Source organism: Vigna umbellata, chromosome 1, assembly GCF_029865625.1.
Source record: "Vigna umbellata cultivar VRB3 chromosome 1, Vumbellata_1.0, whole genome shotgun sequence".
Taxonomy (NCBI): Eukaryota; Viridiplantae; Streptophyta; class Magnoliopsida; order Fabales; family Fabaceae; genus Vigna; species Vigna umbellata.
This window is the reverse complement of record NC_142165.1, coordinates 8,631,290-8,685,048: the sequence shown is the minus strand read 5'-3', so window position 1 is coordinate 8,685,048 and position 53,759 is coordinate 8,631,290. Positions and strand designations below refer to the sequence as shown.

Below are 53,759 nucleotides of genomic sequence, written 5' to 3'. Positions count from 1 at the left end.
TGCTCGCTCCTCTACGATCGCTTGGCCTTTAGTGGAGACCGCACGATGATTTTTCTGGACAGAGGGGGGAGGTACCTGCAAAGACACTCCGACGCTAGAGTTAGGCGTCTGTTGAAAGAGTTGTTGCTCACAAAAGAATATTATGGTAGTTGAGTATTATGAACTCAGTAGAGCGTGAGTAGAATGTGAATGGAACGTACTTGGCTTTTGGCCCTGACTTTGTATTTATAAGTTGTCTCATGGACCCTAAACTGACACAGACTCAGTAAAATATAAACATAGTTACCTTAAAATCCAGGCGGTTACTCATAAACAACTTTATGAATATCTTTTAATCATATATCTTTGATTATTTTATCCTCTGCTGGATTATTAACCCAATAACTTAAATGTTGGCCCAATTGTGGCCCAACATCTTTTAACTTGGTTTGAACGAGCGTTGCCTCGGTTTAACCTTGTTGACGAGCGCTATTGTTGACGAGCGATGTTGTTAACGAACGCTGCTACATCGGTCTTGGATCTGCCCCAATTTGACCTTGTTGGCGAGCGTTGTTGTTGACGAGCGCTGCTACAGTATCAAGATCGACCGGTCTTGGATGATAACCGTTCGGCCTAGATATCATACTATACATAATGCCCCCAAGTCCAAGTTAACTGTTTGACTTTAGCCAGGGTTAAGTGTAGGACTTATATGAGCTTGAGGAAGGTCATCCTTGTTCTATTGGGAGGTTGTTTTGATTGTAATTTGAGTCGTTTGCTCGTCTCTGACCGAATGATGGACTTCAGGAGTTACCTTTTGAACTTTTTACTAGGTCGATCGGCTTATGATGAGAGTTCTTTATAGAACTTTTTTCCCACGTTAACTAGCGACTTTGATAGCATTTTGTTTATCTGCACTATGAAGCTGACTAACTGAATACTTTTTGGGCTAAATGGTCGAATATTTGTGAAGTCGAACAACATAGTACTTGTGAGGCCGAATGACCGAATACCTGTGAGGCCGAATGACCATGTACTTGTGAATGCGTGTGAGTGAGCGTTCATCGGGAGAATGCCTTTACCGTTTGTATGATAGTCCATGAGGGACTGTCTCCACCGCTCGGTTTATAGTCCATGGGGGACTGTCTCTACCGCTCGATTTATAGTCCATGAGGGACTGTCTTTAATTTATAGTCCATATGTGACTGTCTTTGATTTATAGTCCATGGGGTACTGTCTTTGATTTATAGTCCATGGGCGACTATCTTTGATTTATAGTCCATGGGAGTCTGTCTTTATTGTTCGGATCATAGTCCATGAAAGACTGTCACCACCGCTCGGTTTATAGTCCATGGGGGACTGTCTTTACTGCTTGGTTTATAGTCCATGAGGCACTGTCTCTACCGCTCGGTTTATAGTCCATGAGGGACTGTCTCTACCGCTCGGTTTATAGTCCATGGGGGACTGTCTCTACCGCTCGGTTTATAGTCCATGGGGGACTATCTTTTATTTATAGTCCATGGGGGACTGTCTTTACCGCTTGGTTTATAGTCCATGAGGCACTATCTCTACCGCTCGGTTTATAGTCCATGGGGGACTGTCTCTACCGCTCGGTTTATAGTCCATGGAGGACTGTCTCTACCGCTCGATTTATAGTCCATGGGGGATTGTCTTTGATTTATAGTCCATGAGAGATTTTCTTTGTCGTTTGATTTTGAACGAAGGAGTTCGGTTTGGAACGTTCCCTGGGTTTTATGAATGGTACGAACGGTTAACTCCGGATTGACCAAAGGAGGTGTGTGCCTGATCTTGTCTTCTGCCTTGTAAGGCCGAATGGCTGAACACTTGGGAGGCCGAATGACCAAATATCTGTGAGGCCGAACGGCGGAATTGAATGCATGGGATGTCGAATGGACGAATGCATGTGACGCCGAATAGCCGAATGCATGTGAGGCCGAACGGTCAAATGCGTGGGAAGCGGAATGGTTGAATTCATGCGAGGCCGAATGGCTGATGGCATGAAAAAAAACGTGATAGTGATGTCATAAGTGTTTATTCCAACAAAAGAATTTAAACAACAAAAGTCTATGCCTTAAGAAATTGAAATAAGCATGATAGTAATGTTTAAGTAAATTTATAGATTAGTCGCATTCCACATGTTAGGAAGGAATTTTTATCATATCTTCTAGACGATACGACCCCGAACTGAGCAGTAAGGGCTATGACTGCGGCTACGACTTTACTTGTGTCTTCGTTCGGCCCTTTGATATGACCGTTCGGTTTCTCTGTGCTGAGAATTTTCTCTAGTAGGACTTTTTGTTCGTGTTCTTTCATCTACAAATTTTTGCAGATGGCCTCCTCTGATGAACATTTCTATCTCATCTTTTAATGCATCACATTCCTCTGTAGTATGTCCTCGGTTTAGATGAAACCGGCAGCTTTTCCTTTCGTCAACGTCTTTTGGAGAAGACTTTTTCCGAATTGTATGAAGTTCAGTATTTAGAGCTTCCTCAAGAACTTTTACCCTGGGTACGTTAAGGGGAGTGTAATGATTATACCTGGGTGTTCAAACGAAATCTTTGTGAAACGTACCTCCATTCCTGTCACTATTGTTGAATGATTGCCTGCCTTCTTTCTTGCTTCCGCCTGTAGAGACTTCTTATTGTTTCTTTCTTTGTGAGATTCGCATATCCTCCATACGGATGAACTCAGCTACTCTTTCTTGGAGTTCTTCCATAGTTTTTGGTGGTCGGGCATATAATTTTTCAGTAAAATATCATGGTCTCAGGCATGCAGGGAAATTGTTGATAATAAAAGAGTGATTAACCTCTTTAACTCGCTGTGCGGTTTCGCTGTACCTTTTCATGAAGGCCTTTAAAGTTTCCCCTTTCTCCTGTTTAGTATTTACCATATTCGTTGGGGTTATCTCTTGTTTTTTATTGGAGGCGTATTGCCTTCTAAAGACGGTTTCTACGATGGCGAAGAGTATTATACCACTCAAATGCCTCATCCTTTAGTGATAAGGAGAAGGCTCTGCATATGACCGGATCACTGTCCGTGTAGAACGTCATTGCATTGGTGAAGATCCTGAGATGATTGTCGGGATCTGTCGAGCCATCATACTTCTCTAATGTAGAAGGATTCTTTTTCGGCATTGGAGTTTGTATGATGGTCGCCGTAAAAAGGAGTAAACTAGTAGGCCGAATGGTTTGGAGGGCGGTGGTCCTCTCCTTCCTCGACCGTTTGGGTTGGTGTGCTGGGATGGCTGCTGATTATGACTTCTCTCATTTTCATTCTCTTGGTTTAAGGCGGACCGCTCGGTATGGACTCGTTTCGTCCTAAGCGCCACAATTTCCTCTGCGTGCTTTCGCTGCAACTCCTGTTGTGCTTGCGCTTGTGTTTGTATGGTTCTTGCCTGGGCTTGTATCTGTGCTTGCATTTGTGCTATCAAATCTCTGGTATTCTGTTGTTCGTCCATGCTCCTTGTGGTCACCATTTGGGCTTCTTCTGCTAGCTCTCGGCCCCACGGTGAGCGCCAAAATGTTTCGGTAGATATTTTGTGGGACCGAGACACTAACCTTTCTAACGTATTCTCCTTGCCTCCGAACGCCTAAATTGTCAAAGTCGCTCGCTTTCCTTCAATCCGAGCTGCTCGCTCCTCTACGACTGATCGGCCTTTAGTGGGAACCGCATGGTGAGTTTTCTAGACAGAGGGGGGAGGTACCTGCAAAGGCACTCCAACACTCAAGTTAGGCTTCGATTGAAGGAGTTGTTGCTCACAAAAGAATATTATGGTAATTTAGTATTATAAACTCAGTAGAGCGTGAGTAGAATGTGAATGGAACGTACCTGACTTTTGGCAGTGACTTTGTATTTATAAGTTGTCTCATGGACCCTAAACTGACACATGCCCAATAAAATATAAACAGACTTACCTTAAGATGGAGGCGGTTACTCATAAACAACTTTATGAATATCTTTTAATCATATATCTTTGATTATTTTATCCTCTACTGGATTATTAACCCAATAACTTAAATGTTGGCCCAATTGTGGCCCAACATCTTTTAACATGGTTTAAACGAGCGTTGTCCCGGTTTGACCTTGTTGACGAGTGCTGCTACAGTATCAAGACCGATCGGTCTTGGATCTGCCCCAATTTAACCTTGTTGGCGAGCGCAGTTGTTGACGAGCGCTTCTACAGTATCAAGACCGACCGGTCTTGGATGCTAACCGTTCGACCTAGATATCATACTATACAGTTAGTATAATTTCACATGTAATTATTTCTTGATTCTTAATCAGTTAATTCTTCATTGGTTTTCATGTCTAATATCTGATTTAGAAAACTAAATGGTTGGTAATCCATTTAAATAAAACATAAAATTAATTTAAACCATAATGGGTTAGACAAAAAAGAAACTACTGGAAAACATGAAAATGAATTATTTAATTTTTATTCTTAAAAAAATAGAAGTCAACATAACATATTTTTCATTTTCTGTTTAATTTACATATAAATTTGTTATTATTAATAAATAAATATTGATAAATATCATTAAAATCTGAATTTAAACATTCTAACGTATTGCATGTACTTTAAATGTTAAAATATATAAATTTATGCTCTATTTTATTTTCTGTTATAGTGAAATAATCATATTGCTATTTTTAATATTGTTTTGTGTATTATTTAGTTATTATAGTAATTTTATTAATACCCACCATTTTCACCATAGTCCAATTTTAAAACATCACAATCACACAAAATTTAGTAAATAAAATGTACTGTATGGCAATCATCCGTCCAGTGAATGGACCATAGGTCGAGCGACTAACAACTTAGTAATTAATAGATGAAGACACTCGTTGAAATAATTAAAAGATAATTAATAACGATAACAACCATCGATAAGTAGTTAATAAAAATTATAACAGTTATTAATAGATAATTAAGTGATATGATTGAACTGTTGCCAAGTTTATAAATGGTTTGCTATCAATGTAAAAAACATTTTTTTCATGACTTAATTTTACTAAATTTTTAAAGAAATATATGTAATTTGAGTGTCAGAACTTTTTCTGTAGATCAACCTCAAATAGATCGATAGTTCTGATAAGTTAGATGATCAAGACTTTGGACATCATAGCGGAACAAGGAAGACGGATCCTAAATCCTTAAACTAAAACACAAAAATAAACTCAAAGGAATTTAAAATAAAAAAAAAGAAAAAAAAACAGGATATATTTATTTGTATGTTATGAAAAGGTTCTTTTTTCACCATACTATTCTTTTATCACGATTTTCACCACACCTTCTCTAACTAATACTAACCATCAATACTCACTTATGATTTTGTTATTTTAAATAAAATTTAACCTAAAGAGTAGTTAGAAGGAAATGTATTTAAGAGAAAATTATTTTGTAATCTTGTTTTTTCTTAATTTGACAAGTATTCACTAGTGCAATCAGGGGATACGACAACGGTTATTTTCGTCATTTGGCAGCGGTTCCTGAACCGAGGCATATATAGCGAGGCAAAAAGTCCAGAGTTTTATGCCTCGGTTTCAAACCGAGGCCCAAAGTTGAATGATTTCGCCTCGGGTCAAGTCAACCGATCCAGTATGTTCACCTCTACTGCCTCAGTTGTGACCATAACCGAGATAGTAAGGTCTTATTTTTTTAATATTAATAATAATATTATTATTACCTTCTCAAGAGTAATATAGTGTTTGGTTGATTTGAGAAAATCCATGTTCATCTTTGGAAAGGAGGTATGGCACGAGGAGCATGACCCCAAGGAGAAGAACAAGCTTCATGGTTCACCTGTTGTCCGTTTGGAAGACCTAGATTCGGAGGAACATTATTATTATACACCGAAATTGACGACGAAGCTTCGCCAGGACCGCCTCCCATCCCCGGCAGAGACCCACCGCCACCACCCTGCTCCTGATCATCCTCCTCCAAAGGTAATCTCTCGTAAGTTGCATTGGAAAACGTACCCGCCATTATCAAAACTGGACCAGCCACCACCAGTGAGCCCACCACCCCGCCGCCAACGATCTGTCCCTGTCCTCCCGCGAGATAGATGGTGAGACCGGTGGCACCAGGAGGGGATGGTCCGGGGAGAAACGAGCCGGTGAGGGAGAGGACGGCGCCAGGAGCCGTGGGCTGGCGAAGAGTAACGTTCACGACGGCCCCGCTGCCGCTGAGAATGGACACGCCGCGCAAACGCCTCCGCGCGAACTGGACCACATAGTCGGTGATGTCGGCGCCGCTGGCAATCTCCCTGACGTGGCTTCGCATCGCGTTGGGGCTTCGCATCTCCATGACGCTGGCAATCGCCGCTGGCAATCCCAGATCCGCACTCTCGTTCATGGAAAATCCCAGATTTGCACTCTCGTTCATGGAAAATCCCAGATCCGCACTCTCGGTTTGGGCTTGCAGTCACCGCACTCTCGTTCATGGAAAATCCCAGATCCAGTTTTCTCATCGAAGAGAGGCGAGTAAACAGAGTGATATCCCAAATTTGGTTGACTCAAGAGAGAGTAAAAAAATTTAGGGAGAAGAAGCTGTGCTGGGCGACGCAAATGAAAGTGTGTAGGTTAAGTCGAGGTGAATGAAGCTACTACCTCGGTTACTAAAAAGCCCGAGGTAATATCACAATATTGCACCGGTTAAAAGCAATGGCCGAAGTATAAAGTCCCCTTAACCACCTCGGTTCCTGAAGAACCGATGTTGTAGCTGACCTGTCAGTGGTTCAGGCAAAAAGCAGGCGAAAAGCATGCATTCACAGGTGCATAAGTCTCGGGTGCCTAAGAAACCGAGACAGTAAGGCTGTTAGTACAACCATTCTGCTTCGGGTGAACTGGTGACCGAGGTATATAGGGTTTTATGCTTCAGTTTTTCGTAACCGAAGCATATATGGCGCCTTCAAAAGTCTTTTTTTTACTAGTGATTATTAGCTCATATAGATTTTACTGAGATATGATATAATAAAAGAAGGGTTAAATATGTTTTTAGTCCCTAAACTATTGGCCGTTTCTGGTTTTCGTCCCTCTTTCAAAATAAGGTACAATTTGGTCCTCATTCTTTTCAAAATTTTGGTTTTAGTCCTCGAAAACTAACACCGTTAAAAATGTGGTAGTTTTCGAGGTTAGTTTTCGAGGACTAAAACCAAAGTTTCAAGGACTAAAACTAGAGTTTCGAAAAGAATGAGGACCAAATTGTACCTTATTTTGAAAGAGGGACGAAAACCAGAAACGGCCAATAGTTTAGGGACTAAAAACATATTTAACCCATAAAAAAAATACAAATGCATTTCAAAGAACAAAGAAGTACGTTTACCTATCTTGTAATAATGATTTCAATTTAAACCCAGTTAAAGAAGTTGTAAATCAATTTTATTTTATGCCACAGTTCATCCCACAATGAATAGAGTGATCCATTATTTGTAATCACCCATATATGGCCCAAATATTGGAGTGTAGCTAGAGGGAAATTTTGGGAGATAAATTCTAAATAAAATTGGTACGTATTTTTAATTAATTTAAAAATCAATTAAAGTGTGAAAACTCAATAAAAATAAATAATAAATGATAAAGGTACACGATCATCTTATACATACTTATTAAACATTTAACTTTTTTTTCTCATATCATATATTTCGTAAACTCTTCACTTTTATTTTCTTTAAATATATAAATATTTTAAACATAAAATTAATATTTTTTATAATAAAAAGTTTGCACAAAAAATTATATCATAGAAAGTGATTGACAGTACTGAAGATAAATAAATAAATATATAATATATGTGAATAATTTAAGTTAAAATATTAATATTTTAATTATAGTTATTTTATTTATACTTTCTTATGTTAAAGGAATTTGTTGAGATATTTATTTTTAAAGAGGGTGTAAAAAGTATTATTTTTCTATCCCAAGATCAAAGAGAATCAGCGTTCACACAAGAACCAGATGTATTGTTGTTATCTATCATGACATACAAAAAAACCTAATCGATCAAGAAATACAAAAGAGAAGAACCAATGTAATTATGGCCACGTCAGTCTCTGCATGAAGAAATTCCACAACAAAAACAGCACAACTCAACCGATAACAAAGTCACGCAATAACGAAAATCAAGAAAACGATGATCACCGTCACGCGAACAGGAGAAGAAGCAAGAGAGGAAGAGGAGAAATCCACGCGATACTTGACAGTTCCGTTTGCGTAGAGAACCCCCCAACTCCTTCCTGTTCCTTCGTCCTTATCGAACATCTCGTACACGAAAACCTCGCGCACACCGTCCTTCAGCAACGGCGTTCCCATCCCGGACTTCAGGTGTTTCACCAGGCCCTTCAGGTAAATCCCGGCGTAGCCGAGGTTGGCGTCGAACTCGTTCCCGACGGCGCTAAAGCTTGGCCAGCCGGTTTCGGTCACGACGAGGGGGATTGTCTCGTAGCCGGCGACAGCGAGGGCGGTGACAACGGCGTCGACCATGACGTCGAAGAGGTTGCGGTAGCGGACGCCGGTGGTGAAGTCGTCGCGGAAGTTGAAAGGGTATTCTTGGAAGAGCGCGATGCCGAGGGGGATCTCGGGGTTCAAACGGTAGAGGTTGTAAGGGTAGAGGTTGATCAAGAAGCAGGAATCTGTATCCTGCAAGAATTGGAGGAGCGGACCGAAGAGTGTGATCCCCGGGGGTTCTTGAAACTGTGCGTTTGAGGGCGGGAACGGGGATGACAGGGCGGTGACGAAGGAGAACGACGTGGACACTTTGATCTTGCGGATGCCGAGGACGCGGAGGGACACATGGACGTTGGAGATTGCCGGGAGGAGGTCGTTGAGGGATTCCGGGTGCACGTCGGGGAAGGCGTTGCCTACTGAGATGGTGGTGATTTTGACACGTGGATAGAATGGTACTACGTGGGTGTAGAGCCAGGACTCTGCTACGGAGCGGTTTTGGGCGATTTGAGAGACCATGTAATTGGGGATGGTGAGAAAGAGCGTCGTGTTAGTGTAGAGGAGGCTCCGGGTGATAGAGGGGTCCGCGTTTTCCAACCGGAGGGATCTCGCCTTCAGCTGCCGGAGGCCACCGGAGATGCGCTCCACCTCCTGGGAGTGGTGGTTGGAGGAGCCGCTGGGGGCGGAGTAGGTGACGCCTATGCAGGGGTGGGGGAGAGCGTGAGGGAGGAGGCAGAGAAACCAGAGAGCCACGAAGAAGAAGCGCAACATGGTTGTTGTGGCTCTGCAAGAGGAGAGAGAAACAATGGAACAGAAAATTAGTTAGAGAGGCTTTCAAGTTTTAAAATGTGGCGGGATCTATACTTTTTCCTCTTTCTTTCTTCTTCTCTTGCTACCTGCATGCATTTACACTCACTATATTTTAATTTGCTTTTTCTGAATTTCATTACATCAAAGATTAAATCAACAAGTTCTTTACAAAAGAATATATACACACAATTCATTGAAATTTATTTTAGTATCTGAATCGTTTTTTTCAGATTTTTCCTTGCTTCTTCTGGTACACTGGTCTCAAATAATATAACACCATATATAATCATAGAAGCTTCCAGATGTTTTGGTATGTTCTATTTTTTTAAGCCCTCTAAATGACTAAATGTGACTAGAGTAAGTCTTTGCACACTGGTTCAGTGAGACTTTGTATTTTCTGTCTTTTTGTCAAGTTTTTCAACGTATTTAAAATTTCTAGAAATAAAGAATTTTTCTATCGATATTTAATTTAGCAAATAGTTTATTCTTTTTATTTAGTAGTAAAAAGACTCGTGTTTAAATTGGTGAAAAACTTATATTAAAAACACATTAATCATATACAAATATAGGATTATTTATTTATTTCACTTTTTCTTTTGTATTCGTTAACTAATAACTTAATAACATGTCCAATCTCTAAAAAAATTGCATGAATCTAGAAAATGATTACACGGTATGGAAATACTATATATTACAAATCAATTGTTGCATAAGATATAACAAACAACTTTGTACAATCTGAGCGCATGTCGAAGTTTCTCTTCAACTAAACTGTCGAAAAAGATATTTATCTTTCAGTTTGTCAACTGGGTTATTTCAATTATGTAGAAGCTGAAGTTGTTATAAATTAAAGGTCAAAAATCTACATTAGATTTGAAAGTGTTGGTGGCACGTTTGGTGAGCTTAGATCTAAGCAACGGAAGAGATATCTTTTATTAGCACTTAACAAAAGACCAAGACTTGTGACAAAAACGGTCTATTCGGTTGATAAGCTATCTACCCGATTGCATCAAGTGCTCTCATTGCAAAGGAACCTCAAACGTAGATTTTGTTTCTTTCATTTCATTGTTTTTTCCCTTTCAGTTGCATTGTTGACATTACAATTGCAACGATTATATTGAATATATGTTGGATTTTTTTTTTCAATTTTAACTTCTAAGTTCTTACTTTTGGCTCCCATTGTTGATGATGATCTTCATGTTTCAGTTCAACAACTATTCCTCCGTGGAAGATGTTCTTTACTGTAAGCCTCAGAATGAGAACCTCTTCAAGGAGGCAGACTCTTTCAAGAAGAACTTCCACTCTCATATATACTCTTTCTTAACCTCTTTTTTGAATTGGTGCCTCAATAATTGGTGATAATTTCAATTTGAATAGCTATCAAGCAAGCTGACAAAACAACTCCTAAACTGGTAACAATCTTCAATTTGCCTTTTTGAAACTTCGTTTTGGAATGAGCAATTTATAATATGGGTTTACGGAATTGGGTGTTTCTGCTTACTGTTGATGATACCTTTTGGTTATTCTAGACAAAGGTCCCCTAGTAAAGTTGCTAGCATGTTTTCTGGGACCCAAGAACAGTGTTCGAGAAGATAGGATTCAGAAAGCTCATTAACCCTTAGTTGCATATTGGTTAGTGACAAGTGTTCATTGTTGAGGCCCTAAGGAAATGGATCTGTTTGAATATTTAATCCCTTGTTCACTAGTTGTGATGTCGCTTGCTTTGTAAGTGACCAAAATATAGCATTCGCGTATGTTTTTAAAAAATGAGGGGTTTAGTAAAAAGCTGCCTCCTATGGAGATAACAAGAACAAAAATGAACTTGAAAAGCAGAAAATTCAAAATGAAGAAAGCTACACTTGCAAGATCAGGGCTACTAAGGAGGAAGAAAAGTAAAGTGATGACCGTCTATTCATGTGTACGATGCAGTTGGGTCATCCCAACTTATCTTCCTAACTTTGCCCAAAACTAAAAACAATGGTATCGCATTTTGAATTACTTAAAAATTATACAAACAAAAAAAATTAAACGAGTTTCCTTCAAATTATTTTTATAAAATAAGTCAATGCAGAATCTAAATATATTTGTAAAATAAAAAAGGGTATCTGACTACATTCTAACACATAATGAACAAATAGTTGTATAATTTCCTAGTTTGAAAGACTAAAGAATCTCCTCAACCCCCATTAAGAAGAAGATATTACACGCTACACATTGTTTTGGGATAGGCAATACAGAACTTTTGCTATGAAAATAACCGCGAACTTTATCATCAATAAACAAATGTAAACAACAAATGAGCAGAGGATCCAATTCTACAACTCTTTCTTCAAAGAGATCAGTCACTTATTGAAACTTTGTACTGTGGGCTATTTCTGCACAGGTGCTAAAACGGTGGGGAACCCGTTTAATGAGGCTTTCCATGTGGGGTAAAAAAATTGTATATATAGTCTGAAACATCCGGATTCTGATCACAATCATGCTAACAAATTTGCCTCACGGAATCTCGAGGTTGTCCGCACAGGGATGAAAACAAATATAGGGAATCCATTGCTGACTTCCCAAATCTCATGAATGACAGCATCTGTATCACTTGCTTCGCTTTTTGGCTTCACTATAGAGTACTACTCCAAGGACTGTGAATGAATAACCCATCATTCCAGTGACTGACACTGGGTTTCTAAATATCAGAATTGAAACTACTACTGCTACAGCCCCTTTAGCATTCCCAAGTACCTGCAAGAGCCGACTCTCGGATTAGTTGTTAGAGCATGAACTTAACATAAGTTTGTGCAAGTATCAAGTCCTGGACTGTTTATCCAGTTATTCTCACTTGAATCAGACTCCTTTGACCTTTCACGAATCCAAAAGAATATGGTGTTACAGACTCGTTTACAAAGAAAACGTCTAGAAACAAATTTTTAAATCTGCATTTCCACGGCAAACACCCCTAAACAACAACTCCTATAATATCTATAATCAACTTAGCCAAGGTATCTCTAATGAACTGAATCAGTAACATCTGAAATGTCACTGAACAGTTAACACAGATAGCCACTCATTTTACGGAGACTTTCAGTCAATAATTTGGCACCATTACAACTAGAACCCCATGACCAGCCAGATAGCGGTATTTGAAAATAGTGCCCCGGCACTAGTTTTAGAGATGCAATAGAAAATATTGCTCATTAATCCTTATGAAACGGAAACTGGAAAACTAAGTGCTTGAAAATTTTGAGGAAATCCACTAGTTACTAAACAATCTAGAAAATGAAGGCACTAAAGAACATATGGAAACGAATAAATTAAAAAAAAAATAGCATTGTGACGATAAACTTGTGTTAAGCACACGCGTTCATTGAGTAAAGTATTAAAATTTGCAAAAGCAAGGACGTACGCCTGTATAAATAAGTGAGGCATACCTGCAGGGTAAGAGCACTGGTATGTTTGGTGACCAAGAAATTGGTCAGGTTGACAAGATAAGCAAGTGCTGAATTAAATAGCAGATACCAAATGATCTTCACATCATCTCTGGCAAGAGCCAATGTAATGCCAATCACATTTTCTTCCATCAGTAGTGTGGCAGGGAGAAGGAAAACAACAGCAATTGGAGCCATATAAAGAAGAAGGTTCATAGAATTCAGCTTCTCTCTGGAACACGAAAGAAACGAATCAGTAGATATTTAATATAATATAATCTGATCACAGAAGAAAACATAGTAATGAACTAAACAGCATGTTCCTTATACATACCCTTCAGAAGAAAGTAAAATTCCTTGCAACACTGATTTTAAGGCTCGGGCAGCTGTAGCTGCAACACATACTATGAATCCAAATAAATGGAAGCTCGGTTCACTCTATAAACGAAGAAAAAACAAAGAACAAGTACATCAGAAGCTATAGATTATTTTTGTTTTATACTCATCAATACTTGAGTAATACATAAAAGGGAGAAAAAAGATCTGCCAATGCTTAATTTGTCCCTCGCCGACAGTTGAATTTGATTCAACAGCATTTAAAACTTCTAAATTCATGAAAAAAAATTCCCAGTTTCTAAAAAAAATCAGCAAGCTGGGGACAGAAAGTGAGTATAATGAAAACCAAGAATGCTACACAACATGAACGAAACAAGTTTTTATTTCTAACCGGAAATATCACACATAAAGCAAAGATATCTCTGCTTCTCAAACAAACCTAACAAAACATTTTCTTAAATTAAGTAACTACAGAAGAGATTCCGATGTACAATCCAAACAATATAACAGTTTCATGAAAAGTAAAAATTCCCCAATGGAGCTGCATAACCCTACATCCTAGCGAATTGAAAATAAAACATTTCTAAAGTCATAATATTTTGCGATAGTACCGACAAGTGCAACCAACCAATCAAAAACTCTAACTTAACATAATAGAGTAACTAGCATGAATCAAAGAGCTTTAACAGTCATCTAGTAACAAACTGCGATACATGATAGGTGTATTGACTTTTGGAAAAACTATATTAAAAACCATAACAACTAACTATAATTTCTAATTGATTGCGAGAATTGAAGATTACACACCATAAACCAAAAAAAGAATCATGCTCGATAAGACTTTATAATATCACCCACTCAAAAACCATCTTGTATAAGACTTCTAAAGTAATTAATATAAAATTTTAAAAACTTCACATACGGTAAGTACTGTAATTGGATGAATGGCATGACTAAACAAGATTGTTTTCTTTATTTTAATAATGATTCCAATAATAGTACACTCCTACGTTAAAGTCGTGGAGGGCTTGTCTGCAAGTGTCGGTGCTATAATTGCCTAGCATTTATAAATAGGTATTCGTAAAACCGCGTTTAAAAAGAAATAATAATTTTTGTTAATTTCTGACAGACTAAAAGCAAAGCGATAATTTAAATAATTTTTCTATAAAATTAAAAAAAAGCGCGAGGAGTAGGAAGAAAAATAAAATAAAATAAAATAAAATACGAAATAAGTTAGATTGGGAATCGCGACGCATTACCCCGCTGGCAATGACGACGCCGGCGACGACGGGGACGAGGGTGAGGTAGGTGAGCCAGGCCTCTCTCTTGAAGGTGATGAGATAGGCGAAAACGGCGGTGAAGAAGGGAGTGGTGGCGCCGATGGCCTGGTTGAAGGAGACGGGGAGGTAGCGGAGGGAGACGTTGCCGAAGACGACGGAGACGCAGAAGACGAGGCTGAGAGCGGCGATCTTGAGGAACTGGAGGCGGGAGCGTATGGTCTGCATGGGAACGAGCCTGAGCCAGGCGATGGCGACGTAGCTGAAGAGGGAGCAAGCGGTCATGTGGCACATGGTGAGGAATATAGGGTACTTGAAGCCATAGTTACTGAGAAGGTACTTGTTAAGGAGCAAAACCCCAATGTTGGTGGCGTACCAGGCGGAGACCAGAGCTATGGTGAAGAAACGGCTCCCACCCTTCATTCTGTGATGGAGAGAGCGTGGATCTGAGAACCTTCCGTCTAAAATTCCCTTCCATCAATCTCACAACCCGCTCCTTCCTCCATCGCCACCGCTTCACTGATTTGATTTGATTTGATTGATTGATTCCAATGTTCCAATCGAGGGCGAGGGACTGTTTGTTTCGGCTCAAAACCCAGCAACTGATTTTATCAATGGATGCCAAAGGCAAAGCGCGTAAACAAACAGGTCCTTCGCTTCCCTCTGCTTTCTTTTATTCCCTTTCTTCCTTTTTATTTTATTATTTTTATTTTCCCTGTCATCAAATGTAATGGGTTGGTAATTTTGTTTTAAAAGAAAAAATAGAATTAATGTAATTAAATTTTTACAACAATTATTTCTTTTTTTAGTTACTTTTCTGTGTATTATTCTCATTATTTTTAACCACGTAATTTGTCGTATAATAAAATAAACTTTCACATGTAAGAAAAAACAAGATGACAACTGTAGATGGATATTTTCAACGTTCACATTAATGTGGGTGTACACCGGAAACCTACTCTCCCCACTGATCGGAAATAGATTTTTAACGGATTCTGATTTTAATATTTGGTTTGACCATTTTAAGATATGATTGGATTATATTTTATATTTTCTTTTTAATTAAAACAATGACGTAATAACAAAAAAAAATACGTAATAGGTAATATTTTGATAGAGATAATAATATATTATTTTGAAATGAATTTTTAATTTTATTAAATTACAGATAATATAAAAAATCATCCTATCTTCTATGGGTTGTAGTCTTAAAATATTTACATTTTATTTGTAAAAAAAATTTAAGAAATAATGATTTTATTTCTTTGTTTATAAGCGTCTATGTAGTTGAAATTAGGGAAATAGAATGGATGCAAAAAATAAAGCGGTAAAATAATTAAAACAAATAGATAAAAGATTTAAGTGAAAATAAAAAGTTGCTTTTAACTTTTTTTACTTTCTATTTGAATAAAATTATTAGACAAACCTAATTTTATTATTTATTTTGTCTTTACGTTCTTGATAGAAGAAAGAAGAATGGTTTAAAAATGATTAGAACAGTGTATTCTTGGGATCAGGATTACTAGAGTTTTACAGAGTAGTTTGGAGTCTAATTGGTTGATAAAAAAAGAATTTATGTAAGAGAATAAATAAGAAAGTAGAGAATGCAGAGGATTAAAAAGGGATATGTTGGGGGGTGGCGCAATTTGTGCAGAAACATGGGTCTGAAAATAGGTAGACCTGACACCAACCTATCAGTTTAAACGTATGAAAGGAAAAAGAGAGGATAAGAGACTCTGATAACGACACACTGGATCTCATAATTAAATTAAATACTAAATCATAATCAATATACACCACCCCTTCGTCAAGGAAACTATATCCCACCAATTACTTTAATAATTACTTTAACAATTACTTTAATGACGTGCTTGGATTAGAGAGTATATGTGAAAGTAGGGTTTAGAAAAAAAAATGTACTCTACCGAAAAGAAATTCAAAATAAATTTAAGAATTAGAATTGAATGGATAAATAAATTATTTTTATAAATAAAGTTAATTTAAATAGATAATTGTGATTGAATTTTGTAATATCCCAAAAATACAGTATAAAACTATATAATAGAATAATCACATATTAATAATACTACAGATCAGTCTTACAAAAGATAGGACGTACGCTTATGGCTGAACGACCTTACATAATAACGAGAAAGTTAAAACTATAAATAAGCAATCTAGACCGAACGGTTTACAAAAGGCCTATATCGAACGATCATACAAAAGAAAAAGGTAAAAGATGATCAAACAGTCATCGAACAAATAAACTAACTACTGACCAAACGGTCTACTATTCGGTCTTAACTTCTACCTCGACCAAACTTTCTTCTTTCAGCGCTTCTTCCAGCAGCTCTTCTCTTTCTGCTCACATCCACACGGATGAGATTGCAATAGGACAAACGACCGAACGTACAAAACAGACAAGACAGGAAAATAGGGTAAGCTTATGTAATTTAATTCATGTATAAGCATATTTCATAAAATCAATTAAACCAGATAAATCATTAACTCTTTCATGAAAAGCCTAATATTAGACTCTGACTGTCCGGACTATATGAATTCTGTGTAGCTATGACGTTTGTGCACCCGGGTGATGTAGTAACTGGGATACCCTCAACAGTTGTCACCCGAGGTTAGTCCTATCTGTCCAAATTAACCATAACGACTAGGACCTCCTGTCATTCCCGTACATGACTTACCCTTCTCTACGTGAGAAACGGGTAATCACGGAATATCAGGATGAACCGCCAGCTTAGCTTTATCCACATTCATACTTTACTAATTTCCAATATCCATTCATGAGATATTCCTCCCCGTAATACTCTTTCATAATCAAAGTCATTTCATCCATAGCATATTCCATCATCTTTCATCATTAAAACTTCAACTTAACCAATTTGAATAAAGATCCCGTAGGATACCAAATATCAAACGTTAGTTTTTAACCCAGAACGAGACTGAAAACTTGGAGTGAGACCGAGATGTCTCCAACTCAAAACTAATCAAATCGAGAGAGTTACTCACTTGTTGTGAAAGGGACCGAATACAATAATACTTCTCAGAGACCAATAGAATCGAACGTTATTTTCAAGTGAGCCAATTTAATGAACTGACTCTTGAGATTTCAAACCGAACACCGTAAAGCCTAGGCCGAGTACTAAGACTCTAGGCCAAAACCAATTAAGACAGATATTGTAGGATATTAAATAATAGCACTTGACGAAAATATATGAAGAAACCGAACGCCAATAAATACTTAGCTTCTTAATGAATTAAACATCAAGGAAACCGAATGTCAGTCGAAGACCGGGCACTGTAGAGAGCGAACGCTATTGAGTTTGGACGAACGCTCTTATTATAAAGATAGATTACGGAAATGAGAACTAGAGCCTGGTGTAAGACCGAGCACTTACTTAGTACGAGCGTTTGGTGTAAGACTGAGCACTACTTAGTATGAGCGCTTGGTGTAAGACCGAGCACTACTTAGTACGAGCGCTACTTAATTTATAGAATAAAGGCTTGATAAATATAAGATATCATTTAACTAATGTTCAAGAACGAACGAAATATACAAATACATATAGATATACTAAAGTTTATAATCAAATACCAAGGAATGAATATCCTTGGTTGAACGCTTAAGTAAAAATATTACAAAACGAAACGAAGACGCTAGTCTTCAACTAGAACTCTCTCCAAATGAAAGAATCTAGTTCCAACCGAGTCCATAAGAAAACCGAACACTATATCGAATGAGCGCTGGTCTAATACCAAACACTTATTAAGAACGAACGCTACTGAGAACGAACGTTGGTATAATTGAATGATCAATACTGACTCTCGACAACATCCCTACCCATTTCATAGCTTTCATTAATCATCAATACTTGTAAACGACATACCATATTTCATCATCAACCAAATCATCAAACACAATATCATTCCAGTTCCTCATACAGTCAACAATGCAGTAACAACCATTTTTCATATTCATTCAAAAATCAACAAACATGCATCCATACAAAGCAAGAATCTAAATCAAATTATATAAGCTTCCCTTACCTCTTAACGTGACCGAACGTTCACAGATATGGTTACTGGTTCACCTCTACAAATCCTTCTACCCTCAACGCTCGACAACTTCCGAAACTAAACTAAACAGAAAATCCAAAAACTCTCAGAACAAGATGATTGATTCATGCAACCCATAAAATAGGTTTGCATGTACCAGGAAACCACACGGCTGAGGGAGAGATGAACTTACCAGCTCGGAATCAAAAATTGATCTTTTCAAACAAACGCCCTCGACGCTGAGAATGCTCAGGTGTGGTCTGTTTGATGATCGGAGGAAGAAAGAGTAAGATTTCATAGAGAGAAGATGAAGAAATCTTAGAGAGAAGGAGGAGAAAAATGGAGTTTCAGAAGGTTGAAGAAGATGGTTGCATGCAGAGAGTGGCGTGAATTTTTGAAAATTTAGAGTTTTACTCCTACCGTCAAAACCGAATGACCACTCCACTGCTCACACCTGTCTTCTACTTTTTGTTTTCCAACTTCCCTTCCTCGGCACTTGTCTTCCACTCAGCTGGGATTTTTGGTGGATTTTTAATGAGTCTGACAAATTTGGATAATAGATTCGAATTTTATAAATATTTGATTTAATTTAAATTTATATTTTAATATTTATAAAATTATAGATATGTTTTTAATATGATATTATTTTATTAAAATTCATTAATAAGTTATATAAAATCATAATTTATTATAATAACCAATGTATTTTTTTAGTTCAAAATTTGTTATATTTATGTCATTTTTAAGTAAGATCGTAAATATTATTATAAATTTTGACATTTTAATTATGTTTACATTCTAAAATTTATAAATCATTTCATATATCCAAAACAAAAATGATATTTTTCATAAAAAATAATTTAATATAAATTTCCAATTCAAAAATATCTAAAATTAACTAACCCAATAAACTAAATCGCCGCATATGGATATGGTATAAGTACTAAATAAGATATTTAAATTTTAATGATATGTTGAATCATGTTTATAAATGTATCACACGACAAATAATAAATATATAATTTATATTATTTTATGTATTAAACTATGTTATCTACACTTCAAACTCGAACGGATATGTCTCAGGTAACTAGAATCATTAAATTAAAATAAGAGTATTGCTTCCAACACCCTATTAAATTTCTTCTTACACCTAATGTTTTTCTATAGGATATATGAAGCGATACCCTTAAAATGATGGTTGTAGCATTATAATATCAAAGTGATAATATATACATACGTCATCTGGAGTACTAGAAATTTTATTTAATAATAAAATTTATAAAATTACTTTCTTTTACATCATTATACATTTACCTATTAATTTATTAAAACTTTTAAGTTAATAAAATGATTTACTAGCTTAAAACTCATAAGATATTAAATTATCACTTACCAATTATCTTATAAACTTTAACTAGCTTAATTATACACAAATTTTACCAAAAACCCCTTAAAGATAAATTTGATTTTCTCAATATAATTAATTTAACATAAGCTAGGATGATAAACAATCAACCTCGTCTCTCTAAATATGTAAATTGGCTCTAAATATATAAAATGGTAGTAATTTATTTATGGAAGGAAACAAAATTTTAATGTAATCTATAATTAATTTCTAAACCTTATAACTTATATTGTTAATTTTTATTCTTTTAAAATACATTTTAGTCTCAAATTGTTTATTTCACAACAAGTAAGTCTTATAAAATTTAACAATAAGAGGTAATTATCACACTTTTGACCTATTTAGTAATTAGATAAGAACTTTTTGTTTTCTGTATTATAAATTCACATTATATTAAGAATCTGTTATTAGATACATAAATACAAAATGAACCGAAGTTCATTTTGGGGCTTTGTTTTAATGTTTTCTGTTTTAGGTCTTTATTGTTTTCTGTTCATCAGAGCACTATATATAGAGCTCTGTTTTCTGTTTTATGTTTTGTATGTGTTCTGTTTTACAATCAATGAAAAGCAATAACACTTTAATACACAGAAAGAAATGGGAACCAAGAAATACTTACTTGTCTCTTTGCCCTGATCATTTTCTCCTCTTTCACCACTGCCATCTGAAGCCTCTAAGGCTGCCGGACCACCGTGAGATCGCCACTCTCTGAGACGGAACCCTCTGGAAGCTCTCCGTTCTCTCTCCTGACTTGTGAAGAAGCGCTGGCCACGTCTACATTAGCCATTCATCTGATGGCTTTAATCTTCCATGGGCCGCCCAATATTGGGCTTCATCACAGTGCACATCACTTTGGGCCTCAGTTTAATATGGTACCAGAGCAGGTCTTGGACCTGTTCTGCCACTGATTCCGCTGCATTTTCTTCTTTTTCTTGATCTTTCTTTGGTTCTTTGAAATTTTCTTGCTAACTATGGAAAAACTGGACCAGACCAATAACCCAGTCAGCCCCTACTACTTACACCCAGGGGAGAACCCAGGCACCTCCCTCATATCTCAGGTCTTGAATGAAACCAACTATACTTCTTGGAGTAGAAACATGAGAAGGGCTCTCTTATCCAAGAACAAACTAAAATTCATAGATGGAGGCATCACAAGACCCGAAAGAAGTGACAGTTTGTTTGATTCTTGGGAAAGAAACAACATGATGGTGCTGTCTTGGATCATTAAAACCCTATCACCCCAAATAGCTGAGAGTGTGATATACGTAGAGAATGCACAAGAATTGTGGGAAGAATTGAAGGAAAGATTTTCTAAAGGAGATCACTTCAAATTCTCAGATTTACTCCAAGAAATTCACTCCATCAAGCAAGGTGAAAGGAGTGTGACCCAGTATTTTACAGATTTGAAAATCTTGTGGGAAGAACTTGAATTTCTAAGACCCATTCCCATTTGCAGTTGCAAAATTCCATGCAAATGTGATCTGTCCAAAGCATCACAGAAATACAGGGACATGGAGCATGTCATATGTTTCCTAAAGGGCCTAAATGAATGCTATGATACTGTTAAAACCCAGATATTGCTTATGGAGCCTCTACCCAACATTAATCGTGTGTTTTCCCTCATCATACAGCAAGAAAGACAAGGGAAAAATGATTCTAATCAGAATGACAGCAAGGTCCTTGCTAGTACCACTGAAAAGCAAAATCAATGGAAGAACAATCAAGGTTGGAAGAATTATGGACGTGGAAATCCTCCCAGAAATCAAGGAAGAGGGAGAGGGAGAAACCCCAACTACGGAAAACAGTGTTCCTACTGTCATAAGATGAACCACACCATTGATGAGTGTTATTCCAAGCATGGATACCCACCTTGGTACAAAAAGAATGACAACAGTGGTGAAAACAACACTGGACAGAGTGAATGGGGGGCAGCTAATGTCTGTTCAACATCTACTGGAGTGCAGACAAGTCAGCAAAATATCACTCAAAATTCTTTCACTCATGAACAGATGCAAAAGATACTGCAAATGCTGGAGAAAGTTGACACCCCATCTCACAGCATCAGTCAAATCCAGAAAGACAACACAGAAAATGCACCAGGTATATTTTCTTGGATCATAGACACAGGGGCAACAGATCATGTAACCCATGATAAAAACCAGTTTACAACTTTCTATAAAATCAATCCTATATCAGTAAAACTACCCAATAGTTCTACTGTCACTGCTCACTATGCTGGAACCATACATTTCTCTAAAGAATTTGTGATTTTTAATGTTTTATATATACCAGAATTCACTTTTAATCTCATATCTGTTCAAAGTCTTACTAGGGATATAAACTGTACACTAACTTTCTCTTCTAAGATGTGTGAAATTCAGGACAACTCAACATTGAAGATGATTGGGTATGCTAGTGTGTGCAAGGGACTCTACCATTTACAATCTTTTGGAAGGAATTTAGCTCCTAGTTTTGCTTTTTCGTATGAACATGACAATGTAAATATTTGGCACTTTAGACTTGGTCATCCTGGACATAAAACTCTTGATAAGATGTGTAAATTTTTCCCTTATATTCAAACTGCTAGTGATAATGATGCTTGTGATATCTGTCACTTTGCCAAACAGCACAAATTGCCCTTTCCTAAAAGCACTTCTTTATCTGATGACTGTTTTGACATGATTCACTGTGACATTTGGGGTCCCATATCTACCCCCTCTGTACATGGTCATAGATATTTTTTAACTGTTGTTGATGACTACAGTAGGCATACTTGGATTTTTCTTATGCATAATAAGGGCCAAACTAGAGAGCTGCTGCAGAGCTTTATTGCTAAGGTTAAGACACAACATAATAAGGCTGTTAAGGTGATAAGAACCGATAATGGACCTGAATTTAATTGCTCTAGTGTCTATAATTCGTATGGAATTGAACATCAAAGAAGTTGTGTTGAGACTCCACAACAAAATTCTGTTGTGGAGAGGAAACACCAACATATATTGAATGTAACCCGCAGCTTGATCTTCCAATCTAATATCCCTCACATATATTGGTCCTATGCTCTATCCCAAGCTGTTTATCTGATCAATAGACTTCCCTCTCCTATCATTAAAGACAAAACCCCTTACGAACTTTTACAGGGTAAATCACCCACCTATCTTGACTTAAAAATTTTTGGTTGCCTATGTTTTGCATCTACCTTAGAAGGTAACAGAAGTAAGCTTGATCCTAGAGCTAGAAAGGGTATTTTTCTAGGATACAAGAGTGGGATAAAAGGATATATAGTCCTTGACATTAATAGTAGAGAAATATTCATAAGTAGGAATGTTATCTTCTATGAAAATATTTTCCCATATAAAAACAAACAAGCAGGAAACAGTAATCATGATAAAGATAAAGGAGACCTATTTTTTCTTGGTGACATTACTTGCAGCCATGAACAAAGTTCTACTGAGAATGAGAGATCTACTAGAGAGGAAGCTGCCACCGATAATGACAATCCTATAGACCAAGAACTTGAGAATGTACAGAGGAAATCCAGCAGAATGAGAAGGACTCCAGAATACTTAAAAGATTACATACAGCAAAGTGATCACTCTCCATCCACTCAACTGTGTGCCAAAAATGGTTTGATTACTCCCTATCCCATTAAAAATTTTATGTCCTATAAATCTCTTTCAGATAAGCATTTGAGATACACTCTTGCTGTGACTGTGAACAAAGAGCCCAATTCCTATGAAGAAGCTAAGAACAGCCCTGAATGGGTTGATGCTATGAGGAAAGAAATACATGCTCTACAGATGAATAAAACCTGGTATTTGACCCAACTTCCTCCAGGAAAGAGGTCTATCGGATGCAGATGGGTCTATAAGGTGAAGCATAAGGCTGATGGCACAATTGAGAGATATAAAGCCAGATTGGTAGCCAAAGGCTACACTCAACAAGAGGGAATAGATTTTTTGGATACTTTTTCCCCAGTTGCTAAACTCACCTCTGTTAGACTTTTGTTGGCTCTTGCAGCCTCTAAAGGCTGGTTCCTACATCAACTTGATGTAGACAATGCCTTCCTTCATGGAGATTTGAATGAAGATGTTTATATGGATCTTCCTCCAGGATTAAATGTTGACAATAAAGGGCTGGTCTGTAAACTAACCAAATCCTTATATGGGCTGAAACAAGCTAGCAGACAGTGGTTTGACAAGCTTTCATCTTTTCTTATTTCTACAGGATATACCCAATCTAAATCCGACCATTCCCTATTTGTTAAAAGAAACCTTTCGGATTTCACAGCCTTACTTATATATGTTGATGACATTGTCTTGACAGGGAATTCAATGAAAGAAATCAATCTCATGAAAACTCTTTTGGATAATCAATTTCAGATTAAAGATTTAGGAGAACTCAAGTATTTCCTTGGATTTGAAGTGGCTAGATCGAAGAAAGGGATACACTTGTGCCAAAGGAAATATGCCTTGGATATCCTAGAAGAAACAGGAATGCTAGGGAGTAAACCTAGTTCTACACCTTATTTGAGCAATACTAGCAGTATGTACAAAAAGGAGGATTATATGGAAAACCCTAGTGATTATAGGAAATTAATAGGAAAATTATTCTATCTTACTAACACTAGGCCTGATTTATGCTTCACTGTCAATCTTTTAAGTCAGTTCATGCAGGAACCAACTAAGCACCACTATCAAGCCTTACAACACGTACTTAGGTATGTCAAATCAAGTCCAGCTGAAGGACTTTTCTTTGCTGCTGATTCTAATCCTCAGATAAAGGGATTCAGTGATTCAGATTGGGCCACATGTCCTAATACAAGAAGGTCTACTACTGGATACTGCATTTTCTTAGGCAACTCTCTTATCTCATGGAGGTCAAAGAAACAGAGTACGGTGTCAAGGTCTTCCACGGAGGCTGAATACAGGGCTCTTGCAGCCACCGTGTGTGAGATGCAGTGGTTACACTATCTTCTTCAAGATTTACACATTGAGCCAACAGCTACTGCTGTCCTCTATTGTGATAACAACTCAGCAAGGCATATTGCTCACAATCAAAGCTATCATGAGCGAACCAAGCACATAGAGTTAGATTGTCACGTTGTTCGTGAGAAAATACAAGCCAAGCTCTTACATTTGCTTCCCATTCGATCAGAAGGGCAACTTGCAGATGTATTTACTAAATTTCCTCACCGGACTAGGTTCAAATCATTATTCCCAAGCTTGGAATGATGAATATCCATCATCCAGCTTGAGGGGAGGCTATTAAGAATCTGTTATTAGATACATAAATACAAATGAACCGAAGTTCATTTTGGGGCTTTGTTTAATGTTTTCTGTTTTAGGTCTTTATTGTTTTCTGTTCATCAGAGCACTATATATAGAGCTCTGTTTTCTGTTTTATGTTTTGTATGTGTTCTGTTTTACAATCAATGAAAAGCAATAACACTTTAATACACAGAAAGAAATGGGAACCAAGAAATACTTACTTGTCTCTTTGCCCTGATCATTTTCTCCTCTTTCACCACTGCCATCTGAAGCCTCTAAGGCTGCCGGACCACCGTGAGATCGCCACTCTCTGAGACGGAACCCTCTGGAAGCTCTCCGTTCTCTCTCCTGACTTGTGAAGAAGCGCTGGCCACGTCTACATTAGCCATTCATCTGATGGCTTTAATCCTCCATGGGCCGCCCAATATTGGGCTTCATCACAGTGCACATCACTTTGGGCCTCAGTTTAATACATTAATTTACCATTTCAAGGCTGGTAAAATAAATGAGATTAAAATTTTGAAATAACTACTTTTAATTGTAAGAAAAATATTTTAAACTTTAATTTTAAAGAACTTAGTAAATAAAAATAATTCATAGTTATAACATTCAAAACATGTACTATTAATAGCGGGTGGTTAAATGTTGTAGGTGAGAGGACCTTGTCATCACCCGTTTCAATTGTTCAGTACAATTTTTGTCATCAACATATATAATTTTTTTTTCTTAATAATAAAGTCGAATCATATAGTTTTCATTAAGACATTGTTGATTTAAGTAAAAAATTTATCAACTAACACATGTTGTTCTTGCTTTGCTCTTCGGTAATAAAAGTTCTACGTTTTCTTAATAATAAAAAATTGAACAATGAAGATTGGTGAAGAGTAGAATTTTTTTTTTTAAATAAGACTCAAATACTTTATTGTTAAAAGGTCAAATAAATTTCATTTAAACGAATTTTACTTATATAAAAACTTTCATCTCTATATTTCAGCTCTACCTTACAAAAACACTAAACAACAACACAACACAATAATTATTAATTATTTTACATAGATTGAAAATAATAAATTTATTGTATAGGAGTCAATATAAATCTCAATTTATATATTAATTTTTTAAAAATTGATATAGACTTAAAAATCTGTTTAATATTATGTTAGTTTTTACTTCTTTTGAATAATTTTTTTACATGGAGGAATGTCTCTTTCTCATATTAATGCTTTATGTTTTCAACGAGAGTCTCACATTCTTTCGTTATACTTTATCTGTAATATAATTTAACTGGTGAAATTCAATATTTGACTCATGAAATTGTTGAGCCCTCAATCACTAAACTCAATTTCGACACTTATAACAATGAAAATATACTTAGTTAAATATATTATACTTGATATACTTGGATGCAAAACTCCAAAATTTTGATATAATTTAGTTAAACTTAAAAATAAATAAATATAATTTTTTTTCTTAACTTAAATAATATTTTAGATCAATATTGAAAATAAAATATATAAAATGATATAAACAGTTTAAACATTAATTTAAAATGTGGTTCAGACGTAAGTAAAATATAATGAAATTGAGTTAATATTTTTTTCATTTGGACTGAAAATCAAACTGTGCTTTGAGATAAAATTAAATTTTGAATTTTATTAAAATTTAAGAACTTAAAACTTATTTTATTTTAACGTTTTTTTTATATTAATGTGTGGAAGGAAAAAAAAGAAAAAAAAACGAGGATATTACAAATATTTTTATGAGCCACTCATTTCCTTGTATTGTGCGTGTCTTTTAGTGGGGAAAACTCGAAAACACGTGGGTAAAACGGCGTTTTATTTTTGGTCATTAAGTTACGTTGTTTTGAAGAAGTGACATTTAGGTAGTGAAAACAATATTAGGTTATTGTTAAGCCCAATTTCTTTGAAAAAATAGCTTTCTTCACGGAATCCCAATAATGCAAAGCCACCTGAAGTGGTGCGTATTACACCGTCAAATTTGGATTTGACGCGTGAACTTATAATAATAATAATAATAATAATAATAATAATAATAATAATAATAATAATAATAATAATAATAATAATGTAATAAAAAAATCATAAAGCATCACTTTAGCCAAAGTCAAAGTCAAGAAGAGGATAGGATAACATTAGCTATTTTTCCGAAGTGATAACATCAAGAAAATCTTTGAGCATGTAGGTTAGGTTTTGTTTTTATTTTAAGTAAGATTACTCATTTTATTTAATAAATTATTTATATTTATTTTAACTTTCAAAATATTTATTATGTACTTATATTTGAATTATATTTTTTGCTTACTGTCAAAATCAATTTAATTTAAAAAACATAAAAAATTACATCTGTTAATATATTAATAAATGTAAATTTAAGTCTGTTAGTGATATAACAAAACATAAATTCAAGTTTGTTGGTGAAATAATAAAACGTAATTTTTTTATGTTTTTTTCTTAAAATTATACTAAATTTATTTCTGAGCGAAGGATAACAACGTAAATTTATTTTGGAGAGAGAACCAATGTAGTTCAATTATGTCCGAGTATATCGAACATAGAAAATATAAAATAAATTTTTTAAAAGAAATAATGTTAGTGTATTATTGTCTTTCTGCTGAATTTTAAAATATATTAATACATAATAATTTAATATTTTATAATATATTAACATTAATGTATTTTGAAAGTGCATTAATGGATAGCAAAAACAAAGTGGGTTTTGAATGGATAGCAGTCAACAATGAATTGTTTTAATATGCACTTGGATAATGTGGTCTTCCAAACTTGTCAACCGAAACCTAATTTGCCATATCTTATTGTAAACATGAGATTTGTTTTATAGAGGAGGGTGGGGAAGGTGAAATGCACAATCACATCAAATGGGTAGTGAGTTTTCAATTACCTCATTAGACATTTCAACATTCAATTGCATGCTATATTCAATAAAGAATTATAATTGATTTTGTTTAAAGAATTAAGATTGAAATAACTTATTAAGTTGATGATATTAAGATTTAACTACTAGCATATTATATTATCAAATAACTTATTATTGTATATCCTTGTGCTTCCAAATTTCAGTCCCTTTAAAATAAAAATATTCTATTTACTTTTAGATGTAATATAACACATTTAATAGAATACATTAAAATTAGTTTAACGAGTATAGTTGAGAAAATATTTACCTAAGTCTCTTTACTCAATTCATATAGTATTTATTATTTGAAGTCACACATTGGTTATATAGACCCAATGATGAGCTTTAAGTCTCATAAGAAATTTTGATTTAAAAATTAATTTATTATTTACCTAAGTTGTTGTATAGACCCAATAATGAGCTTTGAGTCTCATAAAAAATTTTGATTTAATTAACCACTTTTGTAATTTAGAAAATATTTAAAAAAAACGGAGTTTATATTTTATCTTGAAAATATATGATTTATAACTAAAATACTTATAAATAAAAATGCACATCAAGATTATTGTTAACTGAGTTAGATTATTCAATCTTTATTTTTTTTTCTTTTGCACTCAACTTTTTTTCCAGAACAATATGATAATATTATTTTACTTGTATATTTAATCCTATTGGATAAGTATTATATCTATTATGTATGTAGTTTACTGAATATAGCTTGTTGTCGTGTTGAGACTGCCAATCGTATGGTATCCAGATGACCAACAGAGACCTTAGTGTCTTCTTATAATCATTAATTGAAAAACAAAGAAGTAATTTTAAATAACTTTTCAATTTATCAACGATTTAACGACTGTAATACAAAACAAAGTTAACACCATTTTTAAGGTCAAAATCCCCTCCGGTTCTTATTCACGTGCCAGCTCAGCTCCCCTAGAGAATACCCTAATGGTCTGCTTTGATTAAAATGCGAGTTAAAAGATTCAGACGGACAAAGAATTGCAGATCTAATATCTAACTTTTCTAGCAATTACTCTTTCAATAAGAATTTATAACAATTTAGTGGGGGACTACGTCATTGAATTTTTTAATTCCAAAATTTGAGTGGACACCAAACTGACAATAATGTGAAACAGTTGAGTAAAAAATCCATTTATAAAATTGAGACTCGAAATCCTCCTTGACGAAGAAACATACGATTCATTCGTCATCCTAAACGAGATACAATTCTGCTCACGAGCTAAAAAGAAACATAAAAAATTAACTCGCATAATGCAAATGTGTTAAGTATCCAGATAAACAAGCCCCACGACCAACGAGTCCTGACAATCTGCAAAACCAACGTGCAATTTCAGATCCAATTAGATCATGTAGATAAAATAGGGTCATCATACTTGATATTCTTAAGTGCACCACTACCTAGCAGAAGCATGTTAACTTTTGGGATTTTATTTGCCGCAGCTATTCAATGACATTATTGTAACTTTACAATCAGATTTCTTTCCTATGATTTTTGACGATACTCCCCTAGTCATAACTAAACCGTATAGCCAGAACAGAAGCGTTATCTATCATGCAAATTAATACACAGAATAATTACTTATACGTATACGGCATATATTAATATCAACAAAAAGCAATCTACAATAAAGGCAAATCCCAAGCAATATGAAAGGTACCGTGAATATTGCCTTCAATACCTAATTGCAAAATCCTCAAAATCACCACAAAAATTCCATCTTCAAGAAAACTGATGAAGATGTAAACCAATTACATTGGAGCATATCTCCATGGACAAGAGAAGAAGGCTCAAGCAGAAAGGTTTTTCACTTAATATCCGCACAGATAAAATCCTGAGAATTGATTTTGTCAAACAGGTTCCCAAGAAGAACTGTGTGCGACTTTTCGAAGAAAGTGTTCAATTCATCCTTGAAATAAAGAAATAGGACGGATAGAACAAAAAACAATACAATGGCGAGTTTTTAAAATGAAGGAATTAGCATTGTCTTACCAAATGAAATATGGTAAAAATATAATAACAATGATTTGGGTTATAATCTGAAAACTATTATTAACCGTGCCTTCTACACCTTAATATGCTGTAAACAGACACCATAACAAATAACAAACAAATTTTCAGAATCTGAATGAAACTGTGAGCCAATTACATTGGAGCATATCTCCATGGACAAAGGAGAAGGCTCAAGCAGAAAGGATTTTCACTTGCTATCTGCACATATAAAATCCTGGGAATTGATTTTACTAGGTTCCCAAGAAGAACTGTGTGCAAACTTGAAACAAGGAAAAAGCGAAAAACACATACACTACAACAGAGTTTGAATAGAGGGATTAGCATTGCGACATATGACAAAAGGAGAAATAAACTAACAATCAATTATTAGACTCAGACAAACTAGATGAGCAACATTAATTCAATGAAGATAACATTAAAAAATGCATCTCCTAAGGCATTATACTTTAACTAGTATTATAGCTACAACATTACCTTAAAACATCATATGAAATCTCCACAAACTGAATAAGCATACTAAATTTAGAAAACAAACTTGGTCTAATATGAACAATGGACAAGGCATTTCATCAGCAACAGATATGATTACTATAAAAATTTTATATTAAATTAAACTGAATTAAAAGGAAAAAGAGTACTTCGGCAGTTTGGCAATTGCATATAGCTTAGAAGCCATCCTTCTGTCATAGAAAGTGATTAATTGAAGCAAAAATCCTTCACTTTTTCCTTTATTGGGACAGTTTGTATTTTAAACTAGTGTATACAGTTGGCGGCATCCACTCTGAGATCATAGTTTTCAATGAAACATAGCAGGCTAACAGTAGATAATGCATATCTCAGTGAAAAAAGTAAATTTACCTCATATATTGCTTGGATACATAAACACTCTCACCCTTGCTCCCTGCAAAGGCATCAACCGTCAACACTAATAAACCACCAAAAAATGTCAAAAACAAAAACGAATTCTGTGTCAAAAAGTTTACCATCGATCTTGGCGGCAGATTTGACTTGAACTTAGCTCTAACGACACCACTGTTACCATGAGGTCTGGTGACCTTACCCCAAATGCATCGATAGTGGCTGCCGTTCTTCTTTACCTTGGCTTTGTAAATGTAAGCCATGCGCTTCCCAGCGTACCACGCAACTTCTTCCTTGGAGTTTACATTCTCAATCTGGATGAGAGAAGTATTTGGGTACTGATTTGACTTGGACCTGAACAACACAATCAATTTTTTTTCTTAGCACGAATATAAGCCCACTACCTTAATCAACATCTATTATCTACTGTATATACATGGCACAGATTAAAACTATTATGAGAAATCATAAACCTAATACTGTCACTGTCGCACGCACCTTTGAAACAAGTTAACACATGATACATAATTGAAAAAAAAAAATGAATCTAACGTTAATCGAAAAGAAAAAGAAAAACAGCATACCTCTTGTATCCAAGAATTGAGCCCCTGACATAAAGTCTGGCAAAGGAGAAAAACCACGATAGCATAAACAAAAGCTCTTGAATGTGCATTCCGCTAAAGTTTGTAAAAATGAAATTTAAGATTACAAAAGGTAAAAACTACAGATCGCAAACCTAACACGTTCTCCTTGGCGTCCTTTAACCATCTTGGTGATGAAGATGCCTCCTCCTTCTTCTCTTCTCTTCTTCTGAGCTCGGCGGAAGCAGGTTCTGCAATATCAGTCTCTGGGTTCTTATAAAGACAGTATAACAAAACGGGCCAGCTAGGGTTTTCTGCAAGGCCCATTGAATTGGGCTTCCCAAGGCCTTGCTTCAGTTTTAAACCCTTTTTTAAAAATAGATTATTAGTAGCTATACGGATTTAATATTTAAAAAAAAAACAAAACATTAGTTATACACTAATTTGCTTTAAGATTTGGATAAAGGAATTCCAAAAATACGGAACCATTTAGTAATTATTTAATTAACTATTATAATTTAAGATAAAATATAAAAATGTTAGGTTGGAACAGTTTTAAATTTGTTAAATGTTAAGAATTGTATAATTTATTTAAATAACAAACGTTACGATTAGATAAAACAGAAGTTAAGATTCGTATTTGTAATACTTTGAATTTTTTATTAATAGGTTTTTATTATAATATAAAATTGACACAAGATAAAGAAAATAACGTAAAGAAAAAACAATGAGAGAATATTGGTGAAAGAGGGATAACTAGTGTAGATAAAAATGGAAATTTTGCAAAGAGTAGATACCTTGACAATCATATATTTTATAAAACTCGATATAGCAATAAGGATGAAAACTAAAAACATTTGAAACAAAGAGAGTATATCGGCTGGTGTTTCGGTGCCATGACATATAAACTAATCGTTTATCTATAGAAAAGCCTCACCAAAGGAAAAAGAAGAAAACAAAGTCTATGACACAAGTCCAACTTTCCACCAATGCATGTTTTGTTTTCATAACCTCACACTCCCTTTTGCATCCTTCACCTTAATCTCTGTAATAATCGCTTATTGTCTTTTTTCCAAGTAGTGAATAATCTCGTACGTGTACCATGTTGACAAGGAGGAACATGTCAGAAGGCACAGAAGAACGACATGGATTGATGTCTTCTGGCATTAGAGGCATGTCTCCGCGACGTAAAATACGACATTGGCAAAAACTTTTCAGGCTAAAGCTTGGACGTCATATGTTTTGGGGCTTAATGGTTTTGGTTTTTATGTGTGTCATTGCCAAGTTTGTGTTGTTGAATATGTTTTCTGAACAGTTGGACTTTGATCCTATAAATCATACAAATGTCCTAAAGCACCTACCGTCACCAACAAAGTCACCGGTATACAACATTTTGTTCCATCTGTTATTTTACCTGATTGTAATTACATTTAGATTTAGATTAGACTGTGATGCTACTTTTCTTTGATATCTGTTAGTTAGACTTTCAAAATATGGAAGCATCCCGACAGTAACAACTACCACAAATGCATTGATTCAGCCAATAGTCACAGTGAGTCCAAAGTTTTTTATTGCTCAAAATTTGAGAAAACAAGTCATTATAATTTTTTCATATTTTTCCATGATTGTAACTAGAAAACTTTCTATCCTGTAGGGAAGGGAAATGCGACCAATGGTTACCTTCTGGTGCATGCAAATGGAGGGTTAAATCAAATGAGAGCTGGTGTATGAAATCTGTCTTTTGTTCATTTTTGTTTCTTATATATTGTTTACTTACATCTTATGAGATACATATAAACATATTTTCCACCCAATTGCAGATAAGTGACATGGTTGCTGTTGCAAAAATCATGAAAGCCACTTTGGTTTTACCTACATTAGATACTAATTCCTTCTGGACGGATTCTAGGTGTGAAATCTCATTTACCCGAGTTCCATAACAAGAATATTATCCTCTCTAATTTTGCAACTGTATTGTGACAGTGATTTTAAGCAAATTTTTAACTGGAAGAACTTCATGGAAGTTTTAGACGATGATGTTCATATAGTGGATTCTCTACCACCAGAAATGGCGAAAATTAAGCCATTTTTGAAGGCTCCAGTATCTTGGTCTAAGGCAATAACACATCATCTCCATAAATAGTTCACAAACTAGTTATTACGATTTTCATATATATAAAATTTTTGTGTACTTTGAAACATGTAGGCCGCTTATTACGCAGGGGAGATGGTGCCATTGTTGAAGAAACACAAAGTGCTAAAATTTACGCATACTGATTCTCGGTTGGTGAACAATGGTTTAGCCAATCCAATCCAGAAAGTACGTTGTAAGGCGATGTATGAAGGGCTTAGGTTCGCACTTCCAATTGAAGAGCTTGGAAAGAAGTTAGTAAATAGACTAAGAAACAATAGTACTCCTTACATTGCTCTTCATCTAAGGTAATTAATCAGACATACTTGATTAAGGGTACATATGTTTGATTAATTAAGCTTTGTCTCACAAGCAAGTGCCAATATTGCAGATATGAAAAGGACATGCTTGCTTTTACAGGTTGTAGCCACAACTTGACAAGAGAAGAAGCTGAAGAACTTAAGAGGATGAGATATAAGGTGAAACATTGGAAGGTGAAGGAGATCGATAGCAAATCAAGGCGCTTACGGGGTAGCTGCCCCATGACTCCAAGAGAGGCTGCTGTGTTCCTCCAAGCACTTGGTTACCCTTCTGACACAAAAATTTATATAGCTGCAGGCGTGATTTATGGAAAAGATCAAATGAAACCTCTCCAAAGGAAGTATCGTTACTTGCTCTCACACTCCACTTTGGCCACTGAAGAAGAGCTTCGACCTTTTAAGGATCACCAGAATCAACTTGCTGCTCTCGATTACATCATAGCAGTAGAAAGTGATGTTTTCGTTTATAGTTATGATGGACACATGGCCAAAGCAGCTCGTGGTCATCGAGCATTTCAAGGATTTCGGAAAACTATTGACCCAGACAAGTACTGGTTATGTTTGTTTTCAATGATTTTGTTCTATAGTTAAAAAATGCTTCTCATTAAATAGTGAAAACTGTCCTCTGACGTGACAAATGGCGAATCAATCTTTGTTGAACAGGAGAGAAATTTGTGAACTATATCTAACCTGATTTGTAGTTTGTCACAGTCAACGATATTGGACTAAAAGACCGCATTCATATATTTTTTTAAGTATAAAACCTAACAAAACCATAGTTTGAAGAAAAAAAACATTATTAACCTTAAATTTATCATTCGTGTTAATATAATTTGGTTCTTTGTACTTGTAGACAACGATTTGTGAGATTGATTGATCAACTGGACAATGGTTTGATTTCTTGGGATGAATTTTCATCGAGGGTGAAAAGTATACATGCAAATAAAATTGGAGGCCCACATCGTAGAAAAGTTCGGCGACACCCCAAATGGGAAGAAAGCTTTTATGCAAACCCTTATCCGGGTTGCATCTGTGAGGAGACCCCTGAGACAATGCCAATGTAAATATTCAAAACATTTAGTTATTGGAGTAATCAAAGCCAAATGTTCAACTATTTTAAATTGTGTATTGATAGACTAATGAATAGTTTTAAAGTAGCTCCTGTTTACTGATGTCAATTGATATTTTCTTATTATTTATTAAAAATATTTTATAAAGTATATTTTAAAATAAAATTAAAAGTTAAATCTAACGAAAAAAAATCTTTCAAAATTCAAACATTATTTTTTACGCTAACAAATATAAGATAATCTAAATAATAAGTCCTCCTAATCAAATCCTAATAAAAAAAACAATTCAGACACATTCACAAAAATGTATTAGTATATTTATAATTACAATTTTCATTAATTATTATGTTTATATTTATACTTATGGAATTTAATTTTCCATATTTTTTAAATATAAAAATTATAAGTCCATATCATCTCTTTTAAACAATATATTATATAATAAAAGAATATTTAGATGTAATATCCTTGTTAATAGATAAAATGTTTATCATATATTTAAGAGATATCAAAATTAGGCTTGAAGTCCACTCTTTAACATGATATCAATGTTATGGTTAAAGTCTATTCTAGTGATATATTTTGTTTGTTGGGCATGTTGTTTCATCCACTATCGGACCTCATTAATGTCTAGTTTCACGCTCGAGATGATGTTTATACCACAACGTGAGGAGTGTGTTGGAAGTTCTACATCGATTAGAGATAAGGTCAATTTATAATATATAAGTGGGTGAAAACTTCACCTTACAAGTCAATTTTGTGAGGTTGAATTAGGCTTAAACTCCACTTAATATGAAACATATTTAATTCTCCTTCAATATATATATATTTAAAGTATATGAGATTATTTAAGTTTGTTGTTCGAAATTTTGATCTAAATCTTACTCAAAATTAAATACACACTAGTGCAAAATCGGTATTTTAAATCGTCCACTACGCTTCGATTTTTGAAAAACCAAAGCGTATTAAAACGTGATGGCAAAGCTGTAATTTTTTACACACTATATGCCTCGGTTCTAAGACAACCGCTGCTTAAGGGAATATACTACCTCGGTTACTCAGGGGACCGAGGCAGAAAACGCTGCTGACCCACTACAAATTAAGCTTTTGACCTCTTGATGTCTGGAGATAAGTCTATTGTCTCGGTTTTCTGATGAACTGAGGCAGAAACCTATGCAAACTGACAACTTTCCACCTCATAGTCTCTTACAAGATCCTCCGCAACAAACTTGGCCTTCGCCCACTCATTCGTGCCACCGTCCTTCCACTGCACAAGGTACTCCAAATTCTCTCCCTTCCCTCTCCGTTCAAGAATCTCCCTCACCTCCGCGTACTCGAACACAACCCCTAATCTTGCATCCAAACTGCAATGGATTCCCCTTCAGCGTCGCCTTCAAAATCTCTCGCCCCAGATCCAACGTCGTTCTTTGAAATAATGAATTTATATATATTTATTATATGTTATCATTTTCTTTTTGTTAATATATAACTTTAAATTTACTAATTATTTTTTTAATATATATATATATATATATATATATATATATATATATATATAACAAATATATATTTAGTAATTATAAAAAAACTTTAATATAAATTTTATTAAAATTGATTCAATATTTTTAATTTTGGATAGAGTTCATATTTCTGAAATAATTATATTAAATTATACATTATATATTTTATTTAGTAACACAATAATAAATATAATATAAAAATATTAATTTAAATATAATAAAATTATAACATATTAAATTATTTAATAAAATATATAATTTTATGTATATATAAATAATATTATTTCTAATAATTAATTAAAATTTTCTAATAAAACCAAACTTTAACCTCACCACTTAAGGGAGAGCTTTGAAGATAAGAGATTTTTTTAACTCTCACCCTAACCACCTGATAGGAGACTTTGAAGATTAGAGTTTTTTTTAATCTCCATGTAACATATAGAAAGAGAGTTTTGTTAAGATTAGGTTATTGCTGATAACACCTCTAAATTTATCCAAATTAAAAAAAATCTTATACATAGTAGATGATCTTAGGCAAGGTTGGGTTCTTCTCTTTAGTGGTGTGCTTTTATTGTTTTCTCTGATTTCACCGTTCACCTCCACTTCTCCGCCGCCGTTTACACTTTCCTTGGTGCTCCTCTCTCAGGTTACTCTCTATCCCTCCATTTTTGTTTTCATTTTTTTTATATTTTTTATTCTGCTGTTCTTCAGTTTTGTGCCCCTGTTCAATCGAAGTTTTAGGTGGTCATTTAGTTCGTTCTCTTTTGAAAATCAATTTTTTAGGTCATATGTACTTTAGGATGTTGGATTTGTTGGCGGATCTAGGGTTTCGCACTCGTCAAAAATTAGTTTGTATGTCTGTTGTTTGATCCGAGTTCATCTGTCACCGTGAACTCCGATCTGTCTTAAAATCACTTGGTCCTGCCGATTGTTCAATGTTTTTGAAGTGAGTACTCTGGTCTACACTTATTGACATCCAAATAAAAAGAAGGGGTATAATACAGCCGGAAAAGAAACTACCATTGAAGTGTTCGTATTTCATACTTCCAATTGAATTAGAAATTTCTCGATTGAGAATGAGAGTTATTTGTAAAATTAGGATTATCTAGCCTTCATCTAAAGTAAAATTGTCAACCTTGTACTAAGTCTGTCAGTTCTTTGACAATGAAAGCATCCTATTGCTGTATTCTCCCCATATGTTTCAACAAAGTGTATTATCTACCAAATCAGATTCAGGGATACCATGCTGCATTTTGATTTAATGGTTGCGATTACTTTTCCTTGAGCCCTTATTTTGACTGCTATGGTTAGCCAAGTACGAGGCAATCTTAAGATTATGATTTGGTCATATAACACGCGTACATAGTGCTGCTAGCTGTTTCATGCTTATGGTTAATCATACCTTTTTCTCCAAAAATTATCAGTTGCATTATTGACCACTGACCTTTTTGAGGTAATTTAGAGTAGTAAATGCAGGGAACTGCTGGTTTTGTAGAAGCCGATGCATAATTTCATACTATGTTTCTGGCTGTTATCTGCCTCGGTCAGTACTTTAGAATGAATTTGATCCTTATTCTTACTTGCCAGTGCATAGTTTTTCAGTGATTTGTAAAGCGTTAAGTAGTCTTTATATGATCATATATTCCAATTTTCTGTAATTCATTAGTCATGTTTTTGTATTCAGAAGAATGCTAGCAATTCCCTTATTTATTATGAGTTCAATTTTGATGGATGCTATTTGTAAAATGTTTACATTGTCAACCTATTAATAATCACCCTAATTATGATTTTGAAGAATATCAGGGATGCAGTATTTTATTTGATAAATTAAAATTAAGCCTCCCTTTCTTATAGAATTTTTCTAGACTGAGACAGTTCATTTGGAGGGGATTGAGGGGTGTACAACACCAAACTTTTTCATTTGTTATTCTCCACTTCTGTTTATAGGTGAGCAACAAAGAAAGACTAGTGCAAATGACTTGGAATTTTTTGTAAGATGTGTTGGTTTTCCTTACGTTGCAGGTAAATGGGTTTGTGGACATTACTTGAGGGGTTCCTTCTTCTTGCAAATGCACTAGCAATACTGAATGAGGACCGATTTCTTGCACCTAGAGGATGGGGCTTATCAGATTTTTCAGCTGGCCAGACAAAGTCTTTCAAAGGCCAGGTTTTAGGTCTCATTTATGCAACACAGTACCTAAGATTTCCTCTTATACTTCTGAACTCTATCTGCATTATCGTGAAGTTAGTTTCTGGATGACGCCAGCAAGGTGAGATGTCAATACATATGTCTGGTTTAAACGTGCATCTAATGTATCATCGTTTTTATTGCTATTAAATGCTATTTTAATTTAATTACTACAAGTATCTGTTTTTAGTGTGAGTGCCTAGGACTTTTTTTTAAAATTTCGTGTTCTATACAAACAAATCACATAAAAGTGAATTATATGTTGACATTATAGGCAAGATGTATTTTTCTATAAGTGACCGTTGTGACGGATATTGCAGTACAACGCATGCACACAATATATACGTACTGAATTTAGTTATAGATTGTGAGCTCAGTTTACTAATTGTGAGCTTAGTTTAATGTGGCCTTTTAACTTATGGAATTTACATCAGACCAAACCAAAACGGATAGTTTTAAACTTACCTTCGTTAATTTTGAAGTCAATAATTTTATTTGCATGTTTGATTCACTTTATATTGGACAAGTAATATGTTATTTTGTTGGTTTCGAGAGGCTTTTTAAAACAAATAACTTCTTGTATTCTAAAAAAATAGTTTGTACCAAACATGTAGAGTGAGTGTGGTGAGCAAAACTTTTCCTTATCATCTAGCTAAGCATTCTTGCCTCCTGCGTCGTTTCCCTTAAATGCTCATTGAACAATATGCCTTTGGTATAATGACGTTTAACACGATTTCTGTTTCTTTATGATGGCAGGTTCAAGAGTGATCATCAGATTATTTCAAAATGTTCTTAGATAGGAAAATTGGACAGTGATTATCTACCCAAAAAGGGTCAAATTGTATTGTAGAAATATACATTAAAAGTGACCTTTTTAGGATATTTGTTGTCGTCAAATCAAGTTTGCCATAGTGACATAGCGAATCAGAAAATGAGTTCATCGTGGTTTTGATATTAATTGGGCGGGTGTTGTATTCATTTTTTAAGAGTTGGTGACCCTCTTCAAATTTTCCTTGTGTAAATTCAGATTGATTTTAACTGCTTTTTGCTTGATAGGTGATATGTGTCCGAATTCACACGGTCCAAATAAATTTTACAAAAACATACGATTCTCAACTTGCCGGCTTTTGAAAATGCTTGTTAATTCTTAAATCAGAAGTCTGTTTGCTACCACAAGTTAATTAAGTGGAAGTTGAAGTTGTATTTGGCGAAAGGAAAATTTTAGGTTGCTGGAAAAATAAACAGAAGTAAACAAATGTTATTGAGAAATAAATAAATCTAATACTTAATTTACAAGTTATTTAATTATTCATTTTTTGTAAGTGATTAAAAGTATTTAAATAGTATAAACTCCACGTTGTCGAGGAAGGCTTAGTTGAAAAGAAAGCTACGATTTGCGGGTTTTTATATCTTGAAAGAAATTGAATTAATTTTAACCTTACTTTGGTAAGTAGTTGTAACATCAAAAAAATAATACAGTGTAAAATTATATAATAGAATAATCACATTTAATAATATACAGATCAGTCTTACATTAAAGAGAACGTACGGTCTTGGCCGAATGACCTTACAGAAAGACCAGAAATTAAAATCGAACACCATAAGTAAATCCTGACCGAACGGTTTACAAAAGCCTATACCGAGCGGTCATACTAAACAAAAAGGGAAGGTGATCGAACGACCACCTTTCAATCAACTAAACTAATGACCAAATGTCCTACTGTTTGGTCTTAACTTCAACCTCAACTAGGCTTTCTTCCTCCAGCGCCTCTTCCAGCAGCTCGTCTCCTTTTGCTCACATCCACACGGATGATCATTGCAATGACAAAGACGAACGTACAAAACAAGACAAAACAGGAAACACATGGTAAGCTTATGTAATTTAATTCATGTATAAACATACATTTCACACAATCAAACACGCAAGATATACTTCATCATACAAAGCCTAATACTAGACTGACTGTCCGGACTGTATGAAATCTGTGTAGCTACAGGCATCCGTGCACCCGGGTGATGTAGTAACTGGGATACCCTCAACAGCTGCCACCCGAGGTTAGTCCTATATGTCCAAATTAACCATAAGGACTAGGACCTCTTGTCGTTCCCACACATGACCTACCATCCTCTACGTGAGGACGAGTACTCACGGAACATCAGGATGAACCGCCAGCTTAACATGACCACATTCATACTTTACCAATTCCAATATTCATCCATGAGTCATTCCTCCCCAGAACGCTCGTCCATAATCCAACTCATTCCATCCATATCATATTCTCTTCATCTTTCATTATCAATCATCTTAATTTCATCTTTCATTATCCATCATCTCAATTTCATCTTCCATTATCAATTATTTCAATTTCATCTTTGTTCAAAGATTTTTAAGGACACTAGATACCGAACGTTCAATCCTCACTCAAAACGAGAATGAACACTTGGAATGAGACAGAGAGGTCTCCAGTTCCAGAATAGATTAAGATCGAGAGGGTTACTGTCGGGTTGAGAAAGAAACCGAGTACAACTATATATTCACAAGAACGAATGGAATGAACGTTAATTACAAAGTGAGGCAATTAGATGAACTGACTCTTGAGAGCCCCAACCGAATGCTGAAAAGACCATGCCAAGTACTAAGACTCTAGACCGGAACCAATCGATACAGACACTTCAAGACATTCCAATAATAATACTTAGAATAATTCACATGAAGAAACCGAACGCTGATAAATACTTAGTTTATTTGAATTTACATCCAGAAATTCGAATGTCAGTCAATGATCGAACACGGTAGAGAGAGAACTCTATTGAAGTTGGACGAACGCTATTTTCCTCAAGATGGATTATAAAAGAAACGAGTACAAGTGCTTGGTGTAAGATCGAGCGCTACTCAGTACGAGCACTTGGTGTGAGACCCAACACTATTCAGTACAAGCGCTTGTGTAAGACCGAACACTACTCATTACAGCGCTTGGTGTAAGACCGAACACTACTAAACTTATAGTAGAAGGCTTGATAAATATAATAAGATACCATTTGGAGTAGTGTTTAAGAATAAAAGAAAATATACAAATACATATATGTATAATTAAGTGTATAACTGAATACCAAGAATCAACTATGCTTGGCCGAACGCTCATGCACAGTATTTCGAAACGAAGACGCTCGTCCTCAACTAGAATTCTTCCCAAATGAAAGAATCCAATTCTAACCAAGTTTACTAGCATTACCGAACGGTCAATGACCGTTCAGTGACGAACGTACACTATCATAGGGAAATTTCATATTCAGAATTCATTTATATTCAACTCATTTCTTAACACATAGTTTCATAACTTTATACATTCATATCATAATCAATTTTCATACTTCATACAATCCAAACATATCAACCATCATATATTAATTCAGTCAAGTCAACGAACGTTCATGCAACACACATAATCATACAAATTAAATTAAATAAGCTTTCCTTACCTTTGAGCGTGAACGAACGTTCCTAGAGGCAGAATTAAGGTTCGCCTGACTACAATTCCTTCTATCCTCACGTTCAACAATTCTTCAAACTAAACCAAACAACAGAAGACCAACAATGGCTCAGACAAGATGAAATCATGCAACCAGAACTTGGTTTGCATGTACCAGATAACGAACGGCTAATGACAAGAAGAACTTACCGGTTCAGAACTCGAAACCGATCGGTTCAAACTGAAGCCCTGGACGCCGAAAGTGCTTCGGTGCCTGAACGAAGATCGGAGAAGAGAAAAGATGAGATTTGGTAAAGAGAAGTGAGAGCTTTTAGAGAGAAGGAGGAGAAATGAGAATTTCAGAGTTTGAGGAAGAAGGAGCATGCAGAGAGTGTAACGTAAATTTTCCAAAAACTCAGTTTTGCTTCCCACGTTCATCAGCCGACACCTGCATTCCACTATCTGATTTCCGAATCCCCTCCGCTTGACACCTGACGTCCGTTCAGAGAGTTTTTGGGTGCGTTTTTAATGATTCTGAGAGTAGTTTTGGTTCACATGTTGAAGAAAAGGTAAATAAAATTTTAATATATTTAACCAGTACTGCTATTTTGTAAGACTTTTTAAAAGTCAATTTCTTTAAATTTAAAATAAGTAATTTTGAAATAAATACCTTTTTAGACTAGTTAGTTAAGAAATAAATAGATTCGCTTCTTAAAAAGACATTATTATTTTTAAAATGAATAGACTAGATAGAATGTTAAATAAAATTTTCTTACATGAGAAAAGAACCCCTTTGCATCATGGAGACATACCAAGTAGTTATTTTTAACGAAAGCATATGTGAAGCAAAACCCACTGTAACTACAATTGCCGAAAGAATAAAATGCATTTAATCATATATCTGCAAAAGGATGGTAGGTTTTGGAGTCTAAAGCAATAAGCCGCAGGGCTGCAATAGTTGCCGCAGCAGACAAGATGGCAAAGAAACAAATATTGATCCAATGCCAGAGCTTCTGGATGGACGTTAGTTTGTTTTTCTGTGTCACCAGGTACATATGGTTTGCAAGGATAAATGTAAGGGGAAATGTGCTGATTGCTCCAGTGAGGCTCATGAAATCTCCAAGAAATGGCAATACAGCTGATACAAACGTATTTATAGCGAGGTACCCACCTCTCACCATGATTCGAAATGACAAGTTCCTAAAAGCCAGAGCACTCCCTTTGATCCCATGTTTGGTATCCAAATACTCATACATTGGACTCGCAAATATCTACCAAAATCAGAAGAGGGTATTAGGCCAGTGATACAGCTTAAATAAAATATTTAGTGGCACATGAATTGCAGTTTAGAAAGTTACTATACATGCAATGCAATGACTGATTGAAGAAAAGCTGCAATATTGGCCATGGCCTTAGCCCAGACTGGACCATTTACACCAGCCATCAAATAGGTTGGTGTTGAAGATCCGTAAGCCCAGTATCCTCCAAATGTTACCATATATAACGGCAGAACTCCAACGGTAAACTGAAAGTACAGAGCTTTCATCATGTTCTTCACAACCGGCTGCTTGATGGTTGCCTGTGATGGTTACAACCAAATAAAACTCATTTTCAAGTGGGGTTTTATTAATCCACACAAAACTCAACAAATCAATATGTATAAGCTTGCATGTTACCTGTATCTCAGGAAGCATTCCTGTATTATATGCAAACACAAGATTAGCAGATGCCCCAATTGTTGTGAATATTTTACTTGTTGGTGTCCCCGGAATACTATAATCACGAGGAGGTGATTTTATACCTATTGATGCAAGGGGGGAGATTAGTATGCAATCCAGTTCATCAAGCATAAAAAGAGAATAAAAAGATTTTAGAATGAGAGATTACCCTCTTTGACCGACAGAACAAATGCTATAACAATATACACCAGGCTCAAGACTGTTGAAAGTCCCAGCCAAATTCCAAGAGCCGATAAATGGGGAATACAAATGGCAAACATTGCACAAACCAATCCAGCTATGGCAATAAAATAAGGAAGCTTCATCCCATCGTCTTCCCTAAATAGAACATAAGCAGCCTGCACAACAGTGAACAAACAATGATCAGAAATATTCGAAACAATACTTAACGATTTCTGCATCACTTTTTCTGACACAGAAACATAACAATGCAGTCAATACAACGAAACTAGAGAATAATTGACAAAAAATAAGCAGTTGAAGTATCATTAATGAACCGTTCATATGAAGATTCATAAGCGTTACATTCTGCATAAAAGAGGAATGAAGAAAAAATTATGACTGCATCAATAATATACTTGTTTGTAACGGTATGGTAGAAGGAGAGATGACAAGACAAATTTTAAATAAACTACCAATAAAATTTAGTGTCAGTCTAAATAAATTTCTCTGTACAAAGAAAACTATCAAGTTGACTCTAGTACAAACTTTCTATCAAAAATAGAAATTACCTAAAAATACTTCAATTCGATTATTTCTTTCTGAGAATCAATTCCTCAACTCAGAATTAAACACTTAAAAGTGACCCAAAATCAAACAAAGCAGTGTCTCAACACTGTTAAAGAAACACAAGTGTTGCCCCCATTTACCTTCAAAGCCGAACCAGCCAAAATGATGTAGCCAACATTTATCATGAAAAGATTGATATACTGCAGAGTCCATGTGAGGGAATAAGCTTTGCTCCCTGCAATAAGAAAAAGGAATGAGAGATATAACCAAAAGCATGAGCATATATGCTCATTTACTTACGTACAAAACAAGAGAAAAAGACTGTTGATTTATTCAGAAGCAGATATATAAAAAATACCATATATAAATCCAGCAAGATCTCTGTATCGAATATGCCTTGTTCCTCCAAATTCATGAAGCCTAGCAATAAGAGCGTTGGCGTAGAGCGAAATCGCAGTGGCGAGAATCAAACCAATCACACCCCATTGCCAACCCAGGGGTACCATGATGGTCCCAGAATATCCAAGCACATACGCGCTGTTGATGCCCGTAGTCAGCACAAACCCCACCTGAAACCACGAATCTGCAAAATATTCCCCAATTCATTCAATCTCGTAAATCCCCAATTCAGTATCAGTGTATAGAACGCAATTAAGAAGAAGGAACGCACCGGTGCTAATTTGATGCGCGGTATCGGGGATGTCAACAGCCGCAAGGTTTTCCTCATCGGAAATCAGCGTGACGCCGAGCTGGTCCGCCGCCGTCGCAGAAACGTTCTTCACCGCCAGCGTGAATTCTCTATTCAATTTATAATTAAATAAACAAAAAAATAAATCAGAATGTAAACCTTCCTTATAGTTGCAGCAGTAGTAGTTAGTTATAGTTATAACAACTGTAACTGCCGCTGCAGAAGATTGCGGTGCGGTGGGTTGGAGTTAGAGAGCACAAACAAGGTACCAACAATTTCCTATGTTGTTAAGTGTGTGTTTACGTCTGTATGGTTGCGCTGCCACTACCTCTGTCTGATGCTACGGTTGTTGTTCACTTCCTAGAGTTTGGTGGGTCCCGCATATGTGGTTTCGCCTCGATCGTAGCTTTGAAATTTTAAGCAATAACTTTTTCCTCCTGCATCTACGTACTCTCAGTTTGTTTATATCATACGAAATATTCGTATCCTTAAACAGTATTTTTCTTCTTGCAAAATCTATTTGCGAAAACTGCTAAATACTTTTCCAACTGTCCCCTTCTTTTAATTTTTCCGACAACTTTATTACTGTGTAACAATTTTCAAATTCTCGTTTTTTCTATTAAATGTTTTCTGTTGGTTTAATCGTATTACTTTTAAATGGTCTATCATTTAAAACCAGTCAACCAAATATTAAAATCTTCAGTTACGTAACCCGAAAACCCGCACAATGAAGAGTGGTTCAAAACAGACGAAAGAGAAAGCACAGAAGGTAGGTACGGAAAAAACTGTTTTGAAATAAAATAAAATAAAACAAAAATTCCCACTTTTTATAAGATATTTTAAATTTTAACAAAATTCCACTAATTTTTCAGCCATTTAAATTCATTTGATCCTGCACCGATGCTACTGATTTAAGTATGAAATCATTTTTATGTATAGCTCGGTTTGTGATGAGAATTATCACAGATAAGTATGCATATGTATATGTATTTTTTTTTTATGAATCCAAAATTTTTTTTCTCACTTTTGTTTTTAATTTTTATTACTAAGTTAATTTTGTAGCTTTTTAGGTTTGTATGAATGATTGAAGGCATCTTATGTTAGGGTAACATGAATGAGTGAGGATGCTGAGAATTGCTCAATAATTGTAGGTAGTTGAGTGAAGGAAGTGATAACTGGTCGGTGTCTGTTTCTGTTGTCCACTTTTATGTGTTACTGTTTCTGGTTTTGTGACATGTTTGATTAGCTCGGTTGATTAGGGCATGGCTTATCCATTCTGCTTTTGCTGTGGGACTTCAATTCTTGCTGTCTCTTCTTTGTCTACCTTAGACACAGACTAATACTGTGTGTTTGAATAAATGTTTTCATAAATACTTTAAATAAACTTTTTTTTAAAGTTTATTTACTTAAAATTGTGTTTTGGATAAATGAACTTGAACTTGTGAACATAATTATTTTATGAAATATAATAATATTGGTCTTCTTTTTCTTCTCATTATGAGAAAAAAAAAAACATCGTAATTAATCTGAATGTTGCTATTAGAAGATATTATTCTTGGAAGTAGTAATGGGGGCTACATGGGAATATGCATGGCTATCGTCTGATTGGATTCGAAGATACCAAACCCAAAATATCACACTTTCTTAAATTGAAAAATACAAGAATGTGAAGCACAAATAATTTTGTAAAATGGAAAATGATTTAACGAAAGAAATGTGAGGGAATGGACAAACATCCCTCTCCTTTATTCTTAGCATTTTTGTTTTTTCTTATAAAATAATAGCAGATTTTTCACTAAAGACAAGCATGGGTGAAAAAGAATATATGAGAATGTATATTTAACATTTTTTAAGTGGCCAATGTGATTAAGGTGAACCTCTGATCATATTATATTTTGTTTTAGCTTTTATGGTATTGTCTTTTCCTCTTGTTTGAATTAATAGTGAGCCATCAATTAATTAAGATAAGAGGTAAACCAAAATTATTAATTAGGAAAATTTTATTATGACACCTGTTTAAATATTCAGGTATTATTTACATGTATTCAATATGTTTGTATAAATAATATAGTGACTTCAGTTTCATATTTCAATCTATGGCTAATGAATTTGGTAGAATGAATTGACATGATATACTTTTTTTTTTCCTTGTTATTCCCTCATGATTTGTTTTGTCTAGTCTATAACTAGAGTGAACTATTTTTAATTTTTTATAAAAAGAATTATATTATATATTTAAAATATCAAAAATAATTTATTATATTAAAATAAAAATTTAATTACACATATTTACCTATACAAAAAGATTTTCAACTTATTATATTGAAACATGCCTAAAAGTGATTTTTTTACATGTAATTTATATGTTTAATTACGGAGTAACAACTTTTAAAAAAATTATTTACATGACAAAGTCATGCTAGCATGATATGACTTTACCAAGAAGAATTTGTATGAAGAAAGATGACTTCTACTAATTAGGTGATAATAATTATGACTTATGCTAATTAGATAATAATAATGACGACTTCTGCATATTATCATTCGATTATTGTTTAATATGGGGATTAATTATTTTTTTATTATTCAAAAGTGAAGTCGTGTAGCGAATGCACGACTTTTGCACAAATATGGGATGAAAGTCACCATAGGTGTAAATGACTTCAAGTTGGAAAAAAGTCTTATAGTTATATAATATGTCAAACAGATTCGCATTTTATAAGTGAAAGATGCACTTCTACTACAATATTATCATCTGTGACAAACCTTCTCGACTCCTTTACTTTTATTAAGCTCAAATACATACCTCGTGGAGATAACATGAGGGTCGATGTGCTATCCAAACTGGTCAACACCAAGAAGAAAGGGAGGTATAAGTCTTTGCTACAACAAGTGTTATCGTCCACTGTTAAAATGGGTGAATGCATGATTGTCAGCATGGGAAAGGAATCATGGATGGAACCCTACATACACTATTTAAAGATTAGGGATATTTCAGAGAGGATGGACAATAGTTGGGTAAAAAAAGTTACTCGTTATACTCTGCTAGGCGACTATTTCTTCAGAAGAGGTTATAGTCAGCTTCTACTAAAATGTGTCACCTTGGAACATGCTGACTACATACTCGAGACACATGAAGAGATTTGTGGTTACCACTTTGGGACAAGAGCTATGAGGGTTAAATCCTCCGAGTTGGGTACTCTTGCTGGCTATATGGAGGTGGAATGTGTTACCTACATCCAAAAATGCATACCTTGCTAAAAACATGAAAATATCATACACAGTCGACACGAAGAGCTTCACCATATTTTTTCCCTAAGGCCTTTTGCACGGTGGGGGATATATATTTTGAGCCCTTTTACTCCAGGCAAGGGACATATTAAGTTCTTTTTGGTTAGTATCGACTACTTCAACAAGTGGATCAAGGTCGAGCTCCTAGCCGCTATCACGACTCAACAAGTCCAACACTTCGTTTGGAAAAACATAATTTGTCGGTAGAAGTGCCAAATACCAATAGACGCGAATTCATCAACAAGGAGTTAGCCAAGTTCTACACAGGACTTGGCATAAAGCATATAACCAACTCAGTGGAACACCCTAGTGCAACATGCAGGTCGAGGTTACCAACAAGGTCATCCTAGTTGAATTGAAGAAGCGATTGGACTCAGCCAAGGGTAAATGGACAGAAAACTTGTTATAAGTGTTGAGGGCGTATCACTACACACTATAGTTGTTTACTAAGAAAACTTCTTTTAGCTTAGTATACAACACTAATGTCATGATCATGGTAGAAATCGGTGAGTCATCTTTGTGATGACAATTATAGGATGAAAAACACAATCAATATTGTCTCAACACAAATTTAAACTTGTTAGTTGAAAGACAAGATAAAGAAGATACAACTCTTAGAAGAGGTGATCTAGATGACAATGTTTCTAGACAACAACTTATTCGGAAATTGTTCCAAAATCTTCACAATTCTCTAATCCTCCTCAGATAGGATGTCCTTATGCCATTCTTGGTATTTCAGAGGGTTATCGGTCCAATAAAAGAATAATTTTTTGTTACAATTTTTGTCAAAGAAGTATGGTCGCCCAGTAGGGTTGATCACCATCCTAAAAAACCCATTCTTATGGGCTTAGGAGATAGGCTTTCGACCTTCTCACTAAAGACACTTAAGTAGCTGGATCCCTCGGTCGTGGAAGGTAAAAATATAGGAAACAATCTGGAGATACAGACAAATATAACGCTTTACAAATTAACCTAAAAACCTACACCAACCCCAACTATTCAGATGTAACTATGTGGTAGCTACATTCAAAAGCCTAAGGACACCCATGGTGAACTCGTCAAAAGGTATACAGACATTTAATTGTACAAAGTATTCCATATATACATAGACCCTCTTCATACCCTTCTCGGTCGTGACAAACACTATCAATGACACTTACCCATTTTAGAGACACGATATCCTTGGACACCCCCTATAAAAAACTTATATGTTCTTCAACTAGGAGTTCAAAATCCTAGACCACTTAAACTTTGAAAATTGAGTCTTAACCAAGGGGTTCACCACTCATACCCTCCCCTCCTAGGTCATTCAGACTTTGCATGCCCTTTAGAAGGGTCATCCATGTTCCATACAACTACTTTGTACCTGCACCAATACCCCGGGACGAGGTTGTATCTGAAATACCACCACCTAACTATCGGCACTACTATATTATAAGATCCCTCACTAGAATTAGAACTCACGTTTGAACCAATATAGGACATATCTTGACACTTGAGAAGTACTTGGCTTCTGCATAAATGCATTATTCTCTCTCGAGATATCAACCTCAAAGCAACCTAATGAAAAACTTGGTGATTAATTTTGGACAAGTAACACTTTTATTTATAAAGATCTTGGTGACAGTTTGCCTCCCACCCTAATGGGACAAAACGAATCAAGTCTAAACGGTTCAAGAAAAGTCACGACTCCTTCCCTTCTAGATAATGCTTCGTTCCACCTGCTATATATGTTCCTCAATAACCCTACACCTACTCCTCCCACATCACATTTATCACTATACCATTACAATCTCTTTATTATTATGTTTCTTAAGGTTGAGGGACTACTATACATGTAAGGTTATAACCTAGGATGACTATTGAATATCAACATCATGGTTTTTATCATCTATTATGCAAGAGTTTAAATGTGAAAATAAGTGTGATGAATTATTTTTTTTTCTCTTAATGTGTGGTGTTGAAAATGTATAGATATTATATTTTTATGAGACTTGTTAGAGAGAGAAAAAAGGTTAACGTGGGAGTGATGACAAAATTAAAAAAAAAAGTTAAAAAAAAAAAAGAAAATGACAATTAAGCCCAATTTTTCTTAATATATTTTAAAAAAAGATAATAATTATTAAGATAAAAAAAGGAAATAAATATGATCTCTTGGTTTCTCTAAATTATATTTTTAACTTATGTACAAGTTATGAGAAGGTTTATTTCATTTTTTTTTAGTTTTTTTTTTTAAAAAACTTATGTACAAGTTATCTGAAAGTTTATTCAGTTTTTTTTTTTAATTTGTTCTTAAAAATACTTAAGAATAATTTTGCTCAAATAACCTCAATAATCATATATATGTTGAGAAAATGTAACTGGAATTATTAAATAAGTTGTGTGAGTTTATGTAAACTCTTAACATATTCAACTCTTTCTGATAAAGAAATAGTAAAGATTTATAAAAGATAAACGGTCAAATATTCAATATAATGTACTAAAACACCCATTAAAAATTTAAATAGGCTTCTTTATTAAATTATGTAAAATTCATTATCTTATAACTTTTTTTCATCTGTTTCAACATGACTTGTTGAGAAATCGTTACGTGTATAAGAGCTAATTCATTTACAATCTTGTATTTTAACAAATATTATATAAATGTTTAAATTTTTATACAAATGTATAAAATTTGATGAGAATGTCAATAGAAAATATATTAAAACTTTTTACATAAATATCTAAAATTATATATTATATATATATAATTTGGAGGCCATAGTAGCCTATGTCTATACTAAGGTCCGCACTGTGTACTAGGTTTCGTTACATTAGAAATTGTTTATTTAAATGTTATTGGATTAAAAACATAAGAAAAGTCAAATTATTGATAACTTCTTAATAAATTTATTTGAATAATTTTCATGTTTAGTTTACAGCATTAATTTAAAAATATAGTGAGCATGAATTACGTATTAATTTATAAGATCTTTCTTTTTCAATGTTTCCACGCACAAGGTGTATATAAATATATTTACACACACAAAATCGAACAACTCAACATGAAATCGATTGATTGATAAATTTTCCATTAGATATTCTATCGTTGTAGCTTTTCGGTAAAATTAATAAATTTAATAATATAGTGAAAGGACGAGTTGTTTTTTTATATATGAAAAGGATAATATCTAATAGACCTTTTTGCAACAATCATGAAACAGTCTCCCCTCACGCAACATATTTATTTAAAGGCGTTTTAAGAATTAAAAAAATGCGATTATACTTATAAGAATAAAAAAGATATTACAATCTTATACTTGTTTTTTGTTTTAACAAATTTGGATTTCACTTAGTTAAATATAAACTAATTTATAAATTCAAATATTTTTAATTGATTTTTTTTTAATTTTTTTATTGATTGAAGTACTTAATTTTTTTATATATTTTTATTGAGTTTTACTATTTAATTGTTATTTATTATATTTAATAAAATTAAAAAAACTGAACAAAAGTTCAGTTAAAAATATATAAATTCATAAAATGAAATTAAAAATTGATTAAATATTTTAATTTCTATTTGTTTAAAAATGTTGTCCCCAATATTTTATTTTTTTTGTAAAAACGATTAAATGCTATTTGTTATTTCTCTATCAAAATGATAATATAAAGGTGATGAACTGACATTCAGCTGCTTGCTTTTTTCTCAATTGATGCTGTGATCATGTTTTGATTTGACCCACCAAAACCTAATGCCACTAACCACAAAAAGACATTAATTAGTGCGACTCTGATAAATTATCATTTGAAATAATGTGAGATCAATGGAGGAACTGAATACACAAAATTGAAAAAAAAATATTAGAGAAACGAAAAGTGTCACTAATTCTTTTCCTCTTTAGGCATCGAAATCGTGTTTGAATTGACCTTACGATTCCATAAAAGAAGTGTCAAAGAAACAAACGTTGAGTTTTCTGAATCATTGATGCGCACGCGCTTCGTAGTTCATACATTATGTATAAAGAAATATGTCTTTGTATTTGCTACGATACGACCCACTTTAGTACGATGAAAATAAATAAAATGAATGAAAAATAGGACAATAATAAAATCTCTATTTCTAAAACTGTTTCCATCCTTCTAATATTGAAAATAATTTTCATTCGTCAATTTTTTGTAATTTTTTTTCTACCAAACACAAATCACTCTCTAAGATCCATCATGTTTTGTGCTTTTTGACCCACCATCCAAACAAGTTCTGGCAAGGAACTGAAAACCAAGGCCCAGTAAGACATCTGAACAATATTGTAAAACGATCCATTATTTTTCAAATAAATATTCTTCTATTGATGTTTTCTTAAGTAAATACCACATTTATCTTTTTAGATGAGATAATTATACTCGAACTAAATAAGTCAATATGAATAATGAAAATCTATTTGTCAATATTTAAATTAATTATAAATAAAATCAATTTTTGAGTAAACAACTCTCACATTATATTTTGATTTTGTAATGATAAATTAAACTTAAATTTATCATCTTAGTATATTTAGGGATCTTTATCGAGTATATAGTGTAATTCATCGTTATTAGAATGTTATTAAACCATTAAAACTATATAATCTTAAATGTTTATGTCCATATTTTATTATAATAGAATTTAAATGTTTATCTTTATATATAATATATAGCGATACATATTTATAGAGTGGCCGACTAGATACACCCACGAGAAGGACGATCGGCTTAAATGGTGTCATCTAACCAAAATCGTTAGTAAACAGAATATTAATTGACCACACGACCACAGGGAGACAAAGAGGTCACACGACCTCCAACAATAGGAATCACTAAATATAATTTTATGATGAAATATATATATTTTTTTAATTTTGAATTACATAATTACAATAATTATAGTTATAAATTATTTAATTGAAATTATTTTATAAGAAATTTAATTTAATTACAAAAATAATTAAAATCATGAATTTTATTTATTTAATAATATTAAAAACTTTAATTATTAATTAGATATAATTTTAATTATTTTAAATATATTTAAAAACATTATTTACAAATTATAAATGATTTTAATTAATAAAAAAAATTAAAAAAGTAAAAATGTGTGGGGGTGCACGACATCAGTAGAAGAAGTCGTCAACCCCCTACAACTTAGATTTTTTTATG

General features: G+C 34.4%; 5 protein-coding genes and 2 pseudogenes across 11 annotated transcripts; 2 read left to right on the top strand and 5 right to left on the bottom strand.

The window, feature by feature from the left end:
- Positions 1 to 5,737: 5,737 nt before the first annotated feature.
- On the bottom strand, positions 5,738 to 6,388 carry LOC124841970 (AT-hook motif nuclear-localized protein 20 pseudogene; annotated as a pseudogene).
- Positions 6,389 to 7,978: 1,590 nt separating this feature from the next.
- On the bottom strand, positions 7,979 to 9,376 carry LOC124841965 (putative glucan endo-1,3-beta-glucosidase A6). The gene has a single exon (XM_047318350.2). The coding sequence runs from the start codon at positions 9,214 to 9,216 to the stop codon at positions 8,107 to 8,109; it is 1,110 nt and encodes a 369-aa protein (XP_047174306.1). The 5' UTR covers positions 9,217 to 9,376; the 3' UTR covers positions 7,979 to 8,106.
- A 1,945-nt stretch (positions 9,377 to 11,321) lies between these two features.
- Positions 11,322 to 14,985, bottom strand: LOC124841968 (putative sugar phosphate/phosphate translocator At3g11320). The gene is made up of 4 exons (XM_047318353.2): positions 14,270 to 14,985; positions 13,009 to 13,112; positions 12,678 to 12,906; positions 11,322 to 11,991 (listed from the first exon to the last, which is right to left on the bottom strand). The coding sequence occupies exons 1-4, from the start codon at positions 14,708 to 14,710 to the stop codon at positions 11,845 to 11,847; spliced, it is 921 nt and encodes a 306-aa protein (XP_047174309.1). The 5' UTR covers positions 14,711 to 14,985; the 3' UTR covers positions 11,322 to 11,844.
- Positions 14,986 to 29,098: 14,113 nt separating this feature from the next.
- Positions 29,099 to 31,727, bottom strand: LOC124840510 (large ribosomal subunit protein eL33w-like). The gene is made up of 5 exons (XM_047316574.2): positions 31,597 to 31,727; positions 31,445 to 31,480; positions 30,986 to 31,214; positions 30,861 to 30,903; positions 29,099 to 29,300 (listed from the first exon to the last, which is right to left on the bottom strand). The coding sequence occupies exons 1-4, from the start codon at positions 31,626 to 31,628 to the stop codon at positions 30,862 to 30,864; spliced, it is 339 nt and encodes a 112-aa protein (XP_047172530.1). The 5' UTR covers positions 31,629 to 31,727; the 3' UTR covers positions 29,099 to 29,300; position 30,861.
- An 816-nt stretch (positions 31,728 to 32,543) lies between these two features.
- Positions 32,544 to 34,956, top strand: LOC124840507 (O-fucosyltransferase 19-like). Its single transcript, XM_047316571.2, has 8 exons — positions 32,544 to 32,822; positions 32,924 to 32,993; positions 33,096 to 33,166; positions 33,262 to 33,350; positions 33,425 to 33,557; positions 33,648 to 33,880; positions 33,964 to 34,440; positions 34,746 to 34,956. Exons 1-8 carry the CDS (start codon positions 32,544 to 32,546, stop codon positions 34,954 to 34,956), a joined length of 1,563 nt encoding a protein of 520 aa, XP_047172527.1.
- A 1,941-nt stretch (positions 34,957 to 36,897) lies between these two features.
- On the top strand, positions 36,898 to 39,628 carry LOC124840513 (uncharacterized; annotated as a pseudogene). Of its 2 annotated transcripts, XR_015780446.1 has the most exons (4): positions 36,898 to 37,128; positions 37,945 to 38,025; positions 38,505 to 38,752; positions 39,427 to 39,628. The product of XR_015780446.1 is annotated as an uncharacterized LOC124840513, transcript variant X2 (transcript). The 2 variants fall into 2 exon arrangements; XR_015780445.1 differs by lacking the exon at positions 37,945 to 38,025 and having other exon boundaries at positions 36,911 to 37,128.
- Positions 39,629 to 43,007: 3,379 nt separating this feature from the next.
- LOC124840512 (proline transporter 1-like) lies at positions 43,008 to 45,833 on the bottom strand. Of its 5 annotated transcripts, none has more exons than XM_047316576.2 (8): positions 45,566 to 45,833; positions 45,279 to 45,406; positions 44,967 to 45,191; positions 44,749 to 44,843; positions 44,028 to 44,217; positions 43,817 to 43,941; positions 43,504 to 43,719; positions 43,008 to 43,411 (listed from the first exon to the last, which is right to left on the bottom strand). In XM_047316576.2, the coding sequence occupies exons 3-8, from the start codon at positions 45,112 to 45,114 to the stop codon at positions 43,034 to 43,036; spliced, it is 1,152 nt and encodes a 383-aa protein (XP_047172532.1). In that variant the 5' UTR covers positions 45,115 to 45,191; positions 45,279 to 45,406; positions 45,566 to 45,833; the 3' UTR covers positions 43,008 to 43,033. The 5 variants fall into 5 exon arrangements, with proteins under 5 accessions (XP_047172532.1, XP_047172533.1, XP_087949519.1 ...); XM_047316577.2 differs by having other exon boundaries at positions 45,570 to 45,833; XM_088093393.1 differs by having other exon boundaries at positions 45,600 to 45,833.
- Between the last annotated feature and the right edge of the window lie 7,926 nt (positions 45,834 to 53,759).

Excerpts from the sequence above, each read along its gene's own strand:
- LOC124840510 (XM_047316574.2), bottom strand. The coding sequence starts at position 31,628 with ATGGTTAAAGGACGCCAAGGAGAACGTGTTAG. Across the intron at positions 31,481-31,596 it reads CGCCAAGGAGAACGTGTTAG|ACTTTATGTCAGGGGCTCAA; the intron begins GTTTGCGATCTG and ends CTCCTTTGCCAG. Across the intron at positions 30,904-30,985 it reads ATCTGCCGCCAAGATCGATG|GGAGCAAGGGTGAGAGTGTT; the intron begins GTAAACTTTTTG and ends ATGCCTTTGCAG.
- LOC124840512 (XM_047316576.2), bottom strand. The coding sequence starts at position 45,114 with ATGGTACCCCTGGGTTGGCAATGGGGTGTGATTGGTTTGATTCTCGCC. Across the intron at positions 43,720-43,816 it reads GAATGCTTCCTGAGATACAG|GCAACCATCAAGCAGCCGGT; the intron begins GTAACATGCAAG and ends TAACCATCACAG. Across the intron at positions 43,412-43,503 it reads AATCAGTCATTGCATTGCAT|ATATTTGCGAGTCCAATGTA; the intron begins GTATAGTAACTT and ends TGATTTTGGTAG.
- LOC124841968 (XM_047318353.2), bottom strand. The coding sequence starts at position 14,710 with ATGAAGGGTGGGAGCCGTTTCTTCACCATAGCTCTGGTCTCCGCCTGG. Across the intron at positions 13,113-14,269 it reads GCGTCGTCATTGCCAGCGGG|AGTGAACCGAGCTTCCATTT; the intron begins GTAATGCGTCGC and ends CTTCGTTTATAG. Across the intron at positions 12,907-13,008 it reads ATTTTACTTTCTTCTGAAGG|AGAGAAGCTGAATTCTATGA; the intron begins GTATGTATAAGG and ends TTCGTGTTCCAG.
- LOC124841965 (XM_047318350.2), bottom strand. The coding sequence starts at position 9,216 with ATGTTGCGCTTCTTCTTCGTGGCTCTCTGGTTTCTCTGCCTCCTCCCT.
- LOC124840507 (XM_047316571.2), top strand. The coding sequence starts at position 32,544 with ATGTTGACAAGGAGGAACATGTCAGAAGGCACAGAAGAACGACATGGA. Across the intron at positions 33,558-33,647 it reads CTCCAGTATCTTGGTCTAAG|GCCGCTTATTACGCAGGGGA; the intron begins GCAATAACACAT and ends TGAAACATGTAG. Across the intron at positions 34,441-34,745 it reads AAAACTATTGACCCAGACAA|ACAACGATTTGTGAGATTGA; the intron begins GTACTGGTTATG and ends TTGTACTTGTAG.